Below are 71,479 nucleotides of genomic sequence, written 5' to 3' on the forward strand. Positions count from 1 at the left end.
CTTTAAGTACGGTTGTGAATCTCTATGTAACATTGAGTAGCAGGTATGTTTAAGGTTGTAATTAATTTTGAAATTTACTTTCTCACAAAAAAAAAAGAAATTGCTCTACAGTAAATTACCTTAAGAGTAATTACTTTTTTATAATTAGTATTACGTTCTTGCATGTTAATATTGAATTTAAGAAATACAAGTGGAGCCACTGAAATATGTGCTTGATTATCATATTGTATCCCTAGAATATGATATAAAGGATCCTATATTAATTTTATTTATATGTGAATAGCATGTATTTGCTAACTAGATCTAAAATTTTATGGCTGTGATTTTATTTTTATGTAGTATTATATCCATTATCATTAGATAAATATCATAAAGATCAAATTTGTATATGCCTAAAATAATCACAGAGTAGTGATATTATTATAGGCTCAAATTTATATTTTATTATACGTTATTATTTATGTTATTGGTTGAAGAAAAGATGATTGATTCAAATCCTAAAATACCAAAAGAATAAGATATTGGATTAGAGTTCCAATGCAACATGATAAAATATTGGGTTCAAATCTAATCGATGTATGTCTAAGACGCCTTTATATGAATAAGACGTTGAGTTTAAATCTCAATGCACCATATTGATGATATCATGATGGCTAAGGCAAAATAATGCGTATTTCATGAAAAGTGATGAAACATGTCCTATTGAAATATGTTCCATTCCTGAAATGAATGTGGTACAAGTGCATAACATGTCTGAATGAACACAAGTGGTTGAATAGATGCACATAAACGTGGAAAGGGACAAAATAATAATATTTTTCACATGTTTGCATGTCTTGATTTAAAAGAGACTATAAGCTATCATAATTTGATAGGCTTAAGACACGATTATATTCCAAACCTGGAGAATGAGAAACTTATTAATGCAAACGTGCATTTTATTGTGATGGTATCATAACTCACCTCCGAATGAGGCATAATAACTGAGAAGTGTAATAGTAAATTTGAAAAATTTACTAAAGAAAAAATACATGTCATGGTAAACTTGTGTTTACTACTGTAAATAAGTTCATAAGTTGATATGAACGAGTGTGACATCTCGAAGATGTGCATATTGAGTATGAGACATGTATTGAAGAATTAAAAGATTCTTCAAGAATTGTTTATATCTCTTGTTCTCATGATAAGTTGGTTAGACCAACTAATATTGGGATTTGATCCCTTAAAATTCGAAAAGTTAAAAGGTGAAAAGGGCTCGTTCACCTATTATGTGATATGTTTTGAAAAGATGCATCAATAAGATGATCATATGTATATTTATTGTCAACCTGCAGTTTGACATTCATAAAGTTGTTTACTTAATGAAATTGAGTTAAGAGCATTATTTTCTGACTGTGCAATCAAGACAATCCATCTTGATGAAAATGGGTTGGCATTTAATGTCTTCAATAAATAGTTAAACCATTGTTAATGAGAACAAAGCTTCATGTTGTTGGTCTGAAATATGATTAGGACTTATATGCATTAGACCAATAAATTATGATTATTTCCTTCCTCTCAATTGGTTCAAGGTCAGGAACCAACTATTCTATCTACTAGTTTTGATATGCGGTATACAATTAATAAATATACCATGATACATAAAAATAGATTCCTCAAAGAAGATGGAGGATGTATGTTAGTTTTCCTAACATGACGGGGGAGATTATAAGCAGCTCTGAAATATGCTAGGAATTATCATCAGATCCACATTCCAAAGATAATTCAAGTCATATGTCGAAAACATTTACTGACTTAAATTTAATCTCATATCTAAGCTGCAAGTGCTCCTATTTTGTGTTCATAAAGGACAAAATCTACGCATGTGTGAAGTGTGGTAGACCAATCGATTCCAAATAAAATAATCCTCGAAAAGGATAAGGAGTAAATGGTCATAATAAGAAGACAATGTGCTCTTGAAAGAGCCTAGGACATAACACTTCATGAAACCTTATGAGAGGTTCAGGTACTTGAAAATAATGAAGTAATGAGATCTCAAAATGTTATGTCACACTGTGAACCAATACGAAATGATATATCATCAATGATATCTTTGATATAATATTGATGCAATATTGTAAAAGATTACGAGGATACGGATTCTATGTTTATTTAAGCATGCTGACGTAGAAACATTTATCAAGTGACCTAAAATGATGCATTTTGGTAAACGTAAACCTTATTTGATTTGCAGTCGAGACACTTGAAGATGTCACACTTGACATGTTGGATATTGTCACTCAATAAAAATCCATATGAAAATCCCTAGAGGATTCAAAATGCCGAAAGCATATAAAGTTTATGGGAAACTTTTTATTATCCTAATAAGAGATAATTTGATGATCTGAGTATCAGTGGAACTCTTGGAGAGTTTTCAAGGTAATAGAAATATTTGCTCAAATGAGAAATATGCAAAATTGAATACGGATCCATTCCGACCTCAAGAAAAGAATGAGGAATTCCTTGGTTATGAAGTGTCATATCTTAGTGCAATTGATGCACTAATGTATATTGCAAATACTGCAAGACTTGATATAACCCTTTTCAATTAATTTGTTAGCAAGTTTGCAGTCTTGATCTTATTGGTCATGTTGATGTTCGGTACTTATCTGACCTATATAAAGTTTGGTCTCAAATAGGCTATGTGTTCATATGTGGTGGTACAACAATGTCTTGGAGATATACAAAACAGTTTATCGTAGCCACTTCATCGAACCATGCTGAGATAATAGTTATTCATGAAGCAAGTCGAGAATGTGTATGGTTGAGGCATAATATATCTCTTTTTCCTTCGCTATTTTTTTTTCCTTCACTAAATTTTTTTTTCCACTGAATTTTTTCTAATAAGGTTTTAACGAGGCACATTATCTATCAATTAAACATTCAAGGGGAGTATTATAAATGTATTTACATTATAGAATATCTATCAAGAATATAGATAAGATTTATCAAGATCTAAATGATATCTATCAGGATTTGAATTATCTGTCTTTTAATGAGATTTGAATTATCTGTCTTTTAGTGAGAAACTAGGAGTAAATTTCTCCTATAAATAGAGGGGTTTTATTCTCTCATTCTCAAGAGAAATAAAGATGTCTCCTATCTTTTCTCTATATGTATCCACTCTTCTTCTTTATTCTTTGTTATTTCATAATACGTTATTAGCATTCTTTGTTATTTCACAACTTTTATTGTTTCCTTAACAATGGAAATTTGGAGTCATTAATTCTGATGATTTCTAATAAGGAAAAGTTTTATCATAAATATATTTTAATTTTTAACTCTTAAATATTAGAAAAAAATAGTGAAAAAATAATTTTATCTAAAACAAAGACTTTTAATGGAGGATAAAAAGTTCAAACAATATTTATTAGGTCGTTCACACTTTTAATATATTACTATTATTATTATTATTATTATTTGCCTGATTACTAAGTATTTTCTACCCTTCTACTTCATAAATAATAAATTTATAGGTTTATAATATTAATAAAATGCAAAAAGAAAATCACAAATAATTAAAAAGATGAATGAATTTAGATATGATGTAAAACCCTACTACCACATTGACCCGACCCGTTTTTCCTACCACGGGATCGCTTAAACCCCTACCGCCAACCCATTCTTTCTCTCTTTCAGCTTACTTTGAAGCTAAACTGTAGGCACATTAACGTCCATTTGTAAAAATATTTTAGCTTTTTACGCTGAATATTGGCAGCTGCAGCACAACAATGTAAGAATTGTTGTTTTTTTTCTTTGTACTAAATTTGAATTTGATGATTTCCCAGAATTAAGTTTTTTTGAGTGTCTGATTGATTTGTAAATGCAATGAATTGAGTTTTCTTGTTCTGGTTTGTAAGGATTAATGTTTGGTTGGTTTATTTATTCAATTTGAATAATACCCAGAATGGAGTTTTGTGTATCTAGTTTTTTTGGAATGCGAAAATTTTAGTTTTTTTCTTGGTGGATTGTAGGAATTATTGATTATTGTGGTTTAAGTTTGAATTTTTATTACACCCAGAACTGAGTTTTGAGTTTCTGGTTGATTTGTGAATGCAAAGTCTTGAATTTTCCTGTTCAGGTTGTAAGGATTAATGTTTGTTTTGGTTTTATTTATTTATTTATTCAATTTGAGTAATACCCAGAATGGAGTTTTGTGTATCTCGTTGTTTTGGAATGCAAAAATTTGAGTTTTTTCTTGGTGGGGTTGTAGGAATTATTGATTATCGTGGTTTAAGTTTGAATTTAAAGGATACTCAGAACTGATTTTTGAGTTTCTGTTTGATTTTGATTGCAAAGATTTTTTTTCTTTTTTTCTTTTTGGTGTTCTTGGATAGTGTTAAATGTTTAGTGTGTATTTTTGTATTGAAGGTCTCGTCTCTGTGTGAAGAATTTGCCAAAGTATGTAGCCGAGGACCGTCTCAGAGAATTCTTCTCTCAGAAAGGGGAAGTCACCGACGCCAAGCTCATGCGTACTTCGTTAAGTTTCTCTTCTCCTCTCTGCTCTACCTTTTCTTTTTTTTTTTTTTAAATAGTAATGTGAGCTGTAGACAAACTCTGTGCCTGAGTCCATAGTTTGTTGTACTGATACGGGTCAAAATGGAGGGAGCCAGCTAGAGAGCATTCATACAGTTAACCACAATTAGTAAAGAACTTGTTGTTAATGACTAATGTACAGTAGCATTTCAGTTTTTCAGTTTTTCATCGGTGGTTTCAGCCAATAATTGATTTTTTGACTGGTATTCACGAATTGCTATTTGATACTGTAGAGATTTTTGGGTATGTTCATGAATTTGAAATTCATTTGACATCGACTGATTGCCACTTTAAGCAGAGATGGAAAGAGCAGGCAGTTTGGATTTGTAGGATTTCGAACGGAGCAAGAGGCTGAGGAAGCTATCAAGTATTTTGACAAGTCTTTCATGGATAATAGTCGTATTATTTGTGAGGTATGTTTTTCTGCTTCAGTTACTATGCTGTTCTGCTTGGGTGGTATACCTATTTAGCAGAAGACGAAAAAGCATATCTCTGTTCCATATTCCATTATTTTGAAATTAGTCGATATATACATTTCAAATTACTCCACCTGTCCTATTTTATGTGACATACTTTCCTTTTTGGTTGTCCAAAAAAAATGACATCTTTGTAATAATTAGAAATACTTTGACTTTAATTTTTTATTTTACTCTATTATAGCCTCAAAACTGGCATGGTTTTTGTTAGACCACGAGCTCCAAAAAGATTTCTTTCTTAAACTCCGTGTCAAGTCAAGCACCGCCAAAATAGCTGGGACACATGAGTATAAAAGATGATGCCTTTATAATTTTTCCAAGTAGCTAGTGAAAGTATCCTTATATAAGTCCTGTTAACTTTATTGCTTTATTCTAATTTACATTGTGAATTACTTGAATCTTTATTTTCATGGGTTGTGGATTATTATTTTTCTAGAGAGTAGCTATATATTGGTGATGTGCTTGAATGATATGTGCGGGGGTGAGAGGTTGACTGGGGATAGTTTCAGGAGAGGTAGAGGTAGGCTGAAGAAGTATTAGCGGAGGTGATTAGAGAAGATATGACACAGTTAAAGCTTACCGAGGATCCGACCTTAGGTAGGAGGTTGTGGAGGAACACAACTTAGGGTAGAAGGCTAGATAGAAGTAGAGCATTGTCTCGCTTGTTCTCACATATGGTAGTCGTCGTATTTCTCCGGTAGTTTCTTGTCCTTCAATTTCTGTTACCAGCTACTGTCTCTTGTACTATAATTACCACAGTATTTTATTGTAGTAGCTATTCCTTTTTCAAAATGCTTTGCCATGATTTCTTCACTTTTCATTAATTTTTTCGATTTGCTTTCATATGCTTTTTCTTGAGCCGAGGGTCTATTGGAAACTCTCTACCTCCCAAAGTAGGGGTAAGGTCTGCATGCACTCTATCTTCCCTAGACCCCACTTGTGGGATTACACTGGTTATATTGTTGTTTTGTTCTTGTGCTTGAATGACACATAAATTCATTTTCATATAGCCAGATTGCAAGGAAAATTGGGGATCCAAATATCCCTCGTCCATGGAGCAGGCACACTTTGAAGAAACAAGAGAAATTGACAAATGAGGATGAGAATGCAAAAGTAAACAAAAGTTCCAAGTCTGCAGGTTTAAAAGGGGACAAAAAGAATAGTAAACAGGAGAGTAAGGATGAGGATCCTCAGCTTCAAGAGTTCCTTGAAGTTATGCAGCCTCGGAGTAAGTCAAAGTTGTGGGCAAATGATACACTAGCAGCTCCATCTCTTGCTCAAAGTAAAAAGGATGGCCATAAGCAATCCCAGGCAAAAGAGACGAACCGGGAAAAATTGGCTACTGATAACTCTGAGTTAGATGAGGTTATTAAAAAAGAGGAATCTCTGTCAGTTAATGAAAATTCTGAGAAACCTGACAGCTTCCATAATGATGAAGTTATGACCGATACAGATTATTTCAAAAGTAGAGTGAGGAAAGATTGGTCAGACTCAAAAAGTAGTGAAGACGATGGTAGTGATAATGAAAGTGACACTGAAAGTGGCAAGAGCAATGAAGATGCAAATACTGGTAATATCCTCAAACCTGATGATACAGAGGAAGTTTTGACTGATGGGTTCACCAGATCTAACAATAAATCGCTTGAGCCTGCTGACCCTTCATCAAGCGTTATGGATGAAAAAGAAGAAGATCTGGAGAGTGGACGATTATTTGTTCGTAATCTTCCTTACACCACGACGTAATACATCTTTGTTCTTCTTTTTTCCTTTATCCTTTTTTTTTCTGGGTGATTTAGTTAACTCGATATGTTGACTTCAACAAACCTAATGTATGTTCTTGCCAAACAAATGGTTTTATGACTCAGGGAAGAGGAGCTGGAAGAACATTTTAGAGCATTTGGCAATGTCTCACAGGTTCATATTGTTGTTGACAAAGATACAAAGCGGTCCAAAGGATTTGCATATGTTCTCTATGCATTACCAGAATCTGCTGCTAGGTACCTGTCAATCAGCATCCAAATTCTAAGCTACTGCACTTTTTACCTGCAAGAAGCACACTGATATCCGTGTTATAAATTCTGAGTCCCTTGTATACGTATGTATGTGTCTATTTTTCATGTTCCAGTGCTTCCTTGCATTGCTTTTTGATTGTTTCTTCCAGGGCATTAGCGGAGCTGGACAGTTCAATTTTTCAAGGACGATTACTTCATGTCATGCCAGCTAAGCAGAAAATTTCTCCAGAGAAGATAGAGTAAGTGTTGTTTTACCACGCTTTTCAATGTTCATATCCATTAGATTGTTTGCTTATGCATATATGTCGAGAGAAGCTCTCCTTTTTCTTTTTAATAATGTGGGATCTACCTTGCTATTATAAGATTGGTTCATTTATTACTCTGTAGGACAGTTGATAATACCAAGCAATTTTCAAAAACATTTAAGCAGCAGAGACTACAGGAAAAGAAGGCATCTGAAGCTAGTGGAAATACACAATCTTGGAATACTCTTTTCATGCGGCCAGACACCGTATGTACACTATCGAATGTTATAATTTAGAATACTTTTTCTTACTATTATGAGGGTTGGTTCTGTCATTTTAGAATTTTAATCTATGTTTTGCTAAGACACACATTCTTATCCACATTCTGCGCCACATAAAATAATACAGAAATTTATGCATAAACTCTACATGGATTATTTATGAGGAAAACGATAACTAACATCTGAACATTGTACAATTTAATATGGATTTTTATGTGAAGCTTAAATTTCCTCAATCCCAACCAAACATGGTACAAATTAACTTTGGGATTTTTTCTTCCGGGGGGTGGGGGTGGGGGTGGCTTTGTACATCAACTTTTACAGCCCCTTGATGCTTGCTGTAATAGACTGGGTTTATCTTTTTTTACATTTGATCTGATTTGAGTTATTTTTGTTCCTATATTATGCTTCTTGTAAGATGATTTGGTTGTTCAAATCTTTGTAGCTATCCTAACTTGTATAATCAGTTTTTGAAATGCTTCAGGATCTTTAATTACTGCCCGTTTGGGTTGAGTATGCATTCTACTGTGTCAGCGTTTGGACCTGTTCTTGAAAGTAAAAATGAGCTCCTTCTGTTCTTTGAAATTTTTTAGGTTGTCGAGAATATTGCAAGAAAATTTGGTGTTAGTAAAAGTGTTCTTCTTGATAGAGAAGCTGATGATCTTGCCGTACGTATAGCATTGGGTGAGACTCAAGTGATAGCAGAGACGAAAAAGGCTCTTGCAAAAGCTGGGGTTAATATTGCTTCACTGGAAGACTACGCTGCTGGAAAAACTGATGGAGTGAAACGAAGCAATCACGTTATTCTAGTTAAGAACTTGCCCTATGGTTCGTCAGAAGGTGAACTTGCGAATATGTTTGGGAAGTTCGGGAGTCTGGATAAGATTATTCTTCCTCCCACCCAAACCTTAGCTTTGGTTTGTGCTTTTATCTTTGAAGCCTTTGGTTTGAAATGACTTTTCTTGTAACTATAATTGTTCTTTATGTGCTTTGTGACTTTTCCCTACAATAGGGTGATAGTCACTCCTTTCCTTCAAAATCACTACCTGCAAATATTTCTGATTTGATACTAATAGACCAAGTTTCTGTTTGTGTAAATAGACATGAATTAGTTGGAAATAACAAGATTGTTTGCTGCTTCTGTGATTATTACAATCAGGTTGTCTTCCTAGAACCGGCAGAAGCACGCACAGCTTTTCGGGGCCTAGCATACAAACGTTACAAGTAAGTGTATATATCCGTTTCTTGCTTTTGATACCGCGGTGATTTTTGTAGTTGAACAAGTAGCTGTATATGTAAAGACAATTTCATGTCATGACTGATAACTAAGCAAGATTGGAATAGCTTTAGAATTGGGATAACACATAAATACTCTCCTCAACTTATTGTGAATATTCATCTATACTTTTTAACTTTGCTAGTGCCCTATTACACCCAACCCCCAAAGGGCCTTTTTGAAGTTGAGTAACTACCAGATGTGTGTTGGGTGTTGAAATAACACCACTTACTCCATATACTTTGAAGTTGAGTAACTTTGCTAGTGCACTCACCACTTAATTTTTGTTCACCTTTTTTTTCCATATACTTTGGTTATTTCTTCCTCCACCTTTGTTCAAATGCATTAAGCGGACTCTCCCCCAATCTAAACTTTGCGCCTTCCTCTCACTCCTACTCCAATAATTCCTTGTCAATGATTAGTGATGTCGCCCCGTATTCTCGAAACAAGGTGCATTTTATGTTACCTCGGATCCTGTTAGTGAGAGAAGACTCAAAATTAGAGGGAAGCCATGGAAAGAGAAGGGAATTCCATTTTTTTTTACTTTGCTTTAGAGAATTGAGAAACCTTCCAATTTTTTATTTTGCAAGATTGAGGTTTCTCCTAGCTTGCTTTGTTCTTTCTAGCATATATCAGTTTTGCTGCATCTCATATGCAATATATTTTGATTCAGTCTTGAAAGTTTGGAATTATGAAGTAAATTTTGTCCCTTTGTCCTGATGCAGAGACACTCCCCTTTATTTGGAGTGGGCTCCTGGGAATATTCTTGATCAAACGAGTGATTCCAAAAATGATTTTATTGTTGGTGAAGATGATGTAAAGAGAGTGCTCCTGGAGCAACAAGTGGAAGGAATAGCAGATCCAGATGTTGATCCTGATAGAGTGGAGGTATATAAACTGTAAAACCCATGTTTCCCATCTTTATATAGAATGTACTTTGGTGCTAAGTCCCTACTGTTGTATGAGTCTACTTGCGAGCTGTTTATATCTACCTGTATTGTATAGACTAATACCTAGCTAAGTTTGTCCTCGTCAATCTTTGCTTGTGGATTATTTTTCTGTTCGTCTCCATTTGCCAGCAACCGCAAATGAAGCTTTGTTGAGGTTGGCACTTCCATTTGATCAATAGTCTATTATTATATGCACTTCTGTCGCCCTGACATGTGTCCCACCATATGACACAAAGTTTCACTTTATGAATGCCATTTTAGGAGTCTGTCATGTTGGTACATTTACTTTAGGTTCAATGTTTGTTAGGAGTCTTTTAGTTTCGATACAGATGCTAGTAGAAAATGTAAAGAATCTCTAGTGCTAGAGAAACCAGATCAAAATCGTAGAGAGACGAGCTTGAGTGGAGTGGCATCTAGCATGTGTTGAGGACTCATACAACTGACCCAACTAGCATGAGATTGAGGCGTACTTTTTGTTTTTGTCGAACACAAAAATGTGGAAGATATTACAAATTTAAGTGGTTTTGTTTTTGTTGAACACAAAATGTGGAAGATATTACACAAAATGAGGAGTGGCATCTAGCATGTGTTGAGGACTCATACAACTGACCCAACTAGCATGAGGTTGAGGCGTACTTTTTGTTTTTGTCGAACACAAAAATGTGGAAGATATTACAAATTTAAGTGGTTTTGCTTTTATTGAACACAGAATGTGGAAGATATTACAAATTCTTAAACGAACTCTTACATTTGATTGATACTGGTAACGTACTGGTATATATAAAGTCACATTTTCAGAGAAATGAAGAAACCCGGCTATGCAAAAATCAAATTTACAGACAGCCTATCAAATCGATTAGAGAATCTGTTTCCTCTAGTAGTATGTAAGACTTTTTTGAGAATTTCTACTAGTATGTAAGACTCAAACTTAAGTCTACATATTTATTCAAGTTTTTAGTTTGCTGGAAATTAACTGTGGCCTGCATATGATAGGTCCCCAGAAAATCAGAAATAAATAATTCTCAAATATGAACTGTACTCTTGTTGTTGTTGTTGTTGTTGTTGAACTGTACTCTTGGTAGCAGCAGACTATTGAATACACATGGTCACATGACATGCTGGTTCAGCTGCTCCACTATTGCCAAAAAATCATGCTACCTGTACCAAAAACCAAAAGAATTCAGTTATTGGAAATAAGTATATAGTGAAGAACATTGCAGTTATAGAAATTCCTTGTTACTTCTTTGTTTGTTCTTATAACTGCCTTGATTTCTCAGGTTTGTTTCTTGTTTCATTAACCAATTGATATTCTTGTTGTCACCTTTCCAGTCACGATCACTGTATGTCAAGAACCTAAATTTCAAGACATCAGATGAGAGTTTAAAGAAACATTTCACTGATCACATAAAGGATGGGCGAATATTAAGTGTGAGGGTAAGTTCTTGTGGCTCTTTTTTATGCTGAGACGCCAAGTATTTAGCATAGTATTTCCTTCGTGCTACATGAAAAAATAACTAGTCTTCCTCCAACACCTGTTAATATTATTCTGTGAAGGTGAAAAAGCATGTAAAGAATGGAAAAACTGTCTCGATGGGTTTTGGATTCATTGAGTTTGATTCTGCTGATACAGCAATCAATGTTTGTAAGGATTTGCAGGTAATCAGTCTGATTTTTGTTTTAACATTTTGTCCATACATTCGGGCTCCTACAAATAGCGTTTCATCTTCCCCTCTTCTTGTCATTCAGGGAACTGTTTTGGATGGGCATGCACTTATAATGCAACTTTGCCACACTAAGAAGGATGATCAACTACCAAAGAAAGCTGAGAATGATAAGAGTTCGACTAAGTTGCTTGTTAGGAATGTTGCTTTTGAGGCAACTGAAAAGGATCTCAGGCAACTATTCAGTCCATTTGGGCAGGTACTTCCTCTTAAGTGTTGTTAATGTAGGGTGATACTAAGTAGTAGAAAATAATACTAGGTTTTCCTGTGTTGGAAGTGGCAAAGCTAGAAGTTAATTGAGGATAAGTATGTCTGTGGGCACGAGGATGCATTATATCCTGTGCATTTCCATTGAGTCCATATGAGAGACATTTATCCATATGTAAGTGGGCATGTAGAATTCTCTCCGATTTGTAATGCTTTTGTTCAAAATTCCAGGTGTAGTGGAATGTGTCATGAAATTTATTAGTGTGAAAAATGTTGATATAGACAAAATGATGCGTGGTAATTGGCAGATGATCTAGCCACTAGAAGCTAGGGCTAGAAAAAAAAAAAACATTATGATGGTTACTTGAAAGTCTGACATATATGTTATTTTTGACCTGCATTCATCATGTTTCACATAGCGTCTTATTTCAATGTCCTTTCCGTTGACCTCAAAATTAAATTCATCCTACAGATTAAGAGTTTAAGGCTGCCAATGAGGTTTGGGAACCATAGAGGATTTGCATTTGTAGAGTTCGTCACTAAACAAGAGGCAAAGAATGCCATGGAAGCTCTATCCAATTCTCACTTGTATGGGCGCCATTTGGTATGTGATCTTGCAATTCTCATAGTATATATCTACTACCTAAATATCACCAAGTAATATGTTGTGGTGCATGTTACATCTCAGGTTCTTGAGAGAGCCAAGGAAGGTGAGAGCTTAGAGGAATTACGCGCTCGCACAGCTGCTCAGTTTAGTACTGAGCAAAATGGGTTTCAAACTACTAAATTATCAAAGAAGAGAAAACAAATGGCTATATTGGATGAAGGGAGTTTTAAATTCGAGCGAATTGCTGATTAAATACTTCACAACTCCCTTCAAATCCCCAATTCACTTGTCCTGTATAGGTTAAAGCTACTAATTCTGCAGTATTTATAGCCCAATAGTACTAAGATGAGAGCTTGTTTAATCAATTTTGTTCATTAATGTAATGTCTTGACATCCTCTTCGGTTTGTATTGTAGATCATGAAAAGTTTGCTGTCAGTTTGTGACAAAAAAATATCAAAGTAGTAGGTAAACAAAGTTTGATCCTTTGGGATGTTTCTTATGGATTACTTTAATAATGAAGATAGCATTCTTGTCACAGGGGGGTAATGTAGAAATGCTATTTCTTATCCACCATAACCAAAAGAAAAAACTTAAATCATCTCGAGTTTAGAAGGTGAATTTCTTGGTTAGAAAAAGAAGGGCAACAAAGGGTCGATTTAAAAGGAAAAAAAAAAAAAAAAAAACAGAGTGGCCAGTGTGAAAACATGGACAATTTTTTAATTTGAGTCAAAAAAATTTCCTGCATTATTAGAATGACAAAGAAAATAAGAAAAAAAAGTGGAAGGAAATGAAGGAGGACGGCAAACAGGCGTTGACGTCCTAGTTTTAAATACTTACATAAATTTTAAGTGATATATCTCAAAGAATGTGATGTATTCTTGTTGAATTTTTTAGAATTTTAAAAGACGTTGGAATAGGAAGTAATTAACATCAAAAGAATTGAGATTTGCGTAACTTTTACATTATTTATTCTGCTCTAGAAAAGTGCAAGGAAATGAAGGAAAATTTAGCGTCTTTAGAAAATTCTCCATCTTTAGCAAAATAAGAACAAAAATTTGCGTACATTTTATCTTTTCTAAATTTCATCTATACGTGTTGACAGTTTGATAACATTTTCTTTTCTTGTTAAAATAGTTCCTTCTTTTGGTCGTGACATGCATAATTGGAAAAGAAAAAAGAATCAAGTAAATTGGTAATAACGACATTGCAGAAATTTACCTCAAAAAAAAAAAAAATTATTGTCCCCTTTAAACTATATATCATCGATCACAATCATTATTCATCATTATATAATCACCAATCAGCACTATATATTATATAAACTATCGTCATCATTCACCATCACTATAAGCTATTACTATCATCCACCACAACTATCAGTCATTGTGACAAGGAGTAACCATCAATCACTACTCTCACAACTATCATCACCAATAGCTACACCCTTAACACCACTATTTGCCAATATATCTTCAATCGACACCCACAATCACTATCGCTAGCCATCACTATCATCAACAGTCATATAATGTTTATAGTAAATTAATTTAATTTTTTTTATTAAATTTTACTCTATAATAGAAGCGGCAATCTTGACCATTTTAGAGTCGGCCTGGCTGCTTCAGCTGCTTCAAGCGTAATTTTACTATATCACTCCTAATTAATTATTATAAATTATTTCATTTAAGTATTATAATATTAATAATATTTAATAAAAGAATAGTTTTCAAAATGACTACTAAATTCCTCAAAGTTCCATTTATTATTATTCGAGAATTTTTTTTAGCTGTTTCAATCGTAATTTTAATGTATCACCTCTAATTAATTATTATAAGCCATTTACGTATTAAAAATTAATAATATTTAATATAAAAATAAAACAAACATTTTTTACATGTCTGCTTCAGTTGGTTCGACATAATTTTACTATATCACCTCTAATTACTCATTATGAGTCATCTAAGTATTAAAAAATAATGTTAAAAAATTATTATAAAATCATCTAAGTTTTAAAAAACTAATAATATAAAAAAATATTAATCTGCCAAATATTTTTCAAAAATAGGTAAGAAATACTATACATCACAATAATTAGCAACTAGAAAGTTTAGAGTCAATTTACTTTCTTTGGCACATCTTCATTGGTCCTTTCCTTTGCCTTCATTTTTTCATCTATTTTAATTTGTTTGTCTTAATTTTTTTAATTTGTTATATATTTTTTTTAAAAAAAACTTGTAAATCACAATAATTAATAAATTAAAAATTAAAAACATATAAATATTTGACTGACTTTCAAAATTATATCATTGCTACTTAAATTGGAATAGAAGAAAAAATACCATAGATCACAGTAATTAAAAACTTAAATTATTTATAAAATATAATTGACTATCAATAGTACAAAATTTTAAACAAGGAGTGTAACATATATTATTTAAAATTTACATAAAACTTATTATAAATTACAATATTTAACAAATTAAAATATCTAAAAAAAAATTATTATATATTTTAAAAAATACATAAAAGTGCTATAGATCATAATAATTAACAAATTTAAGACATATAAAATATTTGATTGACTTTTGTTCAATTATAAAAAAATAAGCACTTTGATGAAGATTTATAGTATCATTCAAGTAAATACAGATTAAGATCGTAGAAACATGAGCTTGTGATATAGCTACACCTAATTCCAGACCGGTTAATGCAAGAACTATAAATAAAGGACCAAGATCCCCTATGAAATATAATTGAATATCAACGCCACAAAAGTTAGGACAAGGAGAGTAACATATATTTTTTGAAAATCATATAAAAAACATTACAAATTACAATTGTTGACAATTTAAATTATTTTTTTAATTTTTTTTTTATATATTTTTAAAAAATACTCAAAAAGATACTACAAATCATAATAATTAATAATTTTAAAAATTGTAAGGATATAAATATTTGGTTGACTATAGAAATTATATCAGTGCTACTTAATTTGAAATTAAAAAAGATTATAAATCTCAATAATTTTAAAAGTTAAATTATTTTTAAAGTATAATTGGCTATCGATGCTACAAAAGTTTGAATAAGGAGAGTAACATGTATTATTTAAAAATTACATAAAAAATATTATAAATTACGATAGTTAACAATTTAGAATATTCAAAGCATACTAAAGATATGATTGATTATCTATATTTTATTTATGTCACATAAATTGAGACTAAAAAATAATATATATTGGGCCCGTGCCAACCTATTTAAATAAATTTATATATTCAAATATTGAAAAATAAATAACTTTAATTATTTAATATTCATATCTTAATTACTTAGTATTCTGGTAAAATATGTGTTACCACCAAACAAATCTCATCATTTTGTGACTTAATCTATAATATATTAAAAGTGTGAAGCCCGTTAAAAAGTGATTTGAATTTTTTATCCTTCATTAAAACACTATACAATAGACAAAATCATCTTTTCACTATTTTCCTTAATTTATTATTTAATTAAATTTTTATTTTTTAAAGTCAAGAAATCCTAAATTATACGGTAAAAGAAAAATATATAGAGAATTAATATTGGTAAATTTTTTATTTCCTTCTACATGTAAAAAAAGAGTCTTGAAATATTTGGTAGAAAAAAGATCCTAAAATATATAATAAAGAGAATAAGAAAAGATTTAATAGTAGAAGACTTTAAGTAAAAAAGAAAAATAAAATCTCACCTAAAGTTTTAGAAAAACCATTATACGTTTTCTTTTAATGTTATGATTTTAATTCCTTTAAGTAAAAAGGAAAAATAAAATGTCAACTAAAGTTTTAAAAAAACTATTGTACGTTTTCTTTTAATGTTATTATTTTAATTTCAAACTATATATATATATATTTCTTTTCTATATAATAGAAACACTAATTTCGACCAGTGCTTCATCAATTGCTATACTATCCCAAATTATTTCAGAATTTACTATATTACTCCTAATTAATTATTATAATTCATTTAAATATTAGAATTAATAATATTTTTTTATTATATTATCCCTAATTAATTATTGTAAGTCATTTATATATTATAATTAATGATATTTAATTAAAAAATAGACATTTATGACTTTTGTTTCAGCTGCTTTAACTGTGATTTTACTTTATCATCCCCAATTAATTATTATAAGTCATTTATGTATTAAAAAATTAATAATATTTAATTAAAAAATTAGATGACATGTCTACCTATATTACCTCTAATTGCCCCGTAATTTATTATATTACCCCTAATTAATTATTATAAGAAATTTATATATTAGAATTAATTAATTATTATAAGTCATTTATATATTAAAATTAATAATATTTAATTAAAAAAATATTTATAACGTTTGTTTCAGCTCCTTTAATCGTGATTTTACTATATCATTCTTAATTAATTATTATATGTCATTTATGTATTAAAAAATTAATAATATTTAATTAAAAAAATAGATGCCATGTCTGCCTATATTACCCCTAATTGCTTCGTGATTTATTATATCACCCCTAATTAATTATTATAAGTCATTTATATATTAAAATTAATAATATTTTTTTTTACAATATTACCCTAATTAATTATTATAAGTCATTTATATATTAGAATTAATAATATTTAATTTAAAAAATAGATATTTATGACGTTTATTTCAGATGCTTTAGCCGTGATTTTACTATATCATCCCTGATTAATTATTATAAGTCATTTATGCACTAAAAAATTAATAATATTTAATTAAAAAAATCAGTTGCTTCATCATTTACTATATTACCCCTAATTGCTCCATGATTTACTATATTACCCCTAATTAACTATTATAAGTCATTTATATATTAGAATTAATAATATTTAATTAAAAAATAAATATTTATAACGTTTGTTTCAGCTATTTTAATCGTGATTTTACTATATCATCCCTAATTAATTATTAAAAGTCATTTATGTATTAAAAAATTAATAATATTTAATTAAAAAATCAGTTGCTTCATCATTTACTATATTACCCCTAATTGCTCCGTGATTTATTATATCACCCCTAATTAATTATTATAAGTCATTTATATATTAAAATTAATAATATTTTTTTTATTATAGTACCCCTAATTAATTATTATAAGTCATTTATATATTACAATTAATATTATTTAATTAAAAAATAGATATTTATGATATTTGTTTCAGCTGCATTAACCGTGATTTTACTATATCATCCCTAGTTAATTATTATAAATTATTTATGTATTAAAAATTTAATAATATTTAATTAAAAAAACATATAACATGTCTGTCTATGGTTTCGACCAGTGCTTCGTCTATATTACCACTAATTGCTCCGTAATTTATTATATTACCCCTAATTAATTATTATAAGTCATTTATATATTAGAATTAATAATATTTTTTTATTATATTATCCCTAAATAATTATTATAGGTTATTTACATATTAGAATTAATAATATTTAATTAAAAAATAGATATTTATGACGTTTGTTTCAGCTTATTTAACCGTGATTTTACTATATCAACCCTAATTAATTATTATAAGTTATTTATGTATTAAAAATTAATAATATTTAATTAAAAGAATGGATGGCATGTCGGCCTATATTACCCTTAATTGCTCCGTGATTTATTATAGCATCCCTAATTAATTATTATAAATCATTTATATATTAGAATTAATAATAATATTTTTTTACTATAGTACTCTTAATTAATTATTATAAGTCATTTATATATTAGAATTAATAATATTTAATTAAAAAATAGAAGTTTATGATGTTTGTTTCAACATCTTTAACCGTAATTTTACTGTATCATCCCTAATTAATTATTATAAGTTATTTATATATTAAAAATTAATAATATTTAATTAAAAAAATCAGCTACTTTGTCATGTACTATATTAACCTAATTGCTCGGTGATTTATTATATTACCCCTAATTAATTACTATAAGCCATTTATATATTAGAAATTAATAATGTTTTTTTATAATATTACCCCTAATTAATTATTATAAGTCATTTATATATTAGATTTAATAATATTTAATTAAAAATATATATTTTTATGACATTTATTTCAGCTGCTTTAACCATGATTTCACTATATCATCCCTAATTAATTATTATAAGTTATTTATGTATTAAAAAATTAATTATATTTAATTAAAAATAGATGAAATGTCTGTCTATATTATCCCTAATTGCTCTGTGATTTACTATATTACCCTAAATTAATTATTATAAGTCATTTACATATTAGCATTAATAATTTTTTTACTATATTACTCCTAACTAATTATTATAAGTCATTTATATATTAGAATTAATAAAATTTAATTAAAAATAGATATTTATGACGATTGTTTCAGCTGCTTTAACCGTGATTTTACTATATCATCCCTAACTAATCATTATAAGTCATTTATGTATTAAAAAATTAATAATATTTAATTTAAAAAATAGATGACATGTCTGCTGCAGCTGCTTCAACCATAATTTTGCTAAATATCGCTTATAATTAATTATTATGAGTCATCTAAGTGTAAAAATTTAATCATATTTAAAAAAAAAAAATAGACATAAAATGATAAATTAACTCTTGATGTATTAAATTAAGTTGACCTCCTTCAACCGTGATTTTACTGTATCACCCATAATTAATTATTATTAGTCATTTATGTATTAAAATATTCATATTATTTAATTAAAACATTGGTTTCGACATGGCTGCTTCAAGAGCTGCGCCGTAATTTTAATATATCACCCCTAATTAATTATTATAAGTCATTTATGTATTAGAAAATTAATAGTATTTAATTAAAACAAGAAAAATATGTGTTTATGACATGTTTGTTGCAGCTGCTTCAACCATAATTATCTTTGAGAAGATGATCCAAGACTTTGTGTTAATTGAAGTATCTTTTGTTCCAGTTTTTATATGAAATAATCCTATGAATATTAGTTTTACATCTTTTCTATATTTTGTAGCAGGTCTCAATTTTATCATCAAACAATTAAAATAACCCGACTACACGACACATTACACCTTTTTATCATGTGGAAAAAAACTATCTTATAAAACTTCACTCCTTAGCGAGTACCGTCAAATAGTTATTATTTAAAAAATTATCGTTTTAAATCAATGTACATTTATGTTTGTATCTCATCAATATTGAATATTGGTGCTAAAAGATGTCTATAGTGTTGGATCTGTGCTGACACGGGCCATGCACCTCTTGTATATATATATATATATATATATATATATATATATTATGTTATAATCTATTTAAAGTGTGAAGGGCGTTAGAAATATCGCTTGAACTTTTTACCCTTCATTAAAAGTCTTTTCTTTAGATAAAAATCATATTTTGACTTTTTTTTTTAATATTTAATAGTTAAAAATCAATTAAATATATTTATGATAAACCTTTAAAACTTTTTAAGAAGATTTAAAAAGTCTATAAATTTACATCTACAATATATTAAATTCATTAACCATTTGAAATTTATGATGATAAAATATACATGTGCTTATAATAAAATATATATTTTAAACTTTTTACAATTCATTAAAAAAATTATCTAATTTTAAATAATCAAAAGTTAATTGCACGTGCAGCTAAACTAGGAATTATACAAATTTCCATTGACAAAGTGAGGAGTATATTCTTTCAAATCCTCTAACCAATTTACAGCGGAGTTGGTAGTCCAAAATATTTCAAGAAAACTTGTTTCTCTTGTCTTGTTTCCTTTTAACCCCTTTTGTCCACTCTTTACATTTCTACTACTCAATTCATTTGTTCACCATATATTACCTGCCTTGTCTCCGTCTTTTCTCAACTGGGTATGCCTTCAAATTTCACCTAATTCTGTGCTTTCTTTAGGGTTTCTCATTGTTTTCATTAAATTCAATCATTCTTTTCTTTGTGGATTTACTTTTTTAAGTGTGTTCTTTATATGAGATCCCAATTCACTTTGTGGGGTTTTTAGTATTTGATAATTTTACTTTACTGTAAGTGATATTATTATACTTTGTTGCTTTGTTAGAATTACTAGCATCATCTGTTTTCTTTGTGGGTTTTCTTTAATTCTGCTTATTGTGTACTCATTTGGATCTTCCTTGTTACTGTTTTTTTTGGTGGAACTTAGTGTTTGGAATTTAGATTTGTTGCGCCCTTAAATAAGTGGTGTTTTTAGCTTGAACACACCCTTAACCAAACTACTCATTCCTAGAAAACAAAGATTGTTTTTACTAACTTATCCTTGATAAATACTTTGGAAAAGATAGTACTCTTTAGTAGTTTCTTGCTTATTTAAAACTCTTTTTATTTAAAAGAAGTTAAAAATGAAGGAACAACATGAATGTCTTCTTGATTATCTAAAGTACTACTTATTTGGGAATAAAATCAAAAGGCTGAAAACCACTTAATTTAGGAATGGAGGGAGTAGGCGGACATTGATTATAAAAGTTGGCGTGAATTTCCAGGTTCAGTTTGTGATTCTGTTAGTTTTTAGTGCTTTCTTGATTTACTTTTGCGTTTGTTCTGAATCTTGATAGAGGCAATGTCGCAAGGCTATGCTATTGAGCTCTACTTTGATCCTGCACTGGAAAACCAGGTCCTGAAGGCCTGGAATGTATTGGCTCGGCGCCAGATTAGCACTCAGCTTATTGAGATTGAGTCTAGACCTCACATTACCCTCTTCTCGAGTCCCAATTTTGATCCATCAAAGCTTGAGAACATTGTAAAGAATTTTTCGTCCAAGCAAGAATCTTTGCCTCTGTCCTTTGGTTCAATTGGAAGCCTCCCAAGTGATGACAATGTTCTATTTCTTGCCCCAACACCAACTTTGTCTCTACTTCAGTTCCATTCACAGCTGTTTGATGCTATGAAAAAGGAGGGCATTGAGATTGCAGAGGAGCATCGTCCTGATACGTGGATTCCTTATTGCCCGGTAGCTGAAGAGGTGCCTAAAACACGTATGGGGGAGGCATTCACTGTTTTGAGGGATCTGAAATTACCTGTTGCTGGATATGCAATGGAAATTGCACTTGTCGAGTATCCTCCAGTTCGTGAAGCATTTTCTTTTGTGCTTGGTAATACAGTTGAACCTTGAGGTTTCAGACATGTAATTGTGTTGATTTTAGTTTAGGCTTTTACCTTTCATATCCTATATAGTTGCTCTTGTAGAACCTGATATAGATGGTTAAGAGTGTTATTATCGTTGCTAAATGGTCATCTGCTTTGATGAAATATTAAGTCATTTCTGATTCTTTCCTATTGTTCGTACTTGCATTGAGATGTTGATCTCTTATGTCAGTGTTGGTGATAATAACATGCTTATTTTTTTTTCTTATCTATGGGAAGTCTCTGGTCGACCTATATTAGCATAGAAATTTTATTTGCTTATGTGTTCTATCTTATAAATCATGAACATTGTTTGGCTTACGTGTTCTACTTTGTAAGTCTTGAATGTGGTTCCTTTCATTCAAATGTAATATGTTTTAGTTCTTGTTAAGTTTAGCAAGTTCGAATCATGTGAGGTAAATTTGCTTTTGTTAAATAATGTTGAGTATAAAACTTGCTTGCGTTTAAAAATGTTCTCTTATACATTACTGCAGTACACCTTCTAATTTGCAAGTCTCAAAGATCATGTGCTTTCTTTAGATTGTAATATATCCTGGTGCTTGTTGAATTTAATATGATTGAATCATGTGAGGGGAGTACAGAAGCTACCAGTTTTGTATGGTTGGTAAATCAAATAGTATTTGGAGAAAACATGAGGCAGAGTTGATTGATGTACTAGCTGAATAAACTGGATAAAAGACAAGAACAGTCCATTATGTTTGACGTTGGTTTTGACTAACCCTTTTTTTTTTTTTTTTTTTTTTTTTTTAAATTTTAATAAAATTGAAAAAAAAAAAAAACAATCTATTTTTTTTTACGTTTTTTTTTAATAACCTTTTTTTTTTTTTTTTTTTTTTTTTTTTAAATCATGGCTTCATATAGTCCTTTAAGTGTACACCTGAGAAATTTTAGTCCTTTATGTTTGCCACAGTTCTTTTTATTACATGATCTGGGTCCTCCCATACTAAAACAAAATGGAGGGAGGGATCCTATTTGTACCATAAAGCCTGTTCCTATTGTGAATTGATAGTATACCATGCTGTCTTCAGCCTTTACACCTTGAATGTTGCATCAAAAAGCCAGAAGCCATAGACATCTGAACTTTTACAGCTATCTGTTCTCTTTAAACACCTAGAGTTTCTTCTTCGCAAAAGATCCTACAGATATAAGCAGGCAGTGTGATCCATGTTCTATTCAGTGATTTTCTAATTCCCCAGTGCCCCTGGTGGATAACGATTCCTTCTTGTTTTAGGCGTTACGAATGACATAGTGAATAAGTTCTAGAGTTGTCTAGCTGTTGTGCAGTTCATGGCCTCCTTGTTACTCAAATACCATCTGCTAAATATTATCACACACTTTGCAGTAGATTGCATTGGGTTAGGCAGACATCGTGTTTAAGAAGCCACGTGAAACATGCTACTTAAGATGGGGCTTTACTTTTCCATATGTGACTCAAGGCAAGCGATATTGCTGTCCAGATCATTGTTTAGCTCCCTGTAACATGCCAACTAACCGTGAGAAACTCCATTCCTTTGCCTTTCGAATGTTAGCTGATCAGCCTCTTTTGCTTTTACTTCGCCTTCTCATCTTTTTACAAGAGGGCAATCCTTGCTACTAAGCAGCCAAAATTGAGCAATTTTGGTCTCTATTATATTTAAGACGCGCAATTGTATGTTGGAACCATTTATATTAGAGAAACCGTTGAGACTTACTTCTTTTCTTCTGGTGCTGGTTTGGTCTGCTTCTACTGGTTTTGGGGGTTCTTCATAATGTATGGATTGAGAGAAATGTTCTCCTAATAGTTTCTTCAGTTTAAACAGTTCACATGCTTATCAGGGACCTGTTCTACAAAACATATAGGACCAAAACTGCCCAAGTGTATGTTTAAAGGATTATTTTAAACAAACCCCCTAACATAAGGTACTAATTTTGTTATTTTTTCACTTAACTTCAAGGAAAATGCCATAAGACAATTAGCGGCTGATTATGCTTTGGAAATACTGGATTGATCACAGAGGGGTCTTGCTCAAATGTATATTGCTGTCTGCTGCAATTTTGAATCTGTGAAGCTTTTATTTTCATTGTAGAGAACTTTCAAGTTTAAATTTGTAGCACAGGTTAACTTCTTCTGCATTTAACGCACACATTGTGAACTTGGTTTCAGTAGGATTGAAAAAAAAGACCCATGATTTGTTAATAGCATCTAGAGTTTCTGTAGCATCTTATGTAATTGTACTTGTGTCTAATAAATATCTGGTGTTATCTATTTGGAGGTACTCTTGAGGTTATAGTAATTAAAAGTGTATCGTTTGTATTACACTTGTACTGGTGTGCTCAAACGTGAAAGATCCTAATATAATGGTATAGTATTCTTTCCAGTTCTATTGTATACCAGGGAAGGTGACTAAAATATATATATTGATTGGCAGATTTCTTCCATTTTGGTCAATCTTTTAGACTATGACTGTCACTTTTCTTATTGTGGTGTAATTCCTGATGTCTGATGATTGCTATATATTGTAATAGCAATTGATGAGAGCGAATTGTTTGGCTTATACAGTAGAGAAACTTAACAATTTTAGAAGTGGATTATAGGCCTGAGAAGGCAGTAAATGAGAGATGGTAAAACTTTTATAGCAAAATTCTGGATATCCTTTTAAGATTTCTGGTTTACCATACTCTGAATTTCAGATACCTATTCGATGTTCGCAAATGCTTAACTATCTTTGCATAATATGAAGTTTCTGCATCTGGCAATGTTGGCCTATTGGTTATCTTGCAACTGATCTCTATAGGTTGCGCTTCCTTGTGTTTTACTGCATGAAAGCATGACTTGGTCTATGAAATGTCGTAAAGCTCAAGTTGTGGTCTGCAAAGACATGCAATTAGATTGACCAGATTTGCTAGTTATTTTGCTGGGACCAAAGTAATGCCTGACCGTCTTTATTCTAGTTTCTTTGTTGGGTTTTTAGTAATGCCCGAATGTGTGAAACTAGGTGCATCACAAATTGGAAGGAGATTTAAGCTAATCCGCCTTTGAGAGTTACTGCAGAATTTTTGGTATGCTACTGTTGTTTGATTTCACACTTTTGACCTGCAGATATAGCAAAGAAATTTAAAGGAATGCTGGATTAAATCATACAATTTGAATCTATTCAGCAAGTTTTAGCATAACAAATGAATAAACAAAAAGACCGGGATTAATCGATCATTTGGTTACTAGAGTATTTTCTTTTTCAGAAAAAGTTAATAATTGGTCCAGGAACAATTACATCTTAAGTGCAAATGTGATTAAGCCCCTGTTACGTCCACAATCACTTTTGTAATGAATATGAAATAAAAGACGTTTAGAAAAAGGTGTTAATAAAATCAATAATTAAGGATCACCCAACTGAGACTAAAGGAGAGAAATCTGCAGATGGAACTCATATTGAAATATTATCAGGGTGCACCCATTATCTTAAGACTCAAAATGCCAGGCACATATAGTTACAAAAGATACAACGATACTAAATTCGTGCCATTACGCTATACATAGTAGATGTTGTGGTACTTAACAACCTAATCGGAATGTGGAGAATAACATAGCTCTGCGTCAGGAGAAGCTCTGGGAAAACGCATCAATTCAATGATAATATCCCTTTCTTTGTTCGAACTAAGGACTCTCCCCTGCTCAATGGAGCCCGAGCAAGCAATAATTTTACGAAAAGCAATTCAGCTTTTGAACAGTTAAAACGATAGGTGGTCACATACTCGAGTTCTTTGAGTGATCCATCCAAGCAGGTTGGTGTGTCCAGATATTTCAAGACCGTTTCAGCATCACTGCCATCATAGACCTGATGGCACGAAGAAATATCAAGTCATTTTAGCATATGAAGAGCGGAAACGAACCAGATCAGACATATATATTTACAATTTCTAACCCAAATGTGAAGTTTACTCAAGTTAAGGGAACTCTTAATTTAACAGTAGAGCTTAAGAAGTCTGAGCCATTTCGTTGAAGTGTAAACCTAGTGAGAGGATACCACAAGGAGTTGAGCATAAAAGGAAGCCCATCCGGAGCAACGTTTGCACCCAAAAGCTATGGACCAAATACAATAATAATTAGAATCACGTCAATACCATCACTATAAAATATTCAAGTGAAACATGTTAAATTTCTTACCTCAAGGACACATGAACCCAAATAAAGTTCCCAGAGTGAAGACGATGAGCTTAAAAGAAGCTTTTCCAAAGTTGATCTTTCGTCATCATACTTTACATTATCAACCTCTTCTTCGAGCTCAACCAAATCAAGTCCTAACACAGAAAAATTTCGGTAGTGCATAAAGCACTTTAGATTAAGATACCGTTTCTCATGAACAATCAAGAACTTCAACCTTGATGCAACGATGTTCAGACATTCAGTGCCATGGCAATACTCCAAGTTTAAATTGACAAGATAGGGGGCATTGTTAACACAACAACCTGAGGTTGGCACAAAGGTTATTTGTCGCAGATTGAGGGTTACAAGATTTTGGAAGCCAAGAAAAGAATCTGGGGGTTTGAAGATACAGTTGAAGAGTTGCAAATGTGTCAAGGTAAGACAATTGAATACATACGAAGGGAGTTTATAAATAGTATTATCGGACATGTTAAGAGTTAGTTCCTTGACACCATTTCTGCTGACATAACGGATTCATCTGTCAAAAAAAAATAATTTCCTGAAACATCAAGAACAAACTTCATAATGTCTCCAATATGCTGCAAGAGAATCTCATCTACCGTTTCTTTGAAGATAAATTGAGATTCTTTTACTAATAATTTTCTGCAGAAGACCTTATCCAGCACCAGATATGGAAACATGGACCAAATATTTCTCCATTTTCTGGACAAAAGACCAGTTATTGCTGCGTCCTGAGCAGGCAAGAGCTCAAGGATATGATACATAACATCTCTTGGTAGACCACTGATTCTATCATATCTATCCCATTCAACAGCAGCTCTTTTGTTATCTGTTAGAAAAAGTTCTATTTGCGTTAAGCTTAAGACTTATAAACCAGAAGGGATAAAAAAGGGGGTGTGAGGGCGTGAAGAAAGAATCGTATACCTTGAGTCATGTTGAAAAATATCCAAAGGCGAAGACAAAAATCTGTTAAAACACGCACCATTTTAGCAGAAGAGCATGTAAAAATCACAAGTATTTTGAAGATAAATAAGACTTGCACTTTGTTTGGATGGTTGTTACATATTTTTCATGATGTTATTGTACTGTATTTATTGAATTATTTTAATAAATACAATGTTTGAATATATCATATCTTTTTCGTGGGTAGACATCAAAATTTTGGGATATTATAAGATAAGCCCAATTTCAGGTAAACTACTCTACCCTAAACCTTAAATCCTATCTATTTAAAGGTAATATATTCCCTTGAAGACATCTCAAAAATTTCATACACTTACAGATATTCACAAAGCGATCAAGGTGTGACAAATTTTTCCTGAGAATCAAATACTTTAAAAAAGGTCCTCTCATGGAAATCAAATAGATTTCAAGGAGGACCAAATCATCCCACGTTCTTGTAATACGCAGAGAAAAACAAGAGAACAGAATAAGGAACAAACACAATGACACGATCATGTTGTTTATAAATAAAATCTTTGTTTCTTCACATTTTATTAATTTTCTATCACATTTAAATTTATTTCAAACACCATGGTTACATAATGTCAAATAATTTAAAGATAAACCTACCAGAAAAGTAAATCATGGGGCGCAACTACTATAACAAGACAGGGTAAATAATAAAATAAAAAAGAAGCAGAAAGAAGCATTAACCATGCATCACACCAAAAAGATGTTACACAAACTAAGACTTGTCATTGTTACTTAATATAAATTTAACAATACAATTTAAATATAACAATTGAAGCAAATATTGTATTTAAATTAACAATGTCATCAAAACAAGCTGTTATAGAGTTAGAAGTACCTGTTGATTGTGAGAAGTGAGGTGCGGGCAAACTAGGATTATTTAAAAGGAAAAAAATAGGGGAGTGAGGAGCCGTAGTTGAAGAAGGAAGGCCAGCTACATTTTGGGGATTTCTCCTTTGGGCTTTTGTTTTATAGCCCACAGATCACAACTTTCGGGCCTATTCAGTCCTCCATCTGCCATTATTGTATAGTATTATTGTAATGAATAAATGTCTAATATTTTGTTCTAAGAAATTTATTTTGACTTAACATATAAGTTAAAGAAAGTAATTTTTTATTTTATTTTTGTGATCCTATTAAATATATTAAAATATTTTTTAATTTTATAGTTTTAAACATATCAAGTATAAACTTGAAATTAAAGTATTATAAAAAAAATAAAGTATATTCTTCTTTTCGAAATGGCAGGATCAATACTTACTCTATCTATAAATTAATGAATAATTTATTATTTTATATTCTATTTGTCCTTATCCTTAAAGTTATTATTTATATTTAAAATATTAAATCTATTATATTTAAAAAGTAATATAATATATTTATTATTTTTTAATATATCGGTAAAATTAATAATGAATAAATAAACATGAACCAGAGTATTTCATGACCCAAATCATTTTGATATTAATAATAATAATAATAAATAAATAAAAAATACAAAAGCAAGAAGAGCAGCGAAAAGAAAAAAAAGAAACATAGTCGGTTATCAGGAAAAAAAAAAGTTGTATAAATAAAATCAGTACTGGTGGTTTAAAACGCCCAACAACAACAAAATTCTCCAAACAAACTGGAAAACCAAAAATACGAAAGAGGAGAAGAAAACGGAAGAGTAGATAAACAGTAAGTTTACGATTGCTTATTCACCAATTAATTCCTCCTCCTTCCTCTCTTTTTTTTGTTCTCTATTCAGATAAGATAATTACTAATTTGGTTATTGAGTTGGGTGATACTACTCTTGATAATTTATAGGGAAGCTCGATGAACTAAAGCTCCGGCGATGCATCATACGACATTAGATGAATGTCTAAATTTGTCTACTGAGTGTGTAAATTGGGAGTTTTCTATTTCATCACAAGAATAATTTAGAGTTCATGAGTTATAAGGGATATATAGTATAGCATCTTCTAAATATTATATTGTGATTTTAGACTATTGACACTTTGAGACCTAATCATTGGAAGCAAGGTTAGAACTATTCAGCGGAAGTATTGTGAGTGATATCAACTATTGCATCATTTTAAATTCATTTCCCTGCATTGAAACGATATATCCAATCCAAAAAATTGATTACTTGCACGGTGCAAAAGCGATAGTATTATTAAATATATTTGACAATCGAGTCTTGAATCTATGCTGTTTATGAGTTATTATATACTGTTGAATTTGATTCTTGACACAAAGGGTATGAATATTATGTTTAACTTTGACAGATTCACCGTTATCTAAGATTGTTAGACCTGGAGCACCTTGTAGGAAAACTAGTATTCTGCAAACACTCTCTCTAGCTGATGGGGTAGTCAGATGGCTATGGTAAATCCATTATGTGAGAAAATATACTTAATGCTGGCATATGATCCTGCCAAGAAATAAGATTGTGATTATTGAACTAGCTTGAACACAGTTTTCATACATGTATTTTTATGTTGATTTTAATAAGCTACTGTTGATGATCTATAAACTACACTTCTTAGATATGCTTGTCTCAAATAAAACACTATGGTTGATGTTATTACTTACTCAGTCGGTGTGATTGACTCCATTCCTTTTTTCTTTTTCCCGTATAGATAATTTAGCTTAGGGTGACCCTTTAACCCAGACAGAGTGATTGACAGAGCTGATGGTGGATCCAGTGAGCCCCTCACTTGCTTTGCATGGGCCATCATTTTGCTTAGACTAGGGTGGTATATTAGTTTATCTAAATCCTAGTCTCTTTCTCCTTGAGTCGATTTTGTAAATTTTGTTTTGGCTTGTTCTAGTAAAGGCGTGATGTGGAACTTTTGAAGTTTTTGTGAAATCCAGTGACCTCTATTTTTGATATCCTCCTAGACTTAATAGGTTGGTATTATAGTATGTCTGGTTCTTGTTTACTGAGTGGTGAGTGCTGCCAGATTTGAATTCATGGACTGCTCCCGGTATAGAGGAAGCTCTACCAATATTTTAGCTTGAAGATGGTTTAGGCTTGCTCGATAGGTTTAGGTTTACTGAACGCTGGTCATGGCCTAGGTAGGTCGTGTCACATATTTTATACACTAATTGTACACATATTATACATTTTTTGGCTTTTTCTTTTTTGAGTGGGCGGTTATTTAAGTTAATTTCCCTTTCCTTTCTCGTTTGAAATGAAACGACACTATCAACATATTATTGGGTTTCTTGCTTGGATAATTTAAGCATTTTTCTGGGTTCTGATTGTTTGAATGGCAACCGAAGGTGGGGACCATGTTCCTAGGGTTTGCCTGGGGAAAACAAAATGAAGATGGAGACATTCATTTGGGGTTCTTTTTTTCTTTCAGCTATTTGTGCTCAAGGCTCTGTGCCATAAATGAATGACTCTTTCCTTTAATGGAATTTGCTGCAACTTTCAGGAATAGAGATGTTAGGCACCTCACCGATATTGCCTCTTCCGGCGCCCCCGTTGGATGGGAATCTGGGACCAACACCTCCAGCTCAGGTGTTAGAGGAACCAAAGGATGATAAGATGGAAGAGAATGAAGAGGAAAACAATAAAGCTGACAATGTTTCAACATCTGTTGCAACACATACAAGAACTATTGGTATAATTTACCCCCCTCCGGATATTAGGAGTATTGTTGACAAGACTTCACAGTTTGTGGCGAAGAATGGTCCAGAATTTGAGAAGAGGATTGTTCAAAGTAATGCTGGCAATGCAAAATTCAACTTTCTGAATGCTTCTGATCCTTACCATGCCTATTATCAGCACCGTCTGGCTGAAGCTCGCTCACAGAATCAGGCTTCTGGAGAGCTGCCTACTCATCCAGAAGACAAAGAAGCAGCCCCTGCTCCTCCTATTGCTGATGCTGCTGAGGCAACTGCAAAACCTGATCTGTCAGCTCAATTTAGACCTGTCATAAAGGTTCTTGAGCCACCTGAGGCAGAGCAGTATACCGTTAGACTCCCTGAAGGGATCACAGGTGAAGAACTGGATATCATTAAGCTTACATCACAATTTGTGGCCAGAAATGGGAAGTCTTTCTTAACTGGGTTGACAAGCAGAGAGATAAATAATCCCCAATTTCATTTTCTAAAGCCTACTCACAGTATGTTCATGTTTTTCACTTCACTTGCGGATGCATATTCAAAAGTTCTGATGCCTCCTAAAGGTTTGATGGATAAGCTGCAGAAGAGTGCTGCTGACATGACAACAGTCCTAGAGCGATGTCTTCGTCGGTTGGAATGGGAAAGATCACAGGAGCAGGCTAGACAGAAAGCTGAAGATGAGATTGAACAGGAGAGGTTGCAAATGGCTATGATTGATTGGCATGATTTTGTTGTTGTTGAGACGATAGATTTTTCTGATGATGAGGATCAGGATTTACCTCCACCTATGACTCTTGAGGAGGTTATAAGGAGGAGCAAGATGCCTATGTTGGAGGAAGAGGACTATGTTGAGCCTGGAAAGGAGGTGGAAATGGAGATGGATGAAGAAGAGGTGCAGCTAGTTGAAGAAGGTATGCGAGCTGCGAATCTTGAAGAGAATGGGGGTATCAAGAGTGCTGAAACCATGGCAATTCCAGAAGAAAAGGATCCACCAATGCGGATTGTGAAGAACTGGAAGAGGCCTGAAGAGAGGATCCCGGCAGAAAGGGACACAACTAAGTATGTTGTCTCTCCTATTACTGGTGAACTAATACCTATTAATGAGATGTCTGAACATATGAGAATCTCTCTCATTGATCCGAAGTACAAGGAACAGAAGGACAGGATGTTTGCGAAGATTAAGGGAACAACTCTTGCACAGGATGATGAGATTTCTAGGAACATTGTTGGGCTTGCCCGAACCCGTCCAGATATATTTGGTACAACGGAAGAAGAAGTTTCAAATGCGGTCAAGGCTGAGATTGAAAAAAGGATGGAAGAGTCGAAGCAGGTCATATGGGATGGTCACACAGGTAGCATTGGCCGCACTGCAAGCCATGTAATGTCTCAGAACAACACGGATGATCAGAATGACACTGCAAATGATGCAAGAAACCTTCCTGGTCCGCAGGCTCCTCCACCTCTCAGACCCGGTCTTCCATCTGTTAGGCCACTACCTCCACCTCCTGGGCTTGTGCTGAATATTCCTAGGCCTCCTAATACAGTGCAGTACTCCACTCCCACCAGTGCTGGGGTTGCTGCTCCGTCTCCACCTCGACCTGCTATGGTTAACATGATTCCTCAGGCTCGGCCCCCACCTCCTCCCATGCCACAAATGCCAGGTCAGCAAAACCTCATGGTGAATCATCCCCCAATGCCTCCATCAATGGCTATGAATTCGCATAGCCTTCCGATTCCACCACCTCCTGGATCACAGTTTGCATCTTTGGGAGCACCTCGACCCTTTGTTCCTCATCCCATGTCCCAGCCCGGAATGTCTATGGTTCCGCCTCCTCCTATGCCCCAAGGAATGCCACCACCTCCTCCACCCGAGGAAGCCCCTCCTCTCCCGGAAGAGCCAGAGCCAAAGAGGCAAAAGCTTGATGAGTCTATTCTCATTCCCGAAGACCAGTTTTTGGATCAGCACTCGGTAGGGATAGCTGCCCCCCCCCCCCCCCCCCCCCCCAACACACACACACACATGCTCACACTCTTCACATAATTGTCTGGGTTTCTTTGAGAACTTTGTTTAATGCCTCATGTGTTCTTACATCCATGGAATTTTATTTCCCGATATATTGTGTTGCAGGGACCTGCAAGGATCAATGTATCTGTGCCTAATACTGATGAAGGGAATCTCAAAGGACAAGTTCTGGGAATCACAGTGCAATCTCTGTCTGAAACCATTGCCAGTCTGAAAGAGAAGATTTCCGGGGAGATCCAGCTTCCTGCAAATAAACAAAAGCTGAGTGGAAAGGCTGGTTTTCTCAAGGACAACTTGTCTCTTGCATACTATAATATTGCTTTTGGAGAAACACTCAGTCTCTCTCTGAGAGAACGTGGTGGGAGAAAGAGATGATGGGAAGTTATGTGGCATGGCCTTAAAGGTTTCTTTTGCAACTATTCGACATATCTGATCCTTGTTACGAATTTTAAGAATTTTCATATTCTTTCTTGTTATTTTGGAGATTATATTGTCCTATTTTTTCTTTCTGCAATTTAATCAACTTTATCTTTCAAGCTGATGGTTGTGGGTATCTACTACAGATTTTGGCATCTTGGTGATCATCCACAAGGACAACAGGAAGTTAACTAGTTCCATGTCTTCTATAAGATGCAATGACTGTGGGTTGTGTTTGTCACTAATTTGTGTTTAACAAATGCAGTTGCTCCACCCTCTAACTAGAGCTCAGTTATTATTTTATTGCATCTTCTGAGTTGAAGGCCTATTCTGGGCTTAGAACTTTTTTGATGTCGTCTTGGCAAACACTCCTTATTATTTTAGAGGCTTTCCTTAACAATTAATATTTAAAACTCTTCTCTGGATTTAGGTTCTATTTCTGGTGGGAGACGCTTGCCCCAAGCATACCTGCCTCTTGTGTGGTGCATTTTTGGGGTACTTGAGCCCCTTTGTTCAAGTCATATGTCGCTTCATTCTTTTCATTTGTTTTGGTGGAGTTTGCTGTATGGAGAAAGTGGCTAAGGTTTCTCTGATGCCTTTATTTTATCAACACAGTTTTACCCCTGTTAGGGGCTGTGATGTATGCTGTAGGTCCGTTCTGTTGTGAGGTTCCATCTCAATAGAAAAGCAGGTAGAGTTTTGGCTCTTTTCATTGGTGTGTTCATGTTTGATGAAAACTTGTTACCAGATATAAAGATTTAACATTTTCTTTGTGCAGTTGCCCTGGCTTTCAAAGGAGGTTGCAGATTGATGATTAACACATGCTTAATATGTAATCTTTGAGAAATTCCTTATTTTCTGGCTGATATTTGTCATTAGTAATCATTTGTCATGTTTTTTAAGAGATTTGGTTTAGTACCTTACATATGTTTGTGCTTTTCTGCTGTTTGTCACTTGCACCACCCCATCTTTACGGGTCCGCTGATCTTACTTTCTGTTAGTACTAGTGACATTTTGTAGCTTGGAATGTGACGGACATATTTTAAGAAGCTGCTTTATGAAATCATGCTTTGGAGCCATGTGCTTCCTCTAACTGTACAGCTTACCCTAGTAATCATCACTCATCAGGTCTTTTGCACTTCCTCTAAACGAAGTAGGTTTTTCATGGTGAGACGATGGTTCAGAGGAGTTTGTTGGGGTTTAGCTGAATGAGATAATCGCCTCGGTGGTATTTCAGACTTTAGTTTCCTATGCAGGTCTCATGTCTTTTTGAAAAATTGGAGGCTTCATTTGGTACAGGAAAGAGGGTTGGATATGCCACTTTGTGCTTGAGTCTGATCTCTGCCTCCAACTAGTTGATTATGTATGATTGATTGGAAGAGTCAAGATTTTAGAGATAGAAGAGGAAATATGGGTGTAGTTGAAAAACAGACTGATTGATTCTGCTAGTTTCAAAACTGAAGTCCATAATAGTGAATGTGTAATTTATTTTGGATGATCTGGCACAACCCTCGTAGTTGGTTCTTACTTGGACAGATTCATTTCATTTTTCTGAGGGAAACATGGGAAGTTTGAATGTTGAGTTTATGTTCAAATATAGCATATATAGTTTTAAGGATTTTCCTATCTATTGGGGAAGGTGGGGACTTCACCAAAAAAGTGGGAGTTCAGGTAGCATACCGATGTGCTAGTAAGATTTTCCTCTTCATTCATTCCTATTTTCACGTGTGACTAAAAGAAAATAAGTCTGATAATCAATCAACTCGTTGAAGTTGGTGAATACGTATTTCACTTCGGTGAATCCAAAATGTAATGGGTTTTGAGTTCCAATAAAGCAAGGCTACCATAAGTTATTTACTCCTTCAAGTACAATTCATTCTTTATTCAAATTAAATGTATCTTATTTAGAGTGAGGTTTGATGCAAAAGTTATTGTACCTCTGATCTCAACTACAGGCAGCTGCTGAATAATGTAAAACGTCATGGGTTGCCTTTTGCCAAGTATATGTCCTTTTCTATGTTGTTATAACACAGATGAATAGTTACATCTAAAAACTCTATTATGCACAAATGGAAAAGCCAGTTTTCATGATCTCATTGTAGTTTTCCTCTAATATGACACTGCTCCTTCAAGATTCAAGACGTCGAAAAGTATCCCAAGAGAACTTTGGATCAAACGTTTGCGCTTGGAAAACAACATTCTTCATACTGAGCTCTGTCGTAGAGGTTCAGTTTCGTGATGGACGACCTGATTCTGATGGTTGTTGTCGAGAGGCATGTATTGCGACATGATGGCCATAATCTCCGAGTCCATGTATGACTATATAAATTGAAGAATGGTTAGTGTAAGTAGGACTACCCCAAAATGGAGGATTTACTTGAGATTGAGGCATAGCACAAGTCTGACTATTCGACAACACATGTTACTGTGAAAGGGTAAAAACTGTGGATAACAACTCGATATGCTTACCCGAAGTCTATACTTGTAAAAGATGTAGCCAGCTACGCCAGCACCCACTGCAATGGCTAGGAAAGAGAACATAAGGACCCGTCCGATCTTTGATGAGTGCCTTTCTGTATAATTTAAAAACAAGGTAATACTGTAAGTTCATCATGTTATGGCATGAAAGATTATCAATAAAAATGCGAGTTTCTGACGGAGGCAGCACTTTATAGTAAGATTTTTTTATATGTTGTTGTATGTATGACCTTATGGTTAAATTTTAGTAAAAATGATGCGGTACTAGATGAACCACATATGTTAATGGTGCTGACAGCTGAATCAATTTTTCCTTACCTATACAAGTATCATGCTCCATTATGTAAAGTTGATTTCCTTTACATTTGCAATCGTATCCGCCCCACATGTTCTTGCAGCTGCAGCCATCACACTGACAAACAGTTCCTTCCTTGCATTCATCTACATCTGATATTTTTGTTGGAAGGAACGACATTTGAAATCAGTACGTGCCAAACGTGAAAAAAGTGAAAAGGAACTATGAGAATGTTACATACCCTCGCATTTATGGCCATCTCCTTTAAAACCAAAGGGACATTTACAGCCTGATAGGTCTCCCTCCTGCTTCGCGTTAAAACAGATTTAAGCACATAGAATGGTTTAATCTTAGAGTAAATACAGATGCAAGAAAGTATTGATTTTACTGAACTGAACATGCTGAGAATGTTTCTCCATTTCTGGTTTCTGACCAGCATCCACCATTGTTTACCGTACACCTTCCGGGTCCAATGGCTGTCAATCGATAGCAAGCCAGTTAGAGGTTGAAATGTAAGTTGATTAAATGTTCAAGAGTGACTAGCAACTCAATGAGCCAATTATATCTATATAAAATTCCCTATGCCACTAGAATTTTACGGCAAACTTCCTAATAAACGAGAAAGGACTTGCAAGCTATGCCGTTGGATCCTCCAAAAAAACATCCTTTTTTTTTTTTGGGGAAGGATCCGACATGGTTGTGGCAACATCATTGGAGGATTTGGGACTCCGGCAACATAACCTGTAAAATGGAACATTATATACGGAGAAAGCCACTTAGGTTTTGCGATCTGAAAGAGAAAACAACCATCTATATGCTTCTATTTAACTAGTCTTGCATGGTTTACTGGAAAACAAAAGTTAAACAACCAACTTGTTTCCGAAGATTATACTCCAAGAGCGAAATTGTTTCCATTTAACTGATGTATAATTAAAGAACAAGAAGCAACACTTCCGTACCTTCGCAAGATGTGTATCCATCTCCTTTATACTGAACGCCGTTCACCAAAGGGCACTCACAGACTCTTCCTCTAAAAGTGTCCTTTAAAACATATAGATCAAGGCACAAGCATGAGGCTCACATAAACGGTTGTTATATATACCGCAATAGTTGTTCATGGAGGAGGACAATCAGTTTTCAAGATTTCCGAGAACGTTGTTTGCTATACCTTGCAGGCAGTTATGTTAGATTTTGGATCCCGCCAACAGCCACCATTCCTTTCAAGGCACTGATTGGTTTCAAGATCTATTGTCCATTGAAAATAAGCAACAATTTAGCAAGTTCCACTTATTTTATGCAATAAGTTCAGTAGCAAGATCATGAAGAAGAGAACGGTGTCAAACCTCCGCTTAAACATATCGAAGGTTCAGTTGTCTCCTTAAATCCAGCACATACGGCTTTCAAAACAGCAGTCCTCTCCAATTTTCCTTCAAAAATCCGTATAACAGTGTTTGAGTACTCAATAAATTCTGTTTATAATAGCTATGAATATAAACAATTACTCTACACTGGAACTCATTTTTCTACATCTACATCATACCTCGATATTGAACATCATTGATGACCATTGTTGGTAAGATTGTCACATCACCACGAGGTCCTCGGCCCACCTATTAAGGGAACCAAAAGAAGAAGTCATGTTTATGTAACATGTTCGCGATAACATAGAAATTGTATCTGTAAAATATCAAAATGGCTAATCATGTCACAGTAATGATATGATTAGAGATTTTCAGACGGAAGGGACCTGGAGGTCTTGCTCAGTCTTCAACACTTTATTCTCTACATTAGCCTCCGGATCACCCATGCATTTCTTTATCTTGTCAACCGGCAAATCTGATGAATCGAATAAAACACAAAGAGTAACTACTGAGAACAGTATAAATTATCAATAGTAACCAAAACAGTTTACTCGAAAGAGAGATACCAAGCGATTTCATGACCTCCTCAGCACATTCTTTGCTGTATCTCTTTTGCTTCATGGAGCATCTGATATGGAAATCCGTCACATAGTCCCACCAAACCCAAGAACGGCTACTCTCGTTTGCAACTCTGTGGACACAGAGCTGCCTCAAGTTCTCAAAGACGACGTCCTTACCTTGGTACCCCTCCCCAAAGTCCTGCTCTGGATCAGGAGCGCAGTATCTCCCGTGATTTATGCACTGAGATTTGCACTGGCTGGTAAGAATGAAAGCTTCAGGACAGTACCAAGTAATATAGTGTGGCGTGAACAAAGTATAACCACCCTTTTCAAGTATCTGAGCATGTCCCTTGAAGTTCTTGATGAAATTCATCTGCTCATCACAACGAACCCCACACTCATCGTTGCTATTAGTCCACAGCTCATACTCGACTCGCTGATCAGGGTGAGGCATTGACTCCGTCCAATCCATTTTGATCACAACTTCCTCTCCCTTCTTCAGAGCTTCTTTCAACGTGTCACCAAAGGATTTTCCAATTAATGCCGACGGTATTCCAATCTTCTCGATGTATCCATTGGCATCCATGTTTTCTTCAGGAGAATCCATTGTTATAAGAGACTCATCTATGCTATCAGCAACTAGAACTGCAGCCGCTCCAGCTTGTTGGCCATTCCAAACCTTTAAAGCAAAATAGCAGTCTGCAAAAGTAGAAAAAAAATTATTGAAAGCATATAGCTTTATCTAATATGATAAACTCAAGTCGATCCACAGTTTACTATTGAAGTAGGCATAGATTTCCATTTGCTGAAGATAGTAACACAGCTTGTATATTAACCGACCGATCATATAATTAAAATGGATAAATTTCATGAAGTTAATATAAATCCTTTCAAAAGATAAAATTCATTACACAAGTGAAACTATTAGTATAATAAAGGACACCAATTGAATTCCAAAATGAAATTATCTTTTTATGTTCTGTACAATGTTTGAAGCATACACTTCCTTTGACTGATCTTCAGATGAATTATCGTATTTATCTCATAGTTCAGCATACTATTCGAGGCGAACCTAAAAGGCTACCTAGGCTTTTAGTCCAACCCCGTAGCTTTAGTCCAAACTTTGTATTTGTACTAAAAAATTCACTAAATAAATACAAAAATTTAACTAGAACCAACCCACTATAGAGAAACTCGTAAGTTTCCTAAACTAGTATCTATTCAATTCAAATACTATAGCATCAAATCAAAAATTAAAACTATATATTACCCAAAAATTTGTATATTTTTTTTTTTTTTCAATTTTCCAAATCATTAAAAATTAATACGTAATAATTAAAATATAAGTTACCTCCACGATCAAGAAGAAGAATATTAGGACGATGAGCCTTAGACTTGAAGGGCTTATCACCATCAAACTCTTTGCATCCATTGACACCTTTTTTAGGATAAACAACAGTTCCAACTAAAGAGCCACCATAATCAGGAACACCAAAGTTACCAATAGAAGCATCATGTTTAGAGTGCATTGAATAAGGTGACAGAACACTTATACTGTTCTTCTCAACTATAAATCTTGCCTCAGTTACTACAACAACCTTCGGTACTATCAAGGAAACAACTAGGAATAACAGAACATCCATGTCTGCAGGAAGTGAAGAGAGTACAAACAGTTGTAACAAATTTCTGGGGTAGCATAAAAAAGAGTGAAGAATGTATAGAGGTGTAAATAGGAGGAAAGAAACAGATGGTGTTACATAGGGGCAAAAATCAAGAAAGATTCAAGAGAAGACTTAAGAGAAAGGAGACTTTTTCTGAGTATTTTGTGCGTAATGGTTGTAGTTGTATTAGAATTGTTTACTTGTTACTTGTTTGTATGACGTAGAAGAAACGAAAGAAGTTTGCGGTGGGTGGGTGGGGTGGGGGTGGGGGTAGGGGGTCGGTGGGGTGGTTGGGGTGGAAGGTGGTGGAAGGAGTCAGAGCAACTACCATAGATGGCAACTGCTCAAGTTCCAAACTGTTAATGAAAACATATTTATACTCGCAGTGTTCTTAATTAATTGTCCTTCTTACTAAAAATAAATAAATATTTTTATTTATTTATTTAGATTCTTGTCATTTTACAAAATTTATGTAGTTAGTTATTTATTTTTATTTTTATTCTTAATAATAAATATGAAAGAGATATTAATATAATGTAAAAAAAATTAAATAAAAAAAATAAATAAAACTAATTTAGTCAAATTAGCTTCTAATTATTTTCTCCATTCATATTTATTTGTCTACTTTTCTATTAATATGGAAATTAGAAAATAGGAGATGATAGAGATAATTTTACTATATTACTCTTTAAATATAATAAATTTAATGCTTCAAAAATGCATTTGATAATGAATGTATATAATGCTACGAATAAAATGGGTAAAAATAAATAAATTATCCATAGATTTTATAAACTGAATAAGTATTATTTAATATTTTAAAATAAAAAAATGAAAAAAAAATGAACGAAGAAAATAATAATTTCGTAAGGGATGTGCAATTTATAGACAAGTAAATAAGAAGGGGGGGGGGGGGGGAGCATTTTTAATTTATTCTCATATTTGCGAATGAGGAAAAATTTAGCACACTCTCGATTCAATTTACGTGAGACTTTTCGCTTTTGTTAAATTCAAATTATGTAAAATATATTCATTATTTTAAAATATCTTTTTAATATAAATATGAATAGAATAGTGGCTTATAATATTTATTGTATAGTATAATTTTTTAATAAATAAATTTTAATATTAAAATCTTAAATTAATTTAATTTATTTTATCTTTAAAAATTTGTCAAATTGACACTCAAAAATTGAAAAATAACACATAAATTATGAATAGAAAGGTAATAGTTTCTTATCTGAGTATAGAGAAAAAAATCACATGTGAATCTAAATTAATCCAAATAACAAGTGTGAGTATTATCTAGATCATATTGTCTGCCTTCTATAATTTTTGAAAACTCTTTAAAAATATTAGAACTAGAGTACCTTCTATATTTCTACTAAAAATCTAACTTAGCTTAATCAATAAATATTGATTGATCGGAGTAATTATGGTAAAATAGGAAACAAAAAGATAATAAATGACTTCATGTTTTCTATAAAGTAAGTACTTTGAAATTAATTCAGTTTGATAAAAGATAATATTTTAGCTTTTAATTGTTATTAGTAAAATAAATTTAATTTGTGGAGGGTGATACTTACATGAGAAAATTGAAGGATAAGTGTCTTTTAAGTCTTGAATGATGGATTGGTGACATTAACTAACAGATAGGGTCAAACATTATTAGGAAATTTGATCAAGTTAATTGTGGACTTGATTAATATTTTCAAAACATTCTAATCTTTTCAAAAATACAAATCAACCCAACCCACACCTTCTTCAATCTAAATCAACCACTCTCTCCTCTCTCTCGACAGCTTCTCTCAACTCTCTCCCAACCAACAGTTCTGTAAAATTTCTCCCTTCAACCCCTGACGACAAATAGTTGAGCTTCGAGTTCCCCTCTTCAATTCAATCAACCTGTCTCTCATCCCTCTCTCGACAGCTTCTCTCAACTCTCTCCCAACCAACTGTTCTGCAAATTTCTTATTTCAATCCTCGGCGACTTCAACATCCGACTACAAATAGTTGGGATTCCAGTTCCTTTTCGACTTCAATCGACGTGACAACCTCGCTCTCCGGCCAAAACAACTTCGAATTTTTCATCGGTCCGTTTCTTCTTTCACAGGTAAAAATTTATGGCCTTTTTAGTTTTGAAGAAAACGAGGAACTTGAGCCAACTTCTCTTATAGTATTAGTTAACAATTTCAATATTTGTTGCACTAATTTGAAATGCGGTCTGAATAAAACCCTAATTTCTAGTATTTCTTCTCTTCTCTTCTCTTCTCTTTTCGAAGTGAATTATGATATTTTATTGTTTGTTGATTTTTTTTGAAGTTTGATTTTTATTGTTTGTGTTTATAAAAATAAAAGGACAATTTGGTTTGATTTGTTCTATTCTTGTTCTTGGTAAAAATGGTGAAATTGTTGTTTTTTGTTTAACAAAATTGTGCTAGTGTTTTCTCCGACAGATTGCCCATCTGGTGTAATATATTAACTATCTGATGCAACAGATTCATCATATGATGCAACAGATCAACCATCTGATGCACCAGAGGAACTATCAGATTACTATTCTGATGCAACAGATTAATAATCTGATGCAACAACTTTACCATATGTTGCAACAGATTAAGCTTCGGATAAAAAATCCGATGCAACTAATTAACCATCTGGTGCAATGGAAGAACCATCAGATTAATGATCTGATGCAACAGATGAACCTCCTGTTGGATAAAATCCTACCAACTTTTCCTACAAGAAAAGTCCAAGACTTGATTTTTCCAACTGATCATTCATCTGCCGCGATAGACGACCCTATGTTGGAAGAAATCTAAATAATATTGACCGTTGATAATTGTTCCAACAGATCACTCATGTGTTGCAACAGATGTGTGACCTATTGCACAGACCATTCATCTTTCTCAACAGATGAGCGATATATTTTGTATTGTTGTAATAGATTACTCAGCCGTTGCTATGGATTATTTAACTGTTCCAACAGATCACTCATATGTTGCAATAGATGATGTCATAACAGTTGTGTGATCTGTTGAACAGACCATTCATCTGTCTTAAAAGATGAGTGGTATGTTTTGTATTATTGCAACAGATTAATCATTCGCTGCAACAGTTTGGTTATATGCTGCAACAGATATACTACCTGGTGCAACAGATCGGTGATCTGTTGCAGCTGTTATTTTACTGTTTTGCTTGTTTAATTTACTGTTATCCCTTTTTAACGATACATTAATCAACAATAATATATTATTTTATGTTCTTATTAATTTTAGATAATATGGTTCCCAAAAGAACAGAAATCGAATCAAGTCCAAGTAAAGGAACAAGTGAAGCAGCTAGGCTACATCCACCACTCTATGAGCTTGCTTTACAAGCGTTATCTCAATCGGGAGCAGAATATGATGAACACGGGTAGGAGAAATATTTCAAAAGAGATGATGCAGATGCTAATAGCCCTTCCACCGAAGAGCAGGTCAAAGCCTTCAGCATTGATCGTTATCCTGTGAGAATGTAGTGCGATGGTGCCGCAGATTTAACGGGTGATTTCGTGGTTAAGTCAGCCATGAGAAAATCTTTCGACGCCTTCAGAAAAATACTTTGAGAACAAAAATTGGATGCTTATTTCAGGGACAGCTGCTTTGGAAAATATCTTGATTTGCCGGAGGACAACAATGCTCGTTTCCAAATGAAAATGATATATGAACTTCTCAAGCGTAGGTTTATGTATGAAAACAAAGATAAGATGGATGGGGTGTGGATAAATTACTGTGGCATGCCTGTTTGTTTTGGTTGGAAGGAGTTTGCCATAGTTACTGGACTAAAATGTTATCCTCCTTCTCAAGTTATACCTATTCTAACCCAAAAAAAAATATCTCGCACACCCCAAAAAGGCAAAGGTAAGTCGTGTGATCGTGATGACCTGGTGTCCATTGTTGGTCCAAGCTTCAAAAATAAAAATTTGATAGAAGCGTTAAAAGGTAAAGGACTTTCAAAGAAGCACAAGCAGTCATTGTGCTTGGTTTGGTTTGTACATAGTATTCTTTGGGCAAGAGACGTTAACAATAACATAAGCCTCGGTTTAATAAAGCTTTCCGAGGATCTTGAGGCATTTAACAGCTATCCATGGGGGTATGAAAGCTTCAAAATAACTGTCAAATATTTGTTGACTCCGTTAGCACCAAAGACAATCAACTTATATGGCTTCCCATGGGCTTTCATGGTAAATGTTTCTTTCTTCTATTATGCTATCATTCATTTTTTTTTCGCTCAATAATGGTTTTGATTTATTGGCATTATTTTATAGGCTTGGGCGTTTGAAGCCATTCCTTATTTGAGATAACAAGTGAACTACCAGGAAGGAGTTTGCTATCCAAGAATCTTGAGATGTTGTCGGCCAAAACTCATAAAAATGCAAAATTTCTTGATCTCTTCAACCCCCCGAAGGATGCAGTAAGTATAATTATAATTAATTTTTTCTTTTAATTAATGTTTTTTTTTGAATGATCTAATCATCATTCTAATATATGTAATGATTTATGTTAGAATGTGCATCCGTGCTAGTTCCAACCAATCGAGAGTTGAAGATGCCATTTTTTTTTACTTTACGGTCTGTGCAAACTTTATCGCACCCTAAGGTCATCGACAGAATAAAAATAGAATTGTTTGGAGCAACAGCCGTTACAAGAAAAACAATTTTGGAGGGTGGGCTTGTTGTTGTTGATGAAGCTGTTGGTGGTGGTAGTGGTGCTGCTGTTGGTGCTAATGATGCTCCTCTTATAATATTTAAAGCAAACCATTATGAGTATGATCATACTGGTTATACAGATTTTGCCTCTCCCAGCGAATATTCTGCATGCAAATGTCAAGACTGCAAGGCGAAACATGATGTAGTGATTAATGATATTAATGCATTAACTGCTTCTTTAAAAGAATTGACATCTAAGAGGGGTCTCATTCCATCAAAGAGGATTTTATTTCCATCCGCTCCATTAGAGATTAGGGCTAAGAGAAGAAGGAGAGTGATTTTCAGGGAATTATCAAGCATCCAAAAAAGCAAAATTGCAAATCCTCTGTCTGCGTGTTACACTGAGCAACGTACAATGTCCAAAGGAGAGCAGCACGAGCTGAAGAAGGTGAATATAATATATGTCTTCCAACTGACAAAACAAACAGACACATATCTGTTTCAACAGATGACACATCTGCTGAAAATTATCAAACAGATATATACATCTGTTGCAACAGTTGACTAACCTGTTGCACCAGATACTTTATCTGGGGCAACATATTTCTCGTCTATTTTAGCAAATCAAACAGCTCTTTGTACAACTTTTATTTGTACCAACAGACGACCTATCTGCTGTAACAGATGATTCATATGTTGCAACAGATGGTTCATCCGTTAGAAATTATCACACAGGGTCTTTCTCATGTAGAAATTTATCCCAACAGTTGATTCATTGTTGCAAAAGAAATATAATATGTTTGGGACAATTTAAATTGGGAGGAAGACCTGTTTGATTTGCTAGAAGAGATGAGTTATCCTTTTCCATTTTGTTGTATCTCCGTGATTAGCATTGACCAATTCTGGCTTTCCAGGTGGATGTAGAAGAAGCTACTGCTGAAAAGCATTGACAATATGCTACTCTTTTTATGGAAATACAGAGAACAGAAAGTGCAGAAACCGTATGCAAGCGACAATGAAGATCCACGCGAGCAAAGCCTAATTCCATAACACCGGATGAAGAACAACTTGCCCATACTGAGTAGATCTTTATATCTTGAGCCTGTCAAAGCAATCCTTGGTAGTATACTTAAATTGTTGTTGATGTATTTGTTGAGATCTGTAACCATAACAATTTTTTTACATTTCATTTATTCGTTGACTTATTTCAGTTAATTTATGAAGGCTTTGATTTATTTTATTTTGTATACAAATTTTATTTATTCCTTAGATTTGAACTTATTAATTGAAAAGGAATACTAGATTCAAATATTGCAACAGATAATGTATCTGTTGCAACAGACGACACATCTATTAGAAAATTCAAACATATTTAGACATATGTTACAACAGGTAGGTGATCTGTTGGAATTTATCAAACAGGTCTTCCCACTATTGCAACATATAGACTTGAGATAAAAACATCAAGATAATGCAACAGATGACATATCTATTAAAAAAAAAAGATTTATATATATGTTTCAACAGTTGGACTTTATCTGTTGCAACAGACGACACATCTATTGGAATAATCAAACAGATTTATACATATGTTGCAACAGGTAGGTTATATGTTGGAATTTATCAAACATGTCTTCCCACTGTTGCAACAGATGGACTTTAGATAAAAACATCAAGATAATGCAATAGATGACCAACCTATTACAGCAGATAAACTATATGTCAGAATAGGTAGGATAACTATTACAACGGATGGAGAATCTGTTGTATTATAAAAATTCAACTTTTGTTGGACATAAAAACTTGTCATTACATTTAAAAAGGTTAAAGTGAATTGAAATAAAAAAGGCGCAACCCATCGACGGTGTTCAGTTCAAACACCTAAAATAAAATAGTCATTAAGTAGACATGTTCATTTTAAAGACGTAAAATAAAATAGGCATCAAATGTGTTAGTGTTAGTCCTGGCATATTTCGCTGACTTGCCGTCACTTGGCCCCCAACGGTCATTTTTTCCCCCCATTGTCTTATATATTCATATTCCTCCTAAAATTTAACCCTAAATTCCCAAATCTTCTTCTTCATCGTCATCTTCTTTTATCTATCCAAACTCTTCAAATTATTACTTTCATTTTTTCCAACTGACCTTGACAATGTCGAGCGCATCTTCCACTATTTTTTGTGATAAAGATTTTCGATATTGTAAGTGCGGTCATGAAGCTCTGTTAAAGATTTCTTGGACTCAACAAAATTCGGGTTGCAGGTTTTTTACTTGTAAGATTTCAAAGGTAATATTTTTTTAATTTAATTAATTGATTAATTATTGACTTATAATTATTTTGTAATTATGTTCTCTTTTTTATAAAAATTGGGTGGATGTGATTACTTTGATTGGTATGAAGAACGACACCCTTCACAAGAAAATCGTGTAATCTGGAGTTTGTTGAACAAAGTCAAGGCTTCTGAAAAGAAACAAAATCGAGTAAGAAGATACTATATTATTGCCTTTATTGCTACTGGTTTGGTGTTGTTGGGCACATGGATATTGAAGCCTAATTGCTGAAATTTTCATGGTGGTGTGTGTATTTGCTACTGGTTTGTTGTCGACGAGCACATGGATATTCAAGTGTAACTGTTGGAAAATATCAAAAAGATTTAGGCATATGTTGTAAAATTTAGGTCATCTGTGGAAATTATCAAATAGGTCTTCCCACTGTTGCAACAGATTAGACTAAGATTATTAGATTATTCATAGAAATTATCAAACAGGTCTTTCCATTGTTGCAATAGATTAGACTTAGATTATTAGATTATTCAAACAGGTCTTCCCACTGTTGCAACAGATTGACAATCTAATCTATTGCATTATAAAAAACTCAACTTTCATAAAAAAAAATTATTGCCACTACATGTACATGTAATAAAGTGAAGGGTGACTTGAAATTAAAATTTTTTATTTCACAGGCTCTTCTATATACACACACAGGCTTCAAGCGTCCAGTTAGTACCTCATAAGTTTAGACCTCTTGCAGATTTTCCACGACGGTGTCGCACAGAGAAGTCGTTGGCTCGGTCATTTCTGTGCCAGTTAGTAAACATTCAATGTATGCAAGAGCGTGCGAGCCACTCACTTTAGCGGCATCATCTTTTGGAAAGATCATTCCCCTGTTTCGACCTTCAAAATCCCATGATTTCCTTATCAACACTTTCTTTGGCAAATGATTCATCAGTTTACTCTCCCTCAACAAGATGGGCAACAACACCATCAGTGGCTCCACGAGGAGAAAAAGATCAAAATCATCGATGAGAGGTACATTGGAGTCATAAACATTAATCTTTCCCTCCTTGAGTAGTATCTCAACAGCCCGATAATGCATGCCGTTCACGCTAATGACTGCAAGAATCCTTTTTGCTTCGGTCCAGCTCTTGCCGTGTGGATTTAGCCTATCGCAAATCCCTTTTCTCTTCGGCGCCAAGTTCCGTGTATATGTCCACATTCTTGACTGGCCACTGAACTTCAATAGCTTTTGAAGGGGGAGAAATTGCAATTTCTTTTGATTTTTGAGCGAAGAGTACGTCTCTAATTGCTCTTTTCTTTCTCCTAACCAATGTTGTAGGAGTGTGTGGCTCCCTTACCTTCTTAGATGGTATGACACACCTCTTGGATTTGAATTCATCGATAGCTTTAGAGATAGCCTTTACTTTTTCAAAGAGTTTATCCTGTCTGTCCTTGCACTCATCGAATTCGCAACGAGAATACAAGGGTGAAGAGGGGTGAGAGGGACCTGTGTAAGGGCGAAAAGGGGTGTTTTCAAACACATTTATTCTTTGGTAGCAGCATCAGCATGCCAGCCACCAACACCAATAATTCCACCAGAAGAAGCACCCGGATCTGCCTTAGTAAAAGGTTGGTCATGAAGAGCCTCAATATTAGGCTGACCTTGCTTAACTGCTCTTCTTTTGTTTGTTACTCCAGTCAATTCCTTCTTTATTAACTCCACCATTGGGTCTGAAATAGTATCAACATGACCAAAAGTAATATAAGAAGTCATCACCGACTCCTCCTCAGTAGGAACGATCCATGGATGCACAACCTATAAAAAAAAGACAGATGTATTTAAATCATATAATATAATAATTTTCACAGTTGGGCTATATTTAAGAAAAATCCCCATTTGTTGCATAGTTTACAGTATATGGTTAAAATTCGTTTGAGTCTGGTTCAGAGAAACAGAGCAACACATGGATAATCTGATGCAAAATATCAACCATCTGTTGCAACAGCTGTACAAGACGGGTAATCTGTTATGCAACATATGATCTGTACATCACAACAGATGAATGATATGTTATCAGATTAAATATCTGTTGCATAATTTGCAGTAGATGGTTAATTTTTTAGGAGTCGGGTTCAGAGAACTAAAGCCACAGATGGGTAATCTGATGCAGGATATACCCCGTCGCAACAAATGTCCCATCTAGTGCATCAGATATAACATCTCATGCACCAGATATAACATCTGTTCAATATCTTTCTTATCTTTGAGTAGAATTATTTTAGTTGAAGAAGACATACTGCATCATTCGAAAGGTTAAAGAGATCAGCCTCCTTAATATTGGTGTTGCTCTTTGAAGCCAACCACCTAAACATCCTTGGATGATAAACCTAATCCAGATAATCCATTAATTTCTTTCGGAGGGGAGGAATGACTTCAAATGCCCAAGCCTAAAAAGTGTAAACAGGAAGCAAGGAAAAAAAATCATAATAACTATATTCAATATAAATTAATGGATGAGTAAAATTAGTGATTAATTTTGCCATGAAAGCCCAAGGAAAGCCGTATAATGTGGTCCTCTTTCTCTTTCAGACTCTCTAATTCCTCCTCTTTCTCACTTTCATTTTCTTCATCACCATCTACGGACCCTTGTCCACCTCCCTCAACGTTGTTTTCACATCTCTCCTCAGCTTCACTTTTCCCTGATTGAGATTGTTCAGGAAGCTCCTCCGAATCCCTCTGTACTGTAGCCTTTTTTTTAGTGGTCAGACGTTGATCCACTTTCACTTTCTTTTCTTTTGGGAGACATGTTTTACCTACAGACAAAGAAAAACAAAAATTATATTACAGTTGATGTATGCATAGATTTTAAAAAATACATTACAAACACCACGAATACCGACACACCAACGGCCACCACCATAAACACCACCAACCAATGCCAACAAACAAACAAACACCACTAATACTGACACCACCACAAACACCACCACCACCACCACCACCATCCAACTATACCACGATAGTCAACGAAACACTGCTACGGAAACTAGAGATTTCTCGAGTTCTTCCTACGATTTTACCATCAAGACTCAAAATTGTAAACCCATTCTCAAAGATAATACAACTAAAAGTTTTATTTTTCATCATTAACTTAAAAACCCTTATTTTTTAGAAAAAAAAAAACAAATATAGAGCTCTTCTCGAACTCTGTTGCCTACAAAGACAAAGAAAATGACTGATACAAGCAAGAATAATGTCGAAAATAACACCTATGTGGTTAGAAATAAGAAGAAAAATGATCTGTTGTGGAGGGTTGAGCAAATTTATTGAGTAGTTGTTGTCTGTACTGTATTGTTGAGTGAGAATAAGAGAGAAAGAGCTAGATTCGAGATTTGAAATGATGAAATATTTTGTATGGGTTGATTTGTATTTTGGAAAAGAATGACAAGTAGTTTTAAAATGTTAATTTGGTCCGAAATGATCTTAATTATTTTTAAAATCATAAAATATATGCATAATTTTTAAAATCATATAAAAACAATTGAAGTTGTAGTTGACCGACTACTTTAGGAGGTGACCTTGTGAAAACTCACCCCTGGTCCTAGATTAATCAATTTAGGAGTCTAACATATGAACTCAATTGAAATTATAAAAAATAAATGTTCAACATGTTGCGTCAGCTTTCTCATCTGTTGTAAATTATCAATCAGATTAGGTAAACAAACAAAAATAAAAAACGCTTCTGATGCATCAAATTCCTCATCTGTTGCGACTTATGAATTAGTTAGAAGAAATCAAAAAAGCTCCTTAAACAGATGGTCTATTTATAGCAACAAATGGTATATCTGTTGAAACAGATGGGTTATCTGATGCAACAGATATACAATCTGTTGCCATAACTCAATTAATAAAAATGGTTATTAAAGAAACGGAAAGATTTAGTCACCACCAGCTTGATTTAATTAAGTCATTTCTTTTCACATAAAAGAATAAGGAAATAAATGATAAACACAATTTAAACCGTAAAAAACTCACCAGAAATATTCTTGTTTTTAAATCTTCTTTATTAATTTATATAATTAAAAAGTCAGAAAATTTGGATGTCATGAAGATAATTTTTTTAAAAAAGATATATATATTATATGTTGCAACAGATATATTATCTGATGCAACAGTTGAACTATTTGTTGCAACGGATGATATATCTATTGTAATAGATGATTTATCTGATGCAACAGATATATAATCTGTTGTACAACTCAGTGTAAAAAATAAACGGTTGGTGGAAAGAACTAATCATTTTAATAATTATAAATGTAAGGTTCAAGCTGAAAAGTCATGACTTATCACAATATTGCTTAATTTAATTAAGTCATAACTTTTTACAGTAATCAAGAATGTCATTAATAAATGGAGGTGAACAGTTGTGCCTTTAAATCTGCTTTATTAATTTATATAATTAAAAAGTCAGAAAATTTGGATGTCATGAAGATAATATATTTTTAAAAATATATATATATATATATTATATGCTGCAACAAATATATTATTTGATGCAACAGGTTATCTATTTGTTGCAAATCATGATATATCTGTTGTAACAGATGATTTATCTGATGCAACAGATATATTATCTGTTGTCCAACTCGGTGTAATAAAAAAACGGTTCCTGGAAAGAACTAATTATTAATAATAATAAAGCTGAAAAGTCATGACCTATCATAATATCGATTAATTTAATTAAGTCGTAACTTTTTACAGTAATCAAGAATGTCATTAATAAATGGAGGTGAACAGTTGTGCCTTTAAATCTGCTTTATTAATTTATATAATTAAAAAGTCAAAAAGTTTGGATGTCATGAAGATAATATATTTTTTTGAAAAATATATATATTATATGTTGCAACAGATATATTATCTGGTGCAACAGGTTATCTATTTGTTGCAAATCATGATATATCTGTTGTAACAAATGATTTATCTGATGCAACAGATATATTATCTGTTGTCCAAAATAGTGTAAAAAAACGGTTCCTGAAAAGAACTAATTGTTAATAATAATAAAGCTGAAAAGTCATGACTTATCATAATATTGATTAATTTAATTAAGTCATAACTTTTTACAGTAATCAAGAATGTCATTAATAAATGGAGGTGAATGGTTACGATTTTTTGCCTAACTCATTCAAGTTCAATCCTCTATAAATAGGTCCTTCCTTACTCAATCGTTCATTCTACTACACACTATTTATTCCTCGCTCTTGTTACACCTTTCAACTACTTGCTCTTCAAGGACTTGATAGCTTTTTCCTGTCTCTGGTAAGTTTTTTTCTTGATTTTTGTGTAAATATATGTTGTATTACATTACATTACATTCGAATTCTTTCTTTTCTTTACTTTTGTGTTTACGTGTGCGTTTTGTCAACTTATGCGTTTTTTAGATATGGCTGATCCTGTGTGGGATGTCGCTATTTTACGAGACGCCATGAGGGAACTGCAGAAGGAGGTTCATGACCTGCATTGGGAATTGGCCGCTGTCAAAGTAAGGATGCTACGGGAGATCCGCAGGCTGCGGAGGGCGCAGCTGCTGCCCTTTGAAGATTGGTCAGCTGGCCATACAAATAATAATGATGTTAATAATGATGATAATAATAATTATGCTTTTTTTTTGTTACCTATGTATTTTTTTTTTGTTTTATAAAACATTATGTTTGATGCACTTAACTTTTTATTTCTTATTTAATTTTCGTGCTGTCTATTTCTATTTTTTAACGAATTACATGTCTACAATTAAGGAATAATTTGATTTCAATATCAATAGCAAGAACATATGAGTTATCTGTTAGGTTTTGTGTGTGACAGGAGCTGTATTTTGTTGTTCGAAACATATTAGTAATCTGATGAAACAGATTATTTATCTGTTGAAACAGATTACTAATCTGGTGCAATAGAATACCCATTTATTCGATTCATAATCATATTACGGGCACCTAGAACCCTTAAACATGAATCCAACATGAGTCTACTGTTACAACAGAACGTTTATCTGGTGCCGCAGATAATGGATCTGTTTAAACAGATTGCTCTTGTATTGCATTCATGTTCGCGTGCAAACTATTGTTGAAAAAACAACACACTAGCAGTTACCCAGATTCAACTAAAAAGCATAATCTGACTCACCAAAGTCTCCTCTCAAGTAAATTCCAAAGTTGAAAGTGATTTACGAAACAAAATTTAACATAAGAATTTGATCAAAGAGCAGCAGTCGGGGTAACAACAACAACAACAATGGTCAACAAGAAGAATATGAAGTTGATAATGAAATATAAGATGATGATAATGAATCAGAAGATGATGAATAAAGCAGCATCAACAATGAACAACAAATATCGCAAAGAGAGAGAAAATAACAACGGATGAGGAGAGAGAAAAAGACGTCTTTTTTCCCTTCGTTCCCCGTTATATATTAACTAACATTTAAATCAAAATGTAAATTTAAAAACTTGTGGGTTATTTAAAAATTTTCCAAACTTTCTTAAACCATAATGAAGTAGTTGTCACCTCTACTCAATCCTCATTTTAAAACTCTTTTGTCACCTGTGACCCAAACCCCCTACTTACATGAATTGCCAAATAGGATATATTATTATTTTTTATAATATGTGTGTCCGTGTGTATAGAACTGGTGGAAGAATATATGCAAAAATAGAACGTGTGAATTAGAAAATTTTGGACTTGGTTTAATTTTATTAGGGAGACATTTCCTTTCTATAATCTTTGAGTAAATGTAAAGCAAAATAACTTTTTAATTCTTCAATTTTAAGATGACAGGTTTTCTTTGCTTAGATAGTTTCTCAAATCAGAGTATATCTCATGCTAAGCTTTGATAAGTTGCTCTCATAAACTTTTAGTATTTTCCTATAATGAAGTAAACAAAGAGAATAACTACTAGTAAAGTATTACAGTAACTAACACACATGCACATTCCCACTGTAATTTATCACATGACCACAGTAAAATGATACAGTATGATTTTGTAGTAAACAGTACTCTATGAACACATATACCATAATACCAGTATATATTAATTCTTATTTTTATTTTTTTGGAGTGGATATTTGAAATTAAAAAAAAAAATTATTATGGTAGTTGACTTAGATTCCGTGGAAGAAGCAAGATTTTAAAATATTGAATACGACAGCCAAAGGTTTAATTGACTGACTAATTACGAACATTAACCTTTCAACCCTTCCAACAAGCTAAGATAAAAGATTATTCAAGTTAATCAGTAAAGTTTTTTTTTTTTTTTTTTAAATGTAGCTATGTCATATTAGTATTCCCACTAAATAAAGATACTCTATTTCATTGGTATTTGTATATTTCCCTCCAATGCAAAATTTTCTCCATTTGTTAATTAATTAGAAGTAACAATTATTCTAGAACTAGAATTGGTCCAATCTAGAGGGAATTTTCTTCGATTTGTTTTCTTGCAAAATGATTATATTCGGGAAATTTCACCAGCTTTTTCTAGCAAAAATCCAATTATAAGAAACTTGCTCTATATACCTCCTTAAGAAAGGAAAAAAAAAACAGTTGTAAACTTGCAATAATTATCATTTAAGAAAGTTCTGTTTTATGGAAGAAGAATGACTTTCTGAGATAATAATTAAGTATTAGTTAAAGATAGTACATGAGAAATCAATAATTAAGTATTAGTTAAAGATAGTACATGAAAAATCAATCAAATTATGTAAGTGGATAAAATGTTTTTTACAAGCTAAAGTACATTAATAATATATTATGTAGTAAATATGATGCAAGTTGTCTCAAATGTCATTGTCACGAAAAAAACGTATTCACTCTAATTAAGTTTAGCAAAGACTATTATTTATTTAAAGTTGAGTATTGGTCTTTTACCCATGGTTCCATGCCTTCTTCCCAGAATTAATTACCTCCATTCCATATATATATACTCCGGCCCATTGGTAATAAACTTATAACTAAAAATTACACGAATACACAACTTATATTTCCAATATTATAATCCCAACTTCCTAAACATATTACAAAAATCCCAACACATACACAGTATGGTATGTATATGTCGGCTATGTTATGTCTATTAATAGGAGAGAGAGTAAAATAATTAAAAAAGTGGGAGAGAGTGTAATTACCTTTAAAAGGATTGATATTTATATTATTTTTCAAGTTAGCTTGTTTAGGTGATAGATGAAGCATCTTAGTATATGAAATAAATAATCAGTTGACTTATGAATAAATAGTATTATCCTGTTAAAATATGAGGTGATCATAAATAATATTACGTATTTAATAAGTTTAGTTTATTATTATTGCTACAAGACATCTTGTAAGGTAGAATGGCAGATACAAATACCTATTCTTTATATGTGCGTGATGTAATCAAGGTAGATACTAAACTTATTAAAACAAAATCAATTTTTTTTTTTTTTCCAAAAAAAATGTTTCTGATAGTATCCTACCATTTTATCTAGTATTTTTTTTCCCCACCCCGATGTCTTGATTTATATTGCGTCCCAACTGGTCCAAATTTATGTTTGTATAAAACCCGTTAGAAAAGAATATGCTTTTAGTTTTCTTATAACGACTAGAACTACTCTTCATAAGTCAACAGATATGTGTAGAATTCTTAAAAATAGTAAATATTTGAGAGAATTCGATACGAATACGGCATAGAAAATAAAAAATCTCAGTCCAAATTAACATATACCATACATAATGCTAGTACTATATGACATTTTTTTTTTCTGTCTGCTTCATTGGAGTGGATATTAGAATTCAATATTTCATTATGAAAATTGACTGAGAATCCGTGGAAGAAGTCAGATTTTTAAAATGTTGAATACGACAGCTCAATTTCTTTGATAGATATTAATAGGAGCATTGACCTCTCAACCCTTCCAGCAAGCTAAGGTAAAATTATTAATAAGTAAATCAAAAGATATCTATATATCATCTTAGTATTATCATTAGAATAAAAATAAAACAGTTTAGTTAAATGAAGATATTCCAATTATTCCGTTCCTACAGAAAGTTCTCTCTTTAATTTTTCACAATTAAGGATTTGCTAGTTAATAGTAACAGATAATCTATAAGCGTTTGATACTTGAAATACCGATGGTCTGGGTTATAGTGGGAACCTATAAGCTTAATACCGATGGCTCCCGCCTAGGCAATTCAGGCACAGGAGAGATAGGGGGAATCATTGGGAACAACAGTACTAGAGATGGGATTATTATTCTATTATTGATAGAATGCAGGATCTTGATATAAGACTGAGATATCCATAAGTGAAGAATGTCTACAGGGAGAGCAAAACTAGCTAGGTCGTTAAATACTAAAGCAATTCAAAGTCCAAAATTAACTGGAGAAATTAAAGAGAAAGAAACAGGAGATTCACCTAAATAAAATACTAATATCCTAACATATGTTGTCATGTTGTGGATGAGACAACATCAATAGCAGAGCCTAATGGCCATGCTGCTTCAACAAGGTATTTAACTTGATGCACAAATGTGGTCTTTCTGTAAGGATCAATGACTGTTACGTTCATTAATCCAAAAAAAGTGTGATATTAAAAACAGGTAGAAACAAAAGGTACTACATAATAATATTGGCTAAACAAAGAAGTTAATTAAAGAAATTACCAAATCCATCTACCAACAATGTGTATTCATACGTTAAATCCCTGCAGATAAAGGGTATGTCTCTATCTCCAATGCTAGGGAATACTAATTTCATGTTTTGCTTCTTAGTCTGGCAAGCAAGCTTTGCTGCTTTATAATATTGTATTGCCTGAGATATACCAGATGGCTCTTTTGGATCTACTATACCAACCTACAATTAAATTATTAATCAAATCATCACATAATATATATGAATAAATAGGGATATATATAGACTAATAATTCATTTTCTACTATACTTACCACAGAAGCAAAATCATAGAAAAATGAAGAGACATGGAGATTTGTGGTTCCAGCCCCACCACCACCATTCCAAACTCCAGCAAATGAACAATTATGGTGTCTAATTATTGCTTTGCATCTCCTAACACTTGGACCATGTTTTTGTGCTGCTGCTTTATAAGCTACTCCATTACATGTGTAGTATCCTTCAAGTAAAAGATTAAAAAAAAAAAAGAAACAATTTAAATGTTAAAAAAGTATTTGACCAAATACATTTAATTTTTAATTAATTGAAATGTTTATATTATTAGTCCTTTATGTATGAAAGATGTTACTATATTTTAACTATTTTAGAACTATATTACAGTCAAATATAGAGGTATAATACAAGTTTATTTATATCACACACACTAGTAGTTACTTGGTTAAACAATTTGTAATCATGGTACATTTCTGAGTGTTCACAATCAAACATATTTACATTTATGAAGGCAAAATAGGTTTAGTCGAATATCACAAGGACTAAAATTAGAAATTTTGAAATAACTGCAGAATCAGAAGTGTTATTAATCCTTTGATTAATATAGTTTAATTATTTGTTAGAAGAAAAGTACCATCATGTCCTTCCACGATGCATGGAGTGGTAGAATTTTTAGAGGGATTCAAAATCTCAGCTCTGGCCGCTAATAATCCATAATTTAGAAAACTGTAGCGCATGAATGAACACAAATATAAAGTTGTTAATTAGCAGTGCTTTGAGAAATTAAATAAATCTATTAATAGGAAAATAATTACTATAAATTATAAAAAAATGAAACCTGTGAACATAGAGGTAATAATTTGTTCCAAGAAGTGATTTTTGTTGAACATAAGGCTCTCCTTTAGGTAACTTTGGAGCATTTAAAGCACTTTGTTTTGATACAGCATAAGCAATTTAGACTGAACCACCTCCAAGATCAATTGTAGCAATGGTGCCTGAGTAATTTTTGCCCAAATTCCCATACAAATAGTTCAAAGCCACCTGCATTTTCATGATAAAAACAAGTCATTTTAACTTTTAACTGTTGGCGAAATATTTGTATGACATTTGGAAAGCTCCTTTTTTAATGGTTGACAAGAAAATCTGCGGTCGCTGTTCTTCGGGTGTGCATAGAGAGTAAACCTTGCTCTAATATAATAGCCCACAAATCATATTGAAGAGGTAAATTGTATAAGTCGACCAAAAACAAGTCGAGTACTTGTGATCCCTATTCGGGGAGATTACTTTCCCAACCAACTCGAACACTCTGCCAACTGCCGGTGAAAAACTTTCTTGTTTTCCAAATACAAGGGGTGATTTCAGGTATGATTATTCAACTTTTTTGTTATTATACTAAATTGACAAAGCCTTTTTTCTATATAAAAAAAAAAAGATAGTATAGTGGCTTTGATGTTAAAGAGAAGTGAAAATGAATGCCCATCTATAAATTTAACCACACCCTACATCATCTTTTTATTTATATATTTTCCTGAAGTAAAGAGATTTTCATTAGTTTTGCAGGCTTTTAGCATGTTATTTTCACGCATGAACACTATCTTTAATTAACCAATTATAACATTAAATCACAAAAAAAAAATATTCTTTTGTCATGTAAAGTAAAAGTTTAATAATTAAACAAACTTACCCAAAAATAAGAACCTTCTTGATTTCCTTCAAGAACAGAGACCCATTCATCCTTGTAACTCAGACTTGTCTCATTCTTCAGCAAATCTCTCACCTTAACCAAAGTAATTATAATAAGAAAAAGCAATAATTAAAATTTGTATTATGAAGGATTATCAAATAATACATTAATTAAGATCAATTTTCCAATTACTAACGGCAAGTAAGGATAAAATTTGTACTGCTTGCAGAATCTTTTCGGATGCATCACCCTTTAACAACCTCAGTCCTGCAGTTGCCTGTATTAATTAATTAACATTAACCCAAGAATAATGTTAATAGCTGTACTAATTTTTTCCACAACAATATTAATTAGTAATTTTTCTGATAATTAAGAGTGACTGACCCAATTTTAATAGGAGTTTGAGTGTGTAAATTCTTAGGGACAACAACTTCAGCTTTCTCAAGAAGAGGTTTTAGAGAATTTGCAGCAGCATGAACTCAGACCTGGTTTTATCTGCCAAAGGTTTAAAAATAAATAGGAAATTAATGGAAACTAAAAGAAAAAAAAAGTTTTACCTGTCTTTAGAAATTTAGTTTAAACTTTAATTAGTATGGAAAATCCCCTTTTGGTTCTTAGCATTGAGACCAATAATGCCACTAATAACGTGTAATATCGTACGAACCATGAACCACGTCATGTTAATTAAGCTTTTAAAATCCTCGATTAATGTAATTAATCAACAGACAAAAAAAAATCTTGATTAGTGCGGGTTAACTTAACATGAACTATTCTTTAATTGTAAAATAAGAGTGCAAAAATACTTTAGTACTATGTAAGGAACGTACTGCCATCATTGGCAATGTTGAGGAGTTCCATATTTGGGTTAAAACGGAAGACATGAACTCTGCTACCAGTGCTTCCAGCATCAAATATCACTGCATATTTCTCTGGATAATCATCGTCATACCTCGAATATGAGCTCAAAGGTAACGCCACAAGTATCAACAAGACGATGAGCAAGTGAATATTAGTATTCTTATGCTTCTGCATTTTCCATCCCTCTGCAGAAAAACACATTGAATCAAACAAACTTGCAAAAGCAATATATAATTATTATGATGATTTAACAAAAACAAGAAAACGAGCAATGCATGAGGCCTGGACAGTACAGCACCAGCAAACACATGATAAGGAAGGGAGAGAAAATGGTAGTACCTGCTTGATTTGGTTCTACAGTTATCAACCAATAGTACTACGTTACTAATGCAGCTTTATCTTTTATACAGAGAGGTACTGATTTTGCTTTTGTATCTTTCTACACATTTATCTTTTCGATCTTTTTTTGGTAGGGTATATACCTTGCATTATTGAAGATGAAAATCAGTCACATTATTCACCTGCACTTTATTTGAAAATTCAAACGGGGGAGGCTACAAACGTTCATATTAATATTGGCCCATGGATTCTCTTATCCATACGGCCAAAAAAAAAGAACTACTATTTTGAGAAATGTTACTTTCAGTACGTGAATGAAACCAAAAAATTTTCCTTCATTGGGTCCTTCCCTTCATCATAGGTTTGCATATATTCTATCTTTCTTAGAATCCGCTCATGATAAGTTTACATTGATTATATCGTTATCAGTGTCGGCTGAAGGGGAAAGCAATTAAAGCCAATATTATATAGTATATATTATAGAATTAGTAACATTATTTCTTAAAAAGAACAACATTTATGCTTGTCTTTTGATATTTTATACAGAGTTTATTTAGAAACATAGATATTATTCAGATAAATATCCCTTCCATCTAATTTATGTGTTTTTTTTTTTGCTCTAACAGTTAATTTGACTAATTTTTAAAGCTAAATAAAATTAGATCAATGCAATATTTTAAAACCTAGATGTTCAAAAACTAACATCTCGTACAAAAACTATACAACAAGTACTAACATGTAGTCACTTAAATAGTCAGAATAAAAAAAAGATGGCACGTACACCATCACAATAAAAAAAAAATCGAATAAACATATTTATAATTTTATCAATTAAATTTAAGGACTTCTTCTTAAAGCCAATCAAATCAAATAAACATATTTACAATTTTATCACTTAAATCTAAATTTTTTTACTTAAAGTTGGCTTTAGGCCATAAATTCAGTTTAATCGGGTATACAAAGTATAAAAGTAAGGTTGCAATCGGATGATTAAAATATGGTGGGAAAAAAAAAGTGAAAAAGTGCCCTTTAAATGTCCTTCATTGGGTAAAAATGTCCTTATTTCAACATAACACTAATAAGAGCATATTTGGACCGACATGCATATTCTAAAGGGCATATGTGGTCCAATTTAGTTTCTAGTGGCAATTATGCAATCACCAATGAAGGGAATGCTTCAATACTTCAACAACCTAGTAATAATTTCTTTGATAGAAAGCTCAACCTAGGAATTACAATGGAAACCTAAAAGATCAAACTAAGGGAATAGAAAAGATAACAGGGGAATTTTAACAAAAAGAAGAACGTGATGAGAGGGAAAAGACTTATTTCTCCCACCGAGTCTATTTATTGACCTGGATCTCAAATATAGCCGCTTAATTTGGTGTTGGCCTGCTCCGAAACTACGCATCCAGGCCCATTCATAACAATTGTATCTCTTTTTGTGGCTAATAAATTATTATTGTGCAACTTTGACACCAACATAGACTTAGGTGCATTCAGGCTCCATTTGTTTTTGTTAGGATTCAAAAGTCTGAACCTGAATGCACAACTAATAATTAAGAGGTTGTCTCTAAATCTGAAAATTGAATTATTAAGACTATTTGTTTTTCAACATCTGAATATATAAAAAAAATTATTTGTATACGTAATAAAATAAAAAATACAATTCAAATAAAAAATTAATTATATATTTAAAAAGTATGTAATTCAATACAACAAAATCATTAGTATTTGATTGAGAAAAAACATTTATGTTTGTCAGTGATAGTGGAGATGGCTTATAATGGTGGTTGCGGTGACAATGATTGATGTTAGTGATTAATAATGTTGGTGGTGATAATTGTGATGGTTGGTATTGTAGTGACTGTTATGATGGTGGCGATTGATGGTGGTGGTTGTTGTTGTGATGTGACGGTGCTTGATGTTAGTAGTTTAAGGTGTTGATTGTGTTGGCTGAAACATGAATTCATGATGATTGACGATGTGTTGGTGTTAGTTGGAGATGTTATTTGTTGTGATGGTGTGATGATTGTTAGCATAGATAAATTGTAGCGATGATATTGATTGAAGTGATGGTAGAAGTGACGTTACTAGTGACAATGGTGGTGGTGGCTAAAGAATGTGTAGAGGTTGTGATGTATTAGTGGTAGTTAGTGGTGGTGATAGTTGTGATAGATAAGTTAGTTGATAGTAGGGATTGGCCGTTAGTGGTTACTGATTGTGGTGTTGTTGACGGCAGTGGTAATGGTGAATATAATTAGAATAAAAGAGGTAGTAGGTGTGGTAGCGGTTGACAATTGTAATTGATAGCAGTAGTTTTTGTCGATGGTGGTTGTGATGGTGGAGGTGGGTGGTGGTGGTGGTTGACAATGGTGACGGTGGCAGAGGTGGTTAATGGTGGTGACTGCCGATTATAAATAGAATGGTGAATATTATCCAACACCAGAATATCCCTTCAGACCTATTAAGACTTGATTGTAGATCTGAATGATTAAGACCTATTCATACTTATTAAAAGTTAAAACCTTAATAAAAAACAAATGCACTTAATGGTCTGAAGTCTGAACCATTCAGATTCAGACCTCCATTAAGTGCAAACAAATGAAGCCTCAGACATCAATTTGAAGACTATGTAACAATGTGGAGAATTGTTCCCCAAATAAGAATCTTCATGGTTGGACGTAAGGTGTCAAAATTAGTCCATAAAAATATGTCTACTCAACCCATTTAAGTTTGAACGGATCACGACACTTATGAAAATGGGATGATTTACACTTCTGCCCTTATGTTGGGCTGATCTTTAATTTTTGAAAAAATTTCACAAAACTACAACTTAAGATATCTAAATTATTAAAACTTTATTCACTTAAAAAAATTTATAAATATTCCTTATTTACAGTCTCGCTCTTTAAATCTCATAACTTCTATCCTAAAAATTTTGATATAATTTATTGCCCCCCTAAAAATTTGTCTTCATATCTTCTCTTCACTGATTTAATGTCATTGATGTCCAACCTCCTCCTTCTTTAATGTATTTTTCAGAAAACTTTCGTTTCCCTATTCGCCATCGAAGTATCCACCGGAGAAACAAGAAACGATGGCGGCATACGGTATCTACGATCACCGTCAATCCTTAACCTAGCAAACGACAATTCAATAGACGACTGAGGATGAAACTCTGTGAACTCCGTTAAACTATAACATCAAAGAAAAGAAAATCTGGTACTTCTAGATGAAAAAGTGTTGTTTCGAAAAGAAAAGATGTTGAAGTCACAACAAAAGACATCTTACTAAAAGTTTAGCAATTTTTGTATTTAAATATTTTAATTCGAGATAAATAATTTAGCTTAGTTCTATTTATATGTTTCAGGTGCATATTCTTTGTATCTGTACACCTGATTAATTTTTTTGATATGTATCTCTTTCATAGACATGTACATAGTTAGAAGATTTCTGTATGTATCTCTTTTAAAATATGTATTATCTCTGCATCTGATGTATTTTTTGTATTGTGACCTGTTATACATTTGTATTTCAAATCTTATTTTTTACTGATACATCATGTCTTACCATGACACGTTTTTAATCAATATTTGTACCTCTTTTTTCAGGGTTTGATATTTATTGCAAAAAGTTGAAAAAGAAAAATAACATCAAGAAAAAACAAGTAAAGCTAAAGAAGAATGAATCTAAAAGTTGAATATGAAGAAGAATATTTCAAAGAAAAATTGCATTATTAACTAAATACCTTTTTGGGGATGTTTAGATGTTGATTAGAAGATCTGCAAATAAATTACTCCTTCAATGAGTTAATGACCATTACTTTCCATAATTACAATAAATTAGTTGTTCAAAATATAACATCAATCATGTATCTCTTTTGATACCATGTATTTGAAAAATTAAAAATTAAAATTTTATGAAATTTTGAAAAAAGTTGAGATAGGATGTAATTATGGATAAACTAATCGGATACATGTAAAACTCCCTTAACTTTTTCCTCTCGAGGAAAAATAAAAAAAAATTCAAAAGAAATTTGTATTTTTCCATCATAATATTCCACAAGTGCCTTTAAGGAACTTATCCTCTATTAGGCAAGAACAAATTCAATTACTAAGGGCAAAAATTAAATCTCAACTCAATTGAAGGACAAATCGTACAATTAAATGATGAAAATATATATTTTTTTTTTCTAAATTGATTCATTTGTTAGCTCAATCCATTTTGACTCGCCTAATTTAACCAATTTAAAAATTGTATTTATGTGTATCCCATTTTTTTTTTCTTTTTTATGGATGCAACAAGTGCGACATATATCAGTATCTTTGGATAGTTTAATAATCTTATACATTTGTTTTGGTTGTAGTTGTAATTATTGCTCATAACAACTTGTTTAATAAAAACTTATACGTTAAAGACGAGTTTATGTAGTAATTAGAGTATATTATCCAGTACTACCTTGACACTTTCTTAAACTCGAAAAGTCATTATTGTTTGTTGGGTAAACACTTACAACTAACAGCTAGTTATTGTTATTGCTAAAACTGCTAAACTAATTTATTTGTCAAAGTTAAACATTCTAAAATCTTTGTTAAACATGCAAGTCACTTTCGACTGTATGCTACTTAATGGGTTTTGTCAATAAACGTAATTGTTAGGGAATGAAAGGTTTTGAACTTTTGATGATGGACATATGAATGAAACATGTTGTGCTAGCTGTTCCACACAAGTAAAACTACTGTTGTCACATGAACTGCATGTTGAAATTAATACAAGGCTGACAGTCCATTAGGACAAGAGTGGATAAGCAAGGAAGTTCAGATTTGTGTCAATTGCTATGATTAAGGAGAAGATAAAAGTTAGGTTGATCAAGGAGACTAAGGGATAAAGGAGAAGAGTCCTACTCAATCTAGGAGAGAGACGGCAGCAACAAAAAAGTGAAACTACCTAGGAGTCCTATTGAAGATAGAAGAGTACATCAACTGAAGGATTCCATCAAGAGTTGGTTTAAATACAACATATGTCATTCAAGTGTTTCACTCAAGCAATGAAAGATAGTCAACAAACAGCAAATCAGTTCTACAGCTTGAAGGAGCTAGTGGAGCAACCTGGTCCCTTACTTAGAGTCATAGACTTTGTGTAATAGGTTATTCATTGAGTTATATTGAGTTGTAATCTCTAGTCTTGGTCCCTTACTTAGAGTCATAGACTTTGTGTAATAGGTTGTTCATTGAGTTATATTGAGTTGTAATCTCTAGTCTCAGTGAAGTATAAACTGAGTTAGGATTAACATCTTCAAGTTGGGTTGAGTTGCAAGCTCTAGTCTCAGTGAAGTATAAACTGAGTTAGAATTAACGTCTTCAAGTTGGGGAACTCAAATACTTGAGAACACTTATCTTGGGAAGATTAGTGTCTTGTAGAAGTAGGAGTTAGAAGTTTTAATTCCTAGTTTACAAGAAGTCTTGTAATTTGTTGTTTGTAGAAGTAGGAGTTAGAAGTTTTAATTCTTAGTTTACAAGAAGTCTTTTAATTTGTTTTTTGTTGAGGCTCGTTATAGTGAAGTTGGGGTTAAATCCTGTAGAGGTACAAGTCGTGGTTTTTTTACACCCTTCTTGAGCCGGCTTTTTTCCACGTAAAAATACTGTGTTCAAATTTTACTTCTGTGAACCACGTTATCTTATTTCACTGATAGGCAATCAGTAGCGTAAAATATTAAAATTGGTAGGGCACACACACTAACTATAATACTACGTCATTATAGTTGAATTTTGATTTGTAAATCTTAAATATTCGATATCATCTTCTGTTATCAAACTTAAATAATTTTTAAAATCTGAATTTATCCAGTTATGGGAATTATATACTTATGTAACGTTTTCTCTATCAGGTTAGCTTGCAATCATTACGTTATTGAAGTCGCTTACATAAATAACTTATGCATAGACAATTTGAAAAATAAATTTGTGATATTATAAATAATAAAAAGGTAAGGTACAAGGTATAATTATTAAAAAAAAAAAAGTAAAATTAGGAGATGTATGATTACTAAATAATAAGCAAACGTAAAATGAGAAAGAAAAGAAAGATAGTGACATAATCACCCTGAATCAATCATTACACATAAAATGATATTTCTTGTTGTCACACTACTTAATGATAGTGATACAATAACATTTAAATAATAACTAAATCAAATATTATAGTTAAACTAACAATACAACGCACTACAACAGGTAACACCTATCCAAACCAAGCTGCAATTTTTTCTTCTAATAATGGTTCATAATTAGTCAAATTAGTATCATTAACTTTTTGTATCCATACTGCATACAATACAATGAAGAAGTATTTCATGAAATATTAAAATCAAACAACAACAAACCCAGTGTATTCCCATTAAATGGGGTCTGGGGAGGGTAGAATGTACGCAGTCCATACCGCTACCTCTAAAGAGGTAGAGCGGTTGTTTCCGATAGATCCCCGGCTCTAGATAAAGAATAGTTAACAAGGTTATAGTAATACATGAAACAGGATGGGTGACATAACAGAAAACTAAGAAATAAGAAACAATAATAATAAAAATAAGAGCGACACGAAAATAAGCGCACTACGAAAATAAGAAATAGGAAATAAGAAATAAGACAAGGACACCCACCTAGTAGTAGAATACACTAGTGGCTCCTACCAAAGGACAGTTCTAGGGTTACTAAACCGGCTACAGAAGAGATCCCTAACTAGTAGTCACAATCCATACCCGCACTAGCCTTCTACCCTTACCCGTGACCTCCACACATTCCTATCTAGGGCCATGTCCTCAGTAAGCTGTAGCAGTTCCATGTCATGTCTAATAACCTCTCTCCAGTAGTTCTTCGGTCTGCGTCTACTACTTTTGAAACCATCCAAAGCTAGTCTCTCACACCTACGAACTGGCGCTTCCGTGTCTCTCCTCATTCACATACCCAAACCATCTCAACCTTCCTTCTCTCATCTTGTCTTCCACCGACGCCACTCTCACCATCTCCCAGATAATCTCATTCTTAACTCTATCCCCTCTAGTAAGCCCACACATCCAATGCAACATTCTCATTTCCACTACCTTCAATTTTTGAATATAGGAGTTCTTGACTGGCTAACGCTCCGCACCATACAGCATAGCCGGGCGGACTGCCACTTTGTAGAACTTACCTTTAAGCTTTAAGGGCACCTTCTTATCGCACAACACTTCCGAGGCGAGCCTCCACTTTATCCAACCTGCTCCAATACGCTTAGAGACATCCTCATCAATCTCGTCATTCCCCTGAATCATAGACCCGAGATATTTAAAACTATCCCTCTTACAAACATCGTGAGAATTCAATTTAAAGAATTAAATTTTAAACAAATTAACAAGTCTCTAATTAAATTCCTAAAATTTGGTCAAGTTATACATTGATTCACATTAAGTGGATAGTCACAAACAATTTAATTGGTATGTGGAGTAGAAATTTCTTGGAAACTTACTCTACATATATCTTAGTAATTAATTGCAAATGCCCAAAATCAGTAATATTGTTTAATTTAACTCATTAGTTTTTCTTTATTCTTCCATTAGATTTGATCATTTTTCTTCTGTTTTTGATTGGGTCCTATTATACTTTAATTAGTCCTTAATCTAATATGAGTTACGCGGTTGTAACTTGTAAGAGAGCAAATTCCTACCTATTTGATTATCAAAATTGGGCTACTATTCAACGGGTAAATTACATATATGTCCAGTCGTTCAAAAAAATTATATTCACTACTAAATATATAAATAACAATATATATTTGTTGGCTATTATTTTGATGGACGACTATCTAGTATAATTTTCTTTAATTGTAAAAACTAAACGAAAGTCTATGTTAATTTCATAATGCAACTAGATCAATGTTGGGTCAACCTAATATTTTAAGAGTAACATTCTTTGGACTTATTTGTGCTGTTTCATTTGTTTAATTAGACAGATAAATGTTTAGACTTTTAATACTAATTTAGTCGAGAATTATTCTTCAACGAAATATAGTGTAAGTGCGATGGCACTATCTTTGTCTCAAGCTAGTTCCATTCCTATGATAATTTATTCTATGAATTTAAAAAACAAAAAAATTAAATTAGGTTTGAAATAACCATGCTGAAGAAGCTAGTTACAAAGCAATCTTCTATAATGAAAAAATCAGACGACAAATTAATAAAAGTGAAAAGTATTATCGGAGATACAAAAAGAATACAACAGGCACAAATTATTAAGTAACTAACCAACCTCGCAAACTATTTTGAAGAGAGATAACTTTTCAGCAAAACTGAATTAGTATATATGTTGTTAACTATATAGTTTAGAAAACGAGGGCTAAATCTAACAAAATTCTGGCTGCCATTCTTTCATTTTTATCTTTTTCTTTTATTAGAAGACCAGAAAAAACAAAAAAAAAAAAAAAAAGACAAATGATCGTGAATCAAAAGAATCCTGTTAGATTGGGTCATATTTTGAATTAGTATATATATATGTTGTTAACCACGGCTAACCACAACATTTTCCTACTACTACTAATCTGTTAATACAATATACAATAGAAATGCAACTACATTTTCCTAAAGTTTTCTTTCTCCCCTACGAATTTGGATTGGAGTATTGAAAGTAGCAACTCCGTTCGTTCCATGACACACTTTTCTTTTTAGTCCGTTCAAATAAAACAAGGGAAATGCCTCCTTACTATAATTAGTAACAATTTAACTTCAAAAAAATTTCTTTTATCTTTAATGAAATAATTTACAACCACACAATGAGTATTTGATAAATAAAAATGAGTTGATAAGCATTTTTAATGCTAAAATAATTGTAAAGATATCCTTAAAGTTATTCACAAGGAAATATAACATGAACGTATTTTTACACCAAAATAGTAAGCACTTTACAATATAACTTACAAATACTTGCCTTATAAGCACTTAGGTGTTACCGAGGACAGTTAACTTAGACAAGTTTACAAACTTAGTCAAAAACCTGCTTTACTCTTTCCCTTACAATTTTTAACGCCATTTTCAGTTAAACACCCCCTCCCTCCCTCAAACGAAATTGTTTTCTTTATAGTCATATTACTTATTACCTTTAACGTTCATATGACTGAATGTTGCAAACTTGCGATCAAAATTGTCAGGGCGTCAATGCAAATCCTCGAGGCAAACAAAGAAATATGGTGTTATGGTATGTGAAGAGGAACCTTCAATTATAGTTGTCCAAACTTTTCCTATAGTCAAATATGAAAGATACTTATATTTTCCGTTCGAGAAGTAAAAGCAATTATTGTAATAATATTTTTTTATTTTTCTTCTGATAAAACTAAACTCAAATTTTGGTGATTAGAGCAAAAAACGATGACACTGAACTGGTCCATAACACAAAATTAAAGAAAAAAAACATGACTAGCACCTTTGTTTTAATAGCCTCGATCTTCTCCATATATAACCTTATAAATTCCACGTTATGCCTTGCACGTAAAACATAAAAACTCATCCTATATAAACACCTCCCTTTTCCAATTCCCAACAAGGAATTCAAAAACCAAAAAAAGTGAAGGGAAACAAAACTACCTATAAAAGAAAATGTCCCTTCCTAGTGCAAATGATCAAGAAAATGTTGCTTCTCGAAAAAAAACAATCAAGAGGATCACCATTATTGCAGTTTCCTCTATAGTATTTGTTGGTTGTATAGTGGCTGCTGTAGTTGGAATAAAACTTGGCAAAAACAATGGTAATTCATCAGCCAGCAATTCCAATTCTTTTTCCACAGCCATTAAGGCTGTTTGTGACATAACATTGTACCCTCAATCATGTTACAACAGCCTTGGCCCTCTAGCCAAATCAAAAGACCTTAACCCTCAAGACATTTACAAATTATCCGTCCAAGTTGCTGTTGACGAGTTGTCAAGAGCATCGGATGTGTTCTTCAATTTACCAGAATTGAAGAACATTTCCGATCCTATGGCTGTTAAAGCCCTAGATAGTTGTCATGATCTTCTTTCACTTGCATTGGATAGCCTGAATGAATCACTTTCCATACCAAAAAAGTCGTTAAGAGAGGCCTTTGCTGACCTCAAGACGAGGTTGAGTGCTGCTGGAACTTACCAGCAAACATGCATAGATGGTTTAGGTAGTGCAGCTCCTGCATTTGCTAGTGTTGCTTCACATAACTTTAAGAATTCAGGGGAATCTACTAGTAACGGCTTGTCCATTATTGATAACATTGATCAATCTATTCAGAATTCAGCGGAGTCCATTGATCGCATAGGACAGATTGGGAGAAGGCGTCTTTTGATGGATTTTGATGGTGATTTTCCTAGCTGGATGAGTTCAAAAGATAGGAAACTGCTTCAATCTTCAAAGGGGAATGATAACTTGAAGGTGGATGTTGTGGTGGCTAGAGATGGGAGTGGGGATTTTACCAATATTGGTGAGGCACTTAATGTTGTGCCTGAGAAGAGTAAAAAGAGATTTGTGATATATGTGAAGAAGGGTATTTATGTTGAGAATGTTAGGGTTGAGAAGACTAAATGGAATGTTATGATGATTGGTGATGGCATGGATGCTACTATTGTTTCTGGTTCTCTTAACTTTGTAGATGGAACTCCCACTTTCCAAACAGCAACTTTTGGTAAGTCTAATTTGTTTTAAATTTTGCATGAATCATATATTATATAGTGCCATGTAGTTCCTAAACGTTCTCAGGTCGTTAATAACATGCATGCATGTTATTAACAAGAAACACGATACATTAATTTCATACATGCACGATGGCAAGAGAGACTAGGTTTTAATTTTATAAGTATGAATTATTTATATGGGTAACCATGGTCTGAAAAATTAGAAACACTTCTTTTTCTGAGAATAAATATTTTCCCTCTTCTGATTAAAACATCTTTTCTAAACCAATAAAGAAAATCATTACAACTGTACGGTTTTTTTTTCTCTGATAATCATTGCATCGGCATGGGATACCTTCTAAGTCCACACGCAACTCTTTCCGTCAAAGCTTAGACAGATAAAAGAAGATCACACAATATTTTTATCTCCGCTCAAATTTGGGCTGAGACCACGTGTTTCTCCTCTCAGTACTACAGCTCTTCTACCCCGGCCCCTTGCGCTCTAAATTTTTGCATCAAATTGGAGAAGTTGTCTGATTGTTTTACGCTTTATCTTCGTACGCAGCTGTGTTTGGTAAGGGATTTATCGCTCGTGACATGGGATTCCGCAACACAGCAGGTGCAGCAAAGCATCAAGCAGTGGCCCTAATGTCCACTGCTGATCTCTCAGTCTTTTACCGCTGCAAATTCGATGCGTATCAAGACACACTCTACTCGCACTCCAATCGCCAATTCTACAGAGAATGCAATATCTATGGCACTGTAGACTTCATATTTGGTAACTCAGCAGTTGTTTTCCAGAACTGCAACATACTGCCCAAGAAACCAATGCCTGGCCAACAAAACACAATCACAGCTCAAGGCAAAATCGACCCTAATCAGAACACTGGAATTGCTATTCAGAATTGCACTGTTTGGCCATCAGCTAACCTTACGGGAGTAAGTACTTTCTTGGGTAGGCCATGGAAGAACTACTCCACCACTGTTTACATGAATACAATGATGGCCGGTTTCATTGATCCTAAAGGGTGGTTACCTTGGGTGGGTACGACAGCACCAGACACTATTTACTATGTTGAATACAGAAACTTTGGCCCAGGGGCTGTGACTAAAAATAGAGTCAACTGGAAGGGATTGAAACTGAATATTACTAGTAAAGAAGCTAACAAGTTCTCTGTTAAGCAGTTCATTCAGGGTGACAAATGGCTCCCATCAACAGACGTCGCCTTCAAGAAGGATATCTAAGTGAGACGAATCTATGATGGTCTTCGATTTTTACTTTTAACAACGGTTTTGTTTTGTTTTCTGTTAAACACTTGATTTGTATTGAGGGGAGTTCCAGGGAGGGGGAATTGACTTTACTTTTGACGCTCAAAGAACCAAAGAATATGTTACACATTCTAGGGGCTAGAACCCCCTAATTGCTTTGTTTTTCTAAACGTTCGTTGATTTTGTACCCAAATTTTCATGGAAATAACAAGGGAATTTTTTAAACCTTGCTGAACTTCATATTTAGTTAAACAAACGCAATCTCAATTCAGTGCTATGATACCTCAGCACAACAGCAATTAATCAACTTGAACAGAACTCACTGAAACTATCGTTTGCAGCATACATAATTCAAGAGGGCAAAATGACTTAAAAATACATTACTGTCAAACATTATATGTTAACAAGCAAGTGACTAAAGAACAGAAGGCCACGACAATATAAGTGCACCAATTTAAAGGCCTGAGTCTATACTAAACTGCTACCATACACTTCTATGTTGGAACTCGGGAGTACTGATGTTTTACTTTTAATGGGTTTGATCTATAAGTACACATACCAAAATACAACTACTTTCTTCTTAACATATTTTAGTTGTGGCACCGAGCAAAGCCACACTAAATTTCCACAAAAACTGATTTGAGTGAGAAAAAATTGGAAAAATAAAGTATATTAACACTAGTAGGATTTAAACAGACTTCAAAGAA

The 71,479-nt window shown here is 32.9% G+C and overlaps 6 protein-coding genes and 1 pseudogene across 17 annotated transcripts; 4 read left to right on the top strand and 3 right to left on the bottom strand.

The window, feature by feature from the left end:
• The first annotated feature begins 3,572 nt into the window (after positions 1–3,572).
• Positions 3,573–12,845, top strand: LOC107859712 (multiple RNA-binding domain-containing protein 1). Of its 3 annotated transcripts, none has more exons than XM_016704799.2 (15): positions 3,573–3,772; positions 4,411–4,518; positions 4,874–4,988; positions 6,066–6,790; positions 6,917–7,048; positions 7,213–7,302; positions 7,451–7,574; positions 8,183–8,506; positions 8,749–8,813; positions 9,591–9,753; positions 11,145–11,249; positions 11,370–11,471; positions 11,562–11,735; positions 12,216–12,347; positions 12,432–12,845. In XM_016704799.2, coding segments are annotated over exons 1-15 (2,532 nt in total). In that variant the 5' UTR covers positions 3,573–3,770; the 3' UTR covers positions 12,603–12,845. The 3 variants fall into 3 exon arrangements, with proteins under 3 accessions (XP_016560285.1, XP_016560286.1, XP_047263082.1); XM_016704800.2 differs by having other exon boundaries at positions 3,594–3,772; positions 8,183–8,398; XM_047407126.1 differs by lacking the exon at positions 3,573–3,772 and having other exon boundaries at positions 4,504–4,518; positions 6,062–6,790.
• Positions 12,846–20,009: 7,164 nt separating this feature from the next.
• Positions 20,010–23,896, top strand: LOC107859714. Of its 2 annotated transcripts, XM_016704802.2 has the most exons (3): positions 20,078–20,236; positions 20,951–21,487; positions 23,474–23,896. In XM_016704802.2, exons 2-3 carry the CDS (start codon positions 20,956–20,958, stop codon positions 23,500–23,502), a joined length of 561 nt encoding a protein of 186 aa, XP_016560288.2. In that variant the 5' UTR covers positions 20,078–20,236; positions 20,951–20,955; the 3' UTR covers positions 23,503–23,896. The 2 variants fall into 2 exon arrangements, with proteins under 2 accessions (XP_016560287.2, XP_016560288.2); XM_016704801.2 differs by lacking the exon at positions 23,474–23,896 and having other exon boundaries at positions 20,010–20,236; positions 20,951–21,669.
• A 1,024-nt stretch (positions 23,897–24,920) lies between these two features.
• On the bottom strand, positions 24,921–27,615 carry LOC107859715. Of its 4 annotated transcripts, none has more exons than XR_007052425.1 (5): positions 27,494–27,615; positions 26,608–26,649; positions 25,684–26,512; positions 25,442–25,599; positions 24,921–25,354 (listed from the first exon to the last, which is right to left on the bottom strand). XR_007052425.1 is itself a non-coding variant. In XM_047407128.1 (5 exons), exons 3-5 carry the CDS (start codon positions 26,149–26,151, stop codon positions 25,321–25,323), a joined length of 573 nt encoding a protein of 190 aa, XP_047263084.1. In that variant the 5' UTR covers positions 26,152–26,512; positions 26,608–26,649; positions 27,494–27,615; the 3' UTR covers positions 24,921–25,320. The 4 variants fall into 4 exon arrangements, 3 of the variants coding, with proteins under 3 accessions (XP_047263084.1, XP_047263085.1, XP_047263083.1); XM_047407128.1 differs by having other exon boundaries at positions 25,529–25,599; XM_047407129.1 differs by lacking the exon at positions 27,494–27,615 and having other exon boundaries at positions 25,544–25,599; positions 26,608–27,464.
• A 568-nt stretch (positions 27,616–28,183) lies between these two features.
• Positions 28,184–34,570, top strand: LOC107859716 (probable splicing factor 3A subunit 1). 5 transcript variants are annotated; one of them, XM_016704806.2, is made up of 6 exons: positions 28,184–28,335; positions 30,081–32,242; positions 32,402–32,699; positions 33,144–33,404; positions 33,492–33,545; positions 33,842–34,570. In XM_016704806.2, exons 2-3 carry the CDS (start codon positions 30,089–30,091, stop codon positions 32,669–32,671), a joined length of 2,424 nt encoding a protein of 807 aa, XP_016560292.1. In that variant the 5' UTR covers positions 28,184–28,335; positions 30,081–30,088; the 3' UTR covers positions 32,672–32,699; positions 33,144–33,404; positions 33,492–33,545; positions 33,842–34,570. The 5 variants fall into 5 exon arrangements, with proteins under 5 accessions (XP_016560292.1, XP_016560291.1, XP_016560289.1 ...); XM_016704805.2 differs by lacking the exon at positions 33,842–34,570 and having other exon boundaries at positions 32,860–33,404; positions 33,492–33,652; XM_016704803.2 differs by lacking the exon at positions 33,842–34,570 and having other exon boundaries at positions 33,492–33,652.
• LOC107859717 (vacuolar-sorting receptor 6) lies at positions 34,567–39,414 on the bottom strand. Of its 2 annotated transcripts, XM_016704807.2 has the most exons (12): positions 38,759–39,414; positions 37,414–38,106; positions 37,234–37,322; positions 37,027–37,096; positions 36,830–36,913; positions 36,655–36,731; positions 36,446–36,527; positions 35,880–35,962; positions 35,728–35,791; positions 35,510–35,638; positions 35,183–35,286; positions 34,567–35,032 (listed from the first exon to the last, which is right to left on the bottom strand). In XM_016704807.2, exons 1-12 carry the CDS (start codon positions 39,048–39,050, stop codon positions 34,916–34,918), a joined length of 1,884 nt encoding a protein of 627 aa, XP_016560293.1. In that variant the 5' UTR covers positions 39,051–39,414; the 3' UTR covers positions 34,567–34,915. The 2 variants fall into 2 exon arrangements, with proteins under 2 accessions (XP_016560293.1, XP_047263088.1); XM_047407132.1 differs by lacking the exons at positions 34,567–35,032; positions 35,183–35,286; positions 35,510–35,638; positions 35,728–35,791; positions 35,880–35,962 and adding an exon at positions 36,044–36,227 and having other exon boundaries at positions 38,759–39,412.
• Positions 39,415–55,104: 15,690 nt separating this feature from the next.
• Positions 55,105–58,817, bottom strand: LOC107858259 (annotated as a pseudogene).
• A 9,649-nt stretch (positions 58,818–68,466) lies between these two features.
• Positions 68,467–70,748, top strand: LOC107858260 (probable pectinesterase/pectinesterase inhibitor 46). The gene is made up of 2 exons (XM_016702943.2): positions 68,467–69,514; positions 70,069–70,748. Exons 1-2 carry the CDS (start codon positions 68,467–68,469, stop codon positions 70,746–70,748), a joined length of 1,728 nt encoding a protein of 575 aa, XP_016558429.1.
• The last annotated feature ends 731 nt before the right edge of the window (positions 70,749–71,479 follow it).

This window comes from Capsicum annuum, chromosome 2, assembly GCF_002878395.1.
Source record: "Capsicum annuum cultivar UCD-10X-F1 chromosome 2, UCD10Xv1.1, whole genome shotgun sequence".
Taxonomy (NCBI): Eukaryota; Viridiplantae; Streptophyta; class Magnoliopsida; order Solanales; family Solanaceae; genus Capsicum; species Capsicum annuum.

Excerpts from the sequence above, each read along its gene's own strand:
- LOC107859712 (XM_016704799.2), top strand. Across the intron at positions 6,791-6,916 it reads AATCTTCCTTACACCACGAC|GGAAGAGGAGCTGGAAGAAC; the intron begins GTAATACATCTT and ends TTTATGACTCAG. Across the intron at positions 7,303-7,450 it reads ATTTCTCCAGAGAAGATAGA|GACAGTTGATAATACCAAGC; the intron begins GTAAGTGTTGTT and ends ATTACTCTGTAG.
- LOC107859714 (XM_016704802.2), top strand. The coding sequence starts at position 20,956 with ATGTCGCAAGGCTATGCTATTGAGCTCTACTTTGATCCTGCACTGGAA. Across the intron at positions 21,488-23,473 it reads AGCATTTTCTTTTGTGCTTG|GAAAATGCCATAAGACAATT; the intron begins GTAATACAGTTG and ends CTTAACTTCAAG.
- LOC107858260 (XM_016702943.2), top strand. The coding sequence starts at position 68,467 with ATGTCCCTTCCTAGTGCAAATGATCAAGAAAATGTTGCTTCTCGAAAA. Across the intron at positions 69,515-70,068 it reads TTTCCAAACAGCAACTTTTG|CTGTGTTTGGTAAGGGATTT; the intron begins GTAAGTCTAATT and ends CTTCGTACGCAG.
- LOC107859716 (XM_016704806.2), top strand. The coding sequence starts at position 30,089 with ATGTTAGGCACCTCACCGATATTGCCTCTTCCGGCGCCCCCGTTGGAT. Across the intron at positions 32,243-32,401 it reads AGTTTTTGGATCAGCACTCG|GGACCTGCAAGGATCAATGT; the intron begins GTAGGGATAGCT and ends ATTGTGTTGCAG.
- LOC107859715 (XM_047407127.1), bottom strand. The coding sequence starts at position 26,151 with ATGTCCGATAATACTATTTATAAACTCCCTTCGTATGTATTCAATTGT. Across the intron at positions 25,600-25,683 it reads TGGGTTCATGTGTCCTTGAG|CTTTTGGGTGCAAACGTTGC; the intron begins GTAAGAAATTTA and ends TTTGGTCCATAG.
- LOC107859717 (XM_016704807.2), bottom strand. The coding sequence starts at position 39,050 with ATGGATGTTCTGTTATTCCTAGTTGTTTCCTTGATAGTACCGAAGGTT. Across the intron at positions 36,914-37,026 it reads CAATGATGTTCAATATCGAG|GAAAATTGGAGAGGACTGCT; the intron begins GTATGATGTAGA and ends GGATTTTTGAAG. Across the intron at positions 36,528-36,654 it reads CTAACATAACTGCCTGCAAG|GACACTTTTAGAGGAAGAGT; the intron begins GTATAGCAAACA and ends TATGTTTTAAAG.